Raw genomic sequence first — 72089 nt, forward strand, 5'->3', positions numbered from 1 at the left:
TATTACTTTCTATATTCTAGGTTTTGGGGATGTGCTTACTCATTATGGTTTGTAAGTGAATGGTGTATTCACATTTAATAGAACTGTTCTATGATAATCTGGATGACTTTGTTAAGACTGTATCTATCCATAGAAGTTTTTACTTTATTGTTCTCAGGGGTGCCGCTGTGCTACCAACACGAAAAACCTTAAGTTTCTCAGGTTGAAGTTGCCTAGTTGTGCAGGCAGCAAATCCTAACTTCAATGCCTGTGAGGTCAGGTTTGTGGTTACTGCCTCTCAGAAGAGAATTTTTTACTGTTAAGATGATGGGTCATGGTGTGAATGTTTATTTAAAATTTTGCAATAAGCAGACTTAATTTAGTTAGCACTTACACTGAGAATGCCAGTTCTTCAAAGTGCACAAGGTTTACATGTGGATGTCAATGGAATTCTTTTTTTTCATGGGTTCAAAGCTTTAGTACCTTTGTGAAATATTGGATTTCACATATTTGGTTATAAAGTTTTGCAAAAGCCGTGAGTGAGTTATGTTGTCAATGTCAGCTTTCACTTCTGGTATTCTGCTTTTCTTAATTTTGAACCCAATGACAATTTCATTTTTATTTTATGAGTTAATATATCTAGAATTACATCTAGTCTTCTATCTTGCTAGAAGTTGAAACCCAACCAGTTTTCTTGTTTATTTTTAATAACTCTTTTCTTTCTAATGTCTAATGCAATGCTTAGCTTGTCTTTGTCCTTCAAGCAATATTTGATAAATGGCTGCTGCTGCTTTAAGGGGGTTTAGATAAAATAACCTATTATCAAACTGGATTCTTATTTGTGTATTTCTGAATTACAAAGGGAATCCCAGTCCACTTTATATTTTACTGGAATTCTATTCCATTCATACAAATTATTTACAACCCACATTCTAATACTTGTTCATCTTTTGCTTCATGTTTCCATCTATTCTTTGTAACTTTTTTTTTGTAGTACACACCTTAGAGGAAACCAGTTCCATGGGGATACCTTGAGAAAGTCTCTTAAGAAACAAGACCACAAGCCAAAATGTAATTGTGTTGTTGTGATAATGCTAGTTTAATAAGCTTCTGAAGTACCAGTACTCTGGCCTCATTAGAGCAAAAAAATGTATATATATATATATGCGCACTGGTCCCATCCTTCAAATTTGTCCTCCTTGAGGAAATATTAAAGATGTAATACCTTATTTTGTTTGTTTCCATTATGATTGGTAATTAAACCTAAATTTTACTCAAATTATTTTACCTGGAATCATCTTCTGGCATTTCCTGTTTAAATGTGGACCATTTTGAACGTGAGAAATATATTAACTGGTTCTGTTTTTGAGGGGAGGGTTAGAAACCATGGAAATGGACATGAGCTTTTTAAATAATCTGGTAACCTAAACTTTTTTTTAACTTCTTTTGGTGAGTTACATTAATGCCTTTTATTGTCTTCCTATTTCTTCAAATTTACCCATAAATGGCTTCCATTCTGCAGATAATTTAAAATTTTAAATATGATAGAATATTATCAGTATTTTGAATCTTAAAATTTACCTCAGCCAGTTCCTTATCTTATTAATTCTTGTTTCATGATTGCCACCAAATTTTTCTGACATTTATATAAACTATACAGGATAGCTAATATAATTTAATTTCTAATTCTTTTTAAGCACATTATTTCCTAAATTATATTTTTCAATCAAATCCATATCTATAAGAGCTGATCTTTCATTCAGATAAATAACAGCTAAGTAAGCTGAATAAGTTGTCAGATACTCAAGTTGTCAAATCTGTTGGCAATCTCTAAAGAGCACATGAAAAACCACAAAAGTATATACTTATTTATATTATGTATTATCTCATGTTTAACAGGCAAAATTTTAAACAATCATTTGAAATGACAATTTGATCCCTCAAACTACTAATACTAATGACAATAATTAATAAGTAAATTAACACTGCTGAAATATTCTAAACTACTCTAAAATTGAAAGGGATTGATTACAATGTTTTCAAACTTACACCCATCACCTTGAACCAAAAAACATCAAAACATTACTATTCTACCTATCTAGATAGCTGTAGCTCATGTAGCTACATAATATTATTTTATTAGTTGCTAATTTTATAGTCAAAGCAACAGGAAATTCTTTGTTGTCAATCTTCAATCATGACAGCAATCTTGGGGAAGTAAATATAAGTAGATCTAGAATCTAAGAACTTAAATAAATTGTGCAACAACATAAAGGCAATTTTTGGCTGTAATAAGAATTGGCTCAGGTCTGATGGAGTTCTTATTCTTCTGCATTGTGAAAATTGAAATGTTTTAATTAAGATAAATAAGTGATATAAAATATAGGTAAGCTAAATTGATAACAATTCATTTCTCATCATTTCCAATTTAATAGAGGAAAAAGGGAAAAAAAAGAGTTGATTCTTAAGTAAATATGGACAACTTTGAAGATAAGATAAAAGACAACAAAACTTCTGATGGAAATCATAGTTTTAGAAAGCCTTAACTTGTCTTATGTATCTGTTATAGGATGGAGAATGTGAAAAAAGTTTCAGAAAGCAATTAGTCAGTTTAAATGTCTAAATTTGTTTGTGGTCTCAGTAAAAGCAGGAAACCTCCATCTGGCTCAGATATGGAAGATACAGCTTATGTGTCTTAGTCTCAACCAGTGACCTTGCAGGGTTGCTCTTCCACCACGGCCATGTGGAAGATTGCCCCAAAACTAGAGTCTGGAATACTTTCTAAAAGTGTCATGAAAGGGACGGGTTTTATATCATGAGTTTTAGTTAGGAGATGCCCTTGGTCCCAGAAGGTGCTGTTCTTGGTACCTTTAAATGCCATCCCTGTAGACACCTGTGCCATTTTACTTGACAATTGTGGTCACTTTGGAGTCAATAATAAAACATCTACAGATCAATTCTACAGATAAGTTCAAGAAACAGATCATTTTAGATGCCCAATAATTTCATATTTAAAACAGTTCAGCTTGTGATTGCAAAAACTGTGTGACTGACACTCTCTTTATCCAGTGTATGGGTAGATGAGTAATAAAGACGAAATAAGTGGTCAGAAGTGAGCTTCACTGAGAGAAATTCAGTTTTGCAACAATATGCATTATATATACTTCTACTAATTCCAACTGTCATTAGTTTTTTCTTTTTCTTAATGCTAGTTAGTTTATTATTGAGGTAGGAATTTTAGACAGACTGAAGCTGTGAGAAATGAACTGTTTTGCCCACTGGTTTTTATGGAAAATAACCAGATAAAATGCCAACACTGGAAAGAAAAAGAGAGACGACCTAATCCACCTGCTCATTTCATTGATGACAAAACTCAGTTCCAAAGAAAGAATATTATTTACCCAAAGATGAAAAGCACTAACTGTGTGTATTTGATGTTAATATATATTTTTCTATGTTCCTCTAATAAATTATGATCCCTGTGTCTTTTTCTTTCACAACAGATTTTGTGAAAACTGGACAATGACTGAAGAGAATGGCACAGTGATTACTGAGTTTATTCTTTTAGGGTTGACAGACCGTACTGAACTAAAGTTGTGCTTTTACTGTTGTTCCTAGTGATTTATGCCATTACCTTGGTGGGGAATCTGGGCATGATCTTCTTAATCCAAATCACTCCCAAATTCCACACACCTGTGTATTTTTTCCTCAGCTGCCTATGATTCGTAGATGCTTGCTATTCAACTGCAATTGCACCCAAAATGCTGATCAACATCCTGGTTGTAAAGGGCACTATTTCTTTTCATGCTTGCATGGTGCAGCATTTGTGTTTTGGGGTGTTTGTCACCACAGAAGGCTTCTTGCTCTCGGTGATGGCATATGACCGCTATGTGGCCATTGTGAACCCTTTGCTTTACACTGTAGTCATGTCTAAGAGAAAGTGTGTAGTGCCCCTAAAACCATGTCCAACATCTGACTCCCATTGATAAGATAAAACTCTTTGTTTAGAAGTCCCCAGGCGCCTTCATACACTTGTAATTCTCTTGTCCAGAGGCTCTCTGCTGTGCTGATGCTGCATCATTGCCTGTTCCATATAGAAAATCCCAAGAAACAATAAGTGAGTTCAGGAAGGCTGCAATATACAAACTATACTTACAAAATCAATTGTAGTTCTACATACCAGTGATGAACACATGCAAAATACAATAAAAATGCAAAGCCACTTATAGTCAGTCAAAAATATAGCAAAATGCGGAAAACTTGTATGCTGAAACTATATAGTGCTAATAAAAGAAATTAAAGAATGTAAAATTAATGTAGGAACATACTGTGTTCATGGATCAGAAGACTCAACAGGGTAGAAATGTCAATTGTCCCCAGTTGATAAGCAGTTTAAATGTAGCTATTGCTATCAGTATCCCAGCATGTTTCTGCATATAAACATAAGCTTATCATACAATTTATATGGAAAGCAAAGGAATCCAAACAGATAAAAATTGTTTTGGAAAAAAGAATAATTTTGAGTAATCCTTTTATTTGAAAGCCCCTTGTATAGTTAGAATAATCAAGACTGTGTTGTATGGGTGAAGAGAAAGACACATACATCAATGGAACTGAATAAAGAATCTAGAAATAAAGCCACACAAAATATGCCCAACTGGTTGTAGATGAAGATGGAAAAGCAATTAAATGAAGTAAAGATAGCCATTTCAATAAATGGTGCAGGCACAGTTGGATATATACAGGCAAAAAGAACTTAAGAAAGGAAGAAAGAGAAGAGAGAGAGAGAGAGAGAGAAACTAGTATCTGAAATAAAAAGAACTTTCAGAAATTGAACATTCAGAAATTGACCATAAAGAAAACAGCTAAGCCCATCAGGAAATAAAAGACATGAAGACATTTCACTGAAAACATACACATGTCCAATAAGCACTCAAAAAAGATGTTTATATTACTAGCCATTAGAGAAACAACAATTAAAACTGAGATTTAACTGCATATCTATCAGAAGGACTGAAAAAATAGTGATAACACCAAATTCTGCTGAGGTTATGGAGAAACTGGATAATTTGTATATAGTTGGTGGAAATGCAAAATGATACAGCTATTCTGAAAAAGCTTTGCAGTCAAAAAATAAAAATACTAAACATGAAACTACCTTATGACTAAGCAATTGCACACCTGTGTACCAATCCCAGCATGTGAAGATATACTTCCTGGCAAAAACCTGTTTGCAAATGTTCATGGAATAAACAAAAACAAAATAAAGAAATAAAGAAATCCAGATTAGAAATGAAGAAGTGAAAGTACATCTCTTTGTAGATGAAATTATCTCATATATAAAACATCTTAAAGAATCCATCAAAAATCTACTGGAATAAATAAAATAGTATTACAAAATTACAGGATACAAGATTAATATACAAAAAATATTTTATGTCCTAAAAGCTGCATTGAACAGACCAAAAAGGAAATTAAGGAAACAATTCCATTTATGAGACCATCAAAAAGAATAATTTAAGAATAAATTTGGGCAAAACAAGTGCTAAGTTACACTCTGAAAACTATAAACATTGGTGAAATAAATTCAAAAAAATCTAAATAAATGGATAATCATCGCAAGTTTATGGATCAGAGGACTAAATATGGCTAAAATGGCAATTCTTCCTGAATTATTCTACAGATTCAAGCCAATCTCTATCAAAATCCCACTTAGCTTCTTGGCACAAAGTGATAATCTGATCTTAAAATTTGTTTGGAAATTCTCAGGACCCAGAATAGTCAAAATAATCTTAAAAAGAAGACCAAATATGGAGGATAACTTCCTCTATTCAAAACATACTACAGAGCTACAACAATCAAAGTTGTCTAGTACTGGCAAATGACTAGACATATAGTCCAATGGAACATAATTGAGAGTTCCAAAATAAACCCTCATATTTATGGTCAACTGTTTTTAACAGGATGCCAAGAGAATTCAATGAAGGAAGAATTTTCTTTACAACAAATGGTGCTGTCACAACTGGAAATGCACATGCAAAGGAATGAATTTGGACCCATATTTCACATGATATACAAAAATCAACTAAAATGGAATGAAGATCTAAATATCAGAGCTACAACTTGAAAAATCTTTGGAAGAAACAAGCTTAAATCTGTGACTTTGATTTAGTCAATATTTGCTTATATAGGACACCAAAAGTACAACCAAGAAATGACAAATAAATTGGATATCACTAAAATAAAAATAAATGTTTCAAAAGTTGCAAACAAACAGGTAAAAAGACAGCTGCCCCAATGGGAGAAAATATTTGCCAATCATGTATCTGATAATGGACTTGAATCTAGAATACATAAAGAATGTGAACAGCTCAATAATAAAAAGTGTGGTAGGGAGGAGTCCAAGCAGAGCCTGTCACCTTTCCCTGTGACCCACAAATAAACCTCAGGACACTGTTAGTCTGACTCCTAGGGTGGATGACAACTGTGCTTTGACTCCCTTTTGGGAGTACCTTGAGGTTAAATACAGCAGTGGCCACCTACTTGTACATTCTTTCTCCTTTTTCCCTTAGCATATGCAAATCTTCTAAGACTAGCTTAGAAGAGAGACTAGCTAAAGTATGTAAGTTTTATAACACCCAGGTCACCCCTGCTGGTATAGCTGGTCCTGGCAGGGAGGGCTCCATGATACAAGAAGTCTGCATGGTCCATCTACCTGCATATACTGCAGATTGAGACCTGCTGGCCATCTAAGACTGATGCCCACTATTGGAGCTCACCCTGTTTTGTCTCTTCTCTGTATGAGTAAACATTGTTCTGTCCAGTACCTGGGTGAGTAGTGTTTCACTGGTGGCGTTGACACCTGAAAATCACAGAGGTTGGGACCCTAAAACTGCTTCTCCTGGTAGCAGGCACTGTTATGCTCTTTGATATCATCCATGCAATGAGTCGCATCCCTGGAGGTGGCAATAGGTTCCTCTCTCTCTGGCTGACAGTTTGGAGAAGCAAGCAGAGTCTCAACACAAGGTCAAATAACCTGATTTAAAAACCATCAAAGGTTTGAATGGATGATTCTGTAACTAAGATATACTAGTTACCAATAAACACATGAAATTATTCTCAACATTACCATCAGAGAAAAGCAAATCAAACCACAATAACACCTCTTACCTCCTAAGATTATTAGAATGAAAAAAACAGAAAATAACAAGTGTTGTTGAGGATGTGGATAGATTGAGACCCTCATAGACTGCTGGTGGAAATGTAAATTAGTTTGGCCACTTTAGAAAATGGTCTGGCAGTTCTTCCAAAAATTAAACATAAAGTTACCATAAGTTCTGCTAATTATACTCCTAGGTATATACCCAGGAAAAATGAAAACATGTACACACAAAAACACATCCACAAATGTTCATGGCAGTGTTAGTTTTATTAGTCACAAAATGGAAACAACTCAAATGTCCTTCAGTTCACTAGTGGATAAACAAAATGTGATATATCCATACAATGGAATATTATATAGGGTAAAACATGCAGTTTGATACTTGCTACCACATGGTTGAAATCTGAAAATATCAGGTTTAGTGAAAGAAGCCAGTCAAAAATGACAAAATTTTATGATTCCATTTATATTAAATGTTCAGGATGAGTAAATCCATAGAGGAAAAAAAATAGATTATTTAGTTGCCTAGGTCTGGTGGTGGAAGTTGATAAAAAGCAAGAAGAGGCTGCTAATGTGTATGATATTTTTCTATGATGCAATGAAAATGTTCTAAAATTGATTGTGGTGGTGGTTGTACAATTTTGTAGATATACTAAAACCCAATGAGTTTAACACTACAGATGGGTGAATCGTATTTTCTTCATATTATTCCTCAATGAATCTGTTATAAAAGATAGAACTAATAATTAAAAATGTCAATTAATCTGACTATTTCTAGACTTGATTTCAACAAGTTACTCAATCTCTGCAAGAGGCAGGAACAATGATTATTCCTGTGCATATTATATTTCTTTATGATTAGGAAAAATGCATGAAAATTTATCAACTTCACAGAAATGTAAAATCTTGAAAAACTCCTTGTTTTATTATACTTCTAAATCCATTATTTTAAAAATAAGTCCATAATTTATATGGAATAAATGATGGATGTGATTGCCAAGGAATTCCGTGGAGAGGTGAGTTTTAAAAATAACATTTTCTCTGATAGAATAAAAACTGAATTTTTATTTTGCCTACTCTAAGGTTGACTGATTTCTATTGCTGAGTGATAAACCAATATCTTGAGTTATGAATTACATAAATAAACACATGCATCTGTATGCACATTTTGCTATAATTGCATGTATTATTTCACATATTTGGGGGATTTGGAGAATTTTATATCATACAAAATATTTTAATTCTTCTCATCAAATAAGACTGGCTGTAAGTACCATGGAAACTTCTGCTTATATATGACATAATGGTAATGGATTAAACATCACATGTTATAGGGAAGGGCATGTCCCTCAAAGCTCCAAATGTGCCATTTACATATACTGGAAATTAAAATAAAGCTTTTCCTGTTGCTTGACTTTTTCATTTTTACCTTTTATTGTGGTAACATATATACAGCATAAAATTTCCCATTTTACCACTTTCAAAAGTACAATTCAATTGTGTTAATTACCTTCACAATATGCGCTACCATCAACACTATCCATTACCGAAACTTTTCCATCGCCCAGAGACCTGTCTACTTCATAGCATTCCTGTTCAGCTTTCCACTTGTTTACTCACTCTCCAGTGAATACATGGATGTGTGTAGTACCAATTTGCCATTTCCCCTATCTTCCACTTCCCCAGTGGTACCTTTCCCCAATTAAGAAATCATTTGCAGATAAATTTGACACTTGGGATTATAAAGATAATTGTGCATCATTAAATAATTTCTTGAATCACAGATAACATAATAAAGATAATGATTTTTAACTTGCATTCTCAAGCTTCCCCATTAGTATTTTCTCTCTCTATTTTTTTTTCTCCTGTCTTGTATTCAGGAGCTTCTTCAATGACAGCTTATATAGTAGGAATAGAGTTGTTTATTATCTCTGAGTTCTATGTTTTCCCTTTTTATCTAAGAACTGTGTTGTCAGACTTTGGATTTTACATGAATCACGGCAATATCCAATATATTGCACATCATTGAGGGTGTCTTTCACAAATTATTTACATGAATTGATACAACCTAGCATTATGTGTTGTCCAGACTTCACAACTACATGTTGTGCTTCTGCCCTTCCCCCTTGTATCATTTAGGAATTCTTTCCCAAGCATATTATGGATGATCCAACAATTATTGGCTCAAGGAAGAGTGTTTCTTTTCTTCATAAAAGAGAGTCTAATAGTGGGGTTAGAGGGGCAGATACCTTCCATAATTTCAGTAGCTCAGAGTTAGTATTCCTGAAATTAATGCCCTAAATATTTGAAACTCACATAACAACATTCAAAATCCAGGAAACAGAAGATGACAGGAAGAAATACTCTGCTTACAAACGTCTCTTTTTTATAGAAAGGGATATCAGACTTGGCAAAGCCCTGGCAAACTTCTTCCTATATATCAGGGTAATTGCTGTTTATTGTTTTATTTTGTTTGTTTGTTTCTGTTTTTGTTTTTTTGAATTGTATTTCTCCTCAATCTTAATTCCTAAATGGTGGCTGAACTTCTAAGGATAGAAATGTTTTCTTAAAATAGATACTGCCCTCTTTTAATTTGTTTTTCAGCATGTTCCTAAGGACTTAAGGATAATTCCTGCCCTCCAATGTCAAATGCACATTGATTAATTACAAAGTATGTTGTATAAACAGACTCACAGACTCATATTTGAAAAAAGGCACTGATGAGGAAAGATTGGGATTTCAAGGCTTAGAGTGGAAACATTTAAGTAAATTCAGAGGCACTGAGACTCCTTGTAACTAGAATTGTGTTGAATTCTAACACATCTCTGGAAAGAGTATGAAAGCTAAAACAGATGCAAAGGGCTTACATGAAAATGCACCCTCACACACACATGCTCACAGGGACACTGCAAAATTTATTCCAATACAGGAGAGGAAAATCAGGATCCCTGTATCAACCCCATTGTAGCTACAGTTCTTCTTAAATCTTATCCAGCAAAACCAACTCTTCTTAATATCTTTTTTGGTCTATAGCTTCCCATCTTAGTTTCCTAGTTTCTAAAACAAATACTACACAATGAGTTGATTCAAAGAACAGGAATTTGTTAGTAGATAAGTTTTGAGGCTAGAATTAGTCCAAAATCACAGTCCTAGCAAGGTGATGCTTTCTCCCTGAAGACTGTGGTATTCTGAGGCTGACTGCCAACAATCCCGTGTCCTCATCTTTTCTGTCCCATGGCAGTGCACATGGTGATGCTTTTTCCTTTGTCTTTTGAGTCCCATTTACTTTGGCTTTTTCCTGTGCTTTCTCTCTCTATGCCTGCATTTCATTTTGCTTGCAAAAGACCCTAGTAGTTTGGATTAAAGCCCAAATTGATTCAGTTGTGTTATATGTTAACTGAGGTAACATCTTCAAGAGATTCTATTTACAATGGGTCCAGACCCACCAGAATGCAGACAAACACCAAGAACATGTCCAAACTGGGGTACACAATTCAAAACACCACACACCCCAAGACATTCTATTATACTTTAATGTTAATTATTATGTTCATAATCCATCTGTCACCCACAAGGAAGGCAATTTTCTTACTGTTGTGTTCATAATTTATTTACAGTATTTAGAAGAGTGAATGGTACATAACAGATACCTATCAATATATGTTGAACTTATTTGAACTGCCTACCCTCTCTGTGGGTACACAAAACAAGATTCAAGCCTGTAATCTAATTTAGAGAAATTATAGTATACACTGAACTTTAAGAAAATATTTTATATAATTTTTTCCAACCCTTATATAGAGCATATTTTACATCTTTGTTTCTCAAGCTGTAGATCAAGGGATTCAACATGGGGATAACCAGTGTGTAAAATATGGAAGCCACTTTATCAGTGTCAAATGAATGACTGGACTGGGGCTGTACATACATAAAAATTAAAGTGCCATAGAACACTACTAGTACTGGTGAGATCCACATGTGGAGAAGGCCTTGTGTCTGCCCTCAGCAAACTGCATCCTGAGAATGGCTACAAGAATGAGCAGGTAAGACACAAGAACTATTAAAAAGGATGAAATCAAATCAAAAGCTGCTAAGATGAGAATTATCAGTTCAATCTCTTGTGTGTTTGAGCAGAGCAGAGTTAACAATGGCAGGCTGTCACAGAAGAAATGACTCACAACATTGTAACCACAGAAGGATACATTAAAAATCTTGATGGTGACCAGAAGGGAAACAAATGTGCTGTAGAGATAGGGGATTGCCACCAGCACATGGCATAACCTTTGTGACATGATGGCCAAGTAGAGCAGAGGTTTACAGATGGCCACATAGCGGTCATAGGACATTGCTGACAGAATGAAAATTTCACTAATAATGAACACAAGAAAGAAAGCTAACTGTATGGCACAAAAATAATAGGAAATTGTGTTTTTATCTGCTACAAAATTTACTAACATTTTAGGTCCCACAGTCATTGAATAACCAAGGTCAGTGAGAGCCAGGTGTCTGAGGAAAAAGTACATGGGTGTTTGTAGCCTGGAGTCCATCTTGGTGAGGATGATCATGCCCAAGTTGCCCACCACAGAGATCAAGTAGATGATGAGGAACAGCCCAAAGAGTGGAGCCTGCAGCTCAGAGTGGTCCGTGATCCCAGTCAAAATGAATTCATTCAATATTGTTAGATTCTGTTTGTCCATCCAGGTTTATCAGGAAACAAACTCTAGACAGGGGCAAAAGCATTGTCAATTGCATCCATATAGTGTATTGGGCACTTTCATTATAACTGATATATGGGTTTCTAAGAAATCAGATATACATTGTCATGAAAGAACCTTGGATAATATGAGGAAATTTAAGCAAATGGCAAGAAAGTAAGGTCACTGGCATTGCCTTTATATAGTGAAGACTCTAAAAATTCCCTTTGATAAAAAGATCCTTCTTTTAAAGGAAAAATAGTATAAAATCACTATATTACACAACAACGTAGAGGCAAACTAAAATACACTGAAGATGAGGTATTCATAGATTCCTGGATATTATTTTTAATTCATTTGACAATTAATACCAGAAGCATTCCTCTGTGTAAGTATATGATACAAATAAACACAAGCACAATCAAAGAAAGTGTATATGCATATCCCTAATAGACCTGAGATTGAAAAAAAAAAAAAAAATACCAGAGTGGGAGAAGGATGAGAGGTTATGGTAAAAGAATGTTGTTTAAAAATTTGTGACTACTGATGCTTACTTTGATAAAAATGAAAACAAAGAGGAATGATCTTGATAACAATGAAAATAGCAGTGCCAGAAGTATTCTAAGCATGTAAATAAAAGTGATTACAAGAAATGTGCACTTATTTCATACGAAACTGTGTTGATAAGGTTGTGAATTTCCCATATCTTACCCTGTCCTGTTCAAACAATTTTCTTATGTCAGATATACTGAGCTGAGAATCTGTAAATATTACAATGAGAAATAATATTTTCAATGAAAGAAATAAAAAGCAATAAAAAATCTTGCATAGTTGCAATGATGTAAGGCCAAAGAAAAAATACTGTTAATTACTAATTTCCTGTAATGTAAGGAAGAATAAAAAGGATTTCTCCTACCAAATTTGGAGTTCTAAGAAGAAAACAAGCTGCTTTATCATAGTTTTCTTTCTTTGTTGAATTTCCAATTCTTAATTTTAATGCACATTTATACATATATTTAAATATGCATTAAGTATTAGATTATTTTTGAGAAGGAAAGAATAGACATTAAATGACAAAGCATTTGGAAAGACATCAAAATTAAAGACTGAATGCTGGTGGCCTCATAATTCTGTGATAAATTTTTATTCCTCTCTCTTTAGTTAGGTTTCATTTAATGTCAATTTTGACTTCCATTATTCATGTAATTTTTTAATAAATCATAGATATGTATATATACAATTTTTAATGTTTCACAGATGCTTAGGAGATTTTAGCCTGCTGACCATGAGAATATAATTGAAAAATTAGCATGAAAAGAAAAAGGGAGAGGTCCTATTTTGCTCAGACACTTGTGTAGTAGAATAAACACAGCAATGAATCAGAATTCCTAATGTTTTTGGCTTTGTCATTGAATAATAGTGGAACATTGCAAATGTGACTGAAATATTGTGGATATTGGTAAAATATTGCACTATGAGAAATCATCTACTTACCTGTAATGAAGAATCTATCCTGACTTCTTCATTTGCTTCTTAACCTGACAGAGTGAGATTAATATATGGATATTTTTCACCTTGAGATGCTGCCTGAGGAGACACTAGGCAATTTGTTGATTATCCCTGATGCATTTGAAAACAACAAAATGTATGGATGACATTGATTAATTCCCCAGGACAATTGGAATTTACCAGGAGCAAATATTTATTTATTTATTTATTTATTTATTTATTTATTTATTTATTTATTCATTTATTCATTTATTTCATACATTCCTACTTTTTAACTTTTGGTTAACTTTACATTTTAACACACTGGGATCTGGATTAAAATATTATATCTGTAATACAGGTCTCTTAATATTCCAGCATTTCTACAGTGCTCTCCTCAAACAGATGACAAAATGGAGAAGTTTTAAATACTGCTCTGTTGAGTTATTTGAAACATTTAAATGAAATAAAATAATAAAAAGTGTATATATGAGATGTTGTCCTTGACATTTTAAATTTGTTTTCTTAGGGCAGTTTGGTTTGGTTGCTTTGTTTTTGTTGTTCTTTTTAACCTCATGGACAGAAATTTGTTACTCTTACTTTTCATTTTATAGTGAACTGCCAGCATCTGTCTCCTTAAGACTTCACTTTTGTTATATTTTCATTCTTACACTTCAAAATTCATTTCTTCAGCTTGCTGTCCTTTCCAATTGTGCAGTCAACTTCCCTGTGATTGTGCTGCCCACCCAGCCTAAGAGACCAATCATGATCTCGTCACAACTTCTCACCCTGTTGGTAAGCCTCTAATAAAAGTTCATGTATCAGACAATGTCCAGTGTCTTCTTTGGCCTCTGGACTGGCAAAACCCTCATGGGCCACAACAATTGGTGAACACAGCCAGGAGAATCAAATAACCAACAGCCCTGAGACTAAAGAAATAACAGGACTTGAGAACATGAACTTGGGGAAGGGAAAGGAGAAGTCCTCAGACAGGGGATTGGGGTGGTCCATGACATCTATGTGGGGAGGGGTGCTCCCTCCCAGAGGAATGGATGTCTATGTGGAGAGGGGTGGCTACACTCCTAGATGAGTGGAACCTGCTGAGCGAGTATGGAAATATTTATAACTCTCTGGCTGGACTAGTAGCCTTCATGTAGCAGGCTGCAGGAGCATTGGCCCCCAGAGGGATATCAGGGTGGCCTGGAACTTCAATGTGGGGAGGAGTGGCTACCCTCCTGGATGGATGGCACCTGCCAAGGGAGTATGAAGGTGCTTGCACCTCTCCAGTAGGATTAGTAGCCAGACTGCAACTGTGGTGGGCTGGGCATTGTTAAGAGGCTTTATGTGCCATTACTAAGGAAGGTTTGGCAGCAAAGGCAGCTGTAAGCCACCTAGGAGATAAATTAAAGCTAGGAAAAGATATGAGACTAAGCACAAGCAGAATTGAAAGAAGCTCTGGATAAAATTTAGAAATACTGGCAGGCCAGTACACTAGAGTAAGAGGGCATAAGCTGCCCAAAGGGAAAGTTAGGTGTATCTCAGCTCCCTAACTGGGGCCTTAAATTGTGGGACCCTGTTGATTCCTCATCAAAAGTTGATGAGCCCCTGTCTGGGAAATTTATACTAAGGAAAGTAAGCATGCTCAACCTCTGGTCCAACAAAGGGTTGAAACAGAGGAAGTTCAACACCCTGATCTCCCAAGGAGGGAAGAGGGTGGGGTAGTAGCAGCAGCTTCTAATCAAAAGGTGCTTATTTTGTCCTGGAAGTTTTCCCTGGCAAAATTAAGAGATATTAGTAACGACTATTGACAAAAACCTAGAAGGCAATTAGTGAACCTGTTACTAAAGATATGAGAGAGTGGAGCAGATAGCACCTTGCTTACAGGACATAAAATGATAAAGCCATCACCACTCACCTTTCCCTGTGGCAGCCTTTACACACTGAGAACTAACATCAGGACCCATTCATTTTTTAATTGGCTGGTAAACAATGCAAAGTAGTGTGGCTGCTTGAAGGGGACTTACCCTGTAAACTGTGGAGGAAATTTACATAAGGAGCAAAGGTTTGTTAAGCTAGGTGCTAAAACCTTGGAAGAAAGGGCTGCTCAAACACACAATTTGTGCAGAGCTCCCTGCCCTGCTGGTAAAGAAATCTAATGGCTCTTGGAGAATTGCTATTGATTACAGAGAGATAAACCAGGTAACTCCCCCTTTGTTTGCAGCTGTGCCAAACATCACCACATTGCCCCAAGATACTAGCACAAAGTTAGGCCTGTTTCATTTTGTGTTAGATCTTGCTAATAATGCCTTCTTCAGCATTCCTCTAGATTCTTTCACTCAACCCTGCCACACTGGGGTTGTAGAGAGGTGAAATGCTGCCTTGTTGCAAAATATGTATACTCAGTTAAGCCAATTTTACTTTGTGAAACCTTGCTAAATATGCTAGCATATTTTTAGATTCTGCCAGTCAAACTGTGTTAGGCTTCACATGGGGAAAACAACAATGGACATTTGCTATGCTTCCACAAGGGTACCTTCAAAGTGGAAACTTCCAGAAGAGCCTGACTACTCTATTAATTTCCTGGGTATTGTCTGGTTGGGTAAAACTAAGGCTATTCCTTCAGTTGTTAAAATACAAAGTTAGTCCACATTGCTTACTTCTGAACAGTTAATAGCTTTTCTTGGTTTATTAAGTTATTGGAAAGTGTTTATACTCTAGTACAAATTTTAACATCTTTGTACACCACATTAGAAAAGGAAAAACATGAAAATGGGATTTCCCACAGCAGACTGTGTTAAAAAGGCTAAGTGAACCGTTGCATAAGCAAAGGCTTTATGGGGGAGTGGACCCCAATATACCCTGTGAATAGGATATGGCCAGTGCCGATATTGGTCTTTGGGTGGGGTTTGTGCAAAGGCTAAATGTGTACCTATTAGATTCTCATCTTAACTATGGAAGGACACAGAACTCAGATATAGCCCTTTAAAAGAGCAATTATGCACAGATTATAATGTTCTGTTACAAGTTAAAGGTCTAACTCAAAGTTGTCCAGTGACCTTACAGAAGACCATACCCATACAGGTATGTGGATATGGGAGTTTGTAAACAAACCCCATTTAGGGAGTGCTCAGGTGAGCACAATGACAAAATGGAAAGTCTACCTTCTATGATGTGGCATTTTCAACAACAGCTCTTTAAGTACAGAGATGCATGAAATTTTAGGACTGGTATCATATGTGGAAAAGCAGCATGCCCTGCTTCCTATCAATCCTCCTGAGGTGGCTCCTCCCATGTCTACCATTGACAGACAAGGAAATATACTTGACTTTGCATGGATTGGCACATGGGCAGCCTGATACCTGGATGGCCATGACTGTCCAGCCCAGTACTGATGCCATCTGGTGGTAAGACATCTGAACTACCTGCCACAAATGTAAGGTAACCATTTTTCATGTCTCTGCCCACAAAACCAATTCATTACCAGGTAACATAGAAGAGGTTGCCCTAGAAAACTTCTGCAGCCTAAAACCAATGATGCATGTAGTGGCTGAATGGCTGCACTGGAAAACCAAGCACCAAGCACACCAGATCCCTGTCACCTGGTGACAAGTAGACTATATTGGTCCCCTTCCTCTGTCCAAAGGGACAAAATATGCCTTCACCACTGTGGATATGGCTACAGGACTGCTACTGGTCTTCCCAGTGGTCAAGGCCAACCAATGAGCTTAACATACATGGCTTAGAAAAATTAAGTGCCTTTTTTGGGGTCCCCACACATGTGGACAGCGATGGGGGACCCCCTTCATCAGGCAATTAACCCAGGCATTGGCTATGGAACATGATGTCCTTCAGACTTTTCACTTGCCCTATAATCCCACAGCAGCTGGGTTAATAAAAAGAATGAATGGCCTTTTAAAGGAACACTTGAAGGATGATAGAAACTCAACTGCATCAGCATTAACTCCAGACCCAAAGTGTTCAGCTTCCACTCCTGTGGACTTGGTAACTGCTGGGCCATGCAGGCCTTAGAAATTCAAATAAAGTGGCTAGCTGCCTTCAAGCTGCAATGGACAGAGATAATGACTTTCTCTTGCCTAGAAATTTGGAAAAGTAAGGTCAATTGGCTCTGGTTCTGACCCATATAACCATGCTGGCTGAGAATCTTAAGCTCATGAGTATTAGAATTACATAGGAAACTAACTGTAGGTCTGATCCTAAAGGGATCCCTGCAGGGGGAGAAAATATGGTATTTTAAACCCCCTCACCTGGAACTCTTCTATCTACTAAAGAAGCCTCAACTTATATATTGTTAAACCACTCAGCTGTCCAATTTAATGCTTACATGTGTTGCTAATTCTTGTTAAAAAAAGTGCATATTACTATTTCAATAGTTCATTAACTAAAATGTTTTTGAGTATTTAGCATTATTCTAACAAATTTAATTTTAATGATAATAATGTGTTGTGAAATGCTTGCTTAAGAACAATTTCCTGAATTGTTTGGTGACTTGAATGTACAGGGCATGAGGGATTTTTTTATTGAAGGAAAAAGAAAATAGTTTTGGTGGAAAATCTATATTTTCTGTAGCATGATATATGATGTAACTTGTATGGTCAGTTGACTCAAACACCATAATTACATGGAACCTTGACCAGGGGGTGAGATCTTCTTGGTTTGTACAGGTTAGCATGAAGCCCTGATATATCCCATTGTAATTTGAGCAGAGAATAAAAATTATTTGCAAAAGCCCCTTGAGGGACTGAGGAAAAATTGTAGATATTAAACTTCACCAACTGGGGAATTCCTGATATTCTCACAAGCACTGGGAACTACCATTGTAGGAGGCCAATCCCTCAATCTTGGGGCTTGCCCTTCTGAAGCTTGTTACTGCAAAGGAGAGGCTAAGCTGACTTGTAATTGTCCCTAAGAGTCACCTCCAGAGAACCTAAGATGTGGCCTCTCTCTCTAAGCCAACTCAGCAGATAAACTCACTGCCCTCCTCCCTACATGGGACATGACTCCTAGGGGTGCAAATCTCCCTGGCTATGTGGAACGTGACACCTTGGTATGACTGGACCCAACATTTTGGGAATGAGAAGTTCTTCTTGACCAAAAGGGGGAAGAAATTTGAACCAAAACAAAGTTTCAGTGGCTGAGAGATTTCAAACGGATTCAAGAGGCCATTCTGGAGGATATTCTTATGCATTATATAGATATCCCTATTTTAGTTTTTAGTGCATTTGAATAGCTAGAAGGAAATAACTGAAACTGTTGAACTGAAAACCAATATCCTTGATTCTTTAAGATGATATTATAAATATATAGCTTTTATGGGATGCCTGTGTGATTATGAAAACCTTATGACCCACACTCTCTTTATCCAGTGTATGGACAGATGAGTAGAAAAAAGAGGGACAAAAAAGAAAATGAATAATATTGGTGTACATAACAGCTTCAAACCAGCACCATCAGTAAGTAGGTAGTAGATGCTTTAAGGAACTTTCACATGTCATAGTGGAGTCTTAGATATGCTGGATGAATTTGAAAGAGAAAGGGATGACACAAAGGCTTCAAATTTGATTTAAAGTTTCCCATATGTGCCATGAAAAAAATCATATATTTTCTTTCAGGACAGTATACCTACACTCTCTTACCTCAGGGGTATATCAATTTTCCACCCCTATGTCATAATATTTTCTGCAAGGACCTTGATCATTTCTGACTCCCATGATTGGAGCCAATGAGTAAGAAGTAGCAACTACTCTAGACTCACTGGTATGACATTTGCATGCCTGAGGATGGGAGCTAAATCCAACAAAAATACATGGGCCTTCTACCTCAGGAAAATTTCTAGATGTCTAGTGTTGTGGGGCAGGTCAATGTATCCCTTCTAAGGGGATATGTCTCTGTCTAGTAGGCCTCTTTGGATTTTGGAGAATACGTATTCCTCATTTGGGTGCTACTCTGGCCCATTTACTGAGTGACCAGAAAAGCTGCCAGTTTTGTGGCAATAAATGGGTTTCTATAATGAGAAATCAATATAATATGTATTGTGGTACATTTATTTAAATATATATTTTTAATAGAAACAGAAAATATCCAGAAACACTAAATAAATAGTGGAAAAGGCAAATGCATAATCCTGCTTTTATAAATTTGCAAGGACTGTTATTTGTTTTAATCCACAGCTGTGCAGATTTTAATTTTAATACTTATCTCCATTTTATGTTTATTCAGTCATTCAAGTGGACATTTGACACCCTTATAAATACTCCTCCAAGCACAGGAGGTCAGAGTGAGAGCAGTCTTCTTACTGAGACATTTTGCTGTGCTGGAGGCATGCTGTACTGAAAGAAATGCATTAATATTTTGCTTTGGTCTCACCTCCAAATAAAGGTGGCACTTTTGAAATGACATTGATCCTTATGATGATATTGGTAAATCCAGGAAATATATGAAATATACATGGCATATTTGAAACAGGGTAAATGCAAGACTATAGAAAATATTGAACAAACTTTTTAAAGACAACTGGAAAGCACTATGGAAATCTTGAGGCTAATAATTCTGAAACAAACTGGATTTACTGCACATGACTTGACATCTTGGTTGAAGATCCAATGAAAATAAAATACATGAAAATCTTAGTGATCATGGGGGGAGTGTCCTGGCTTCAAAGCTTGATTTTTTGTTGTTATTGTTTACTATTCAAGGAATACCAACTAGCTACAGAAGAAATAGAAGTAGACTTCTAGATACTCACACTGAGTATAATAAAGATTGTTGCAAAACCACACTACACCAGAAACTCCAGTTATCAAATCAGAGTGTTTATCTGTTTGGATGTCACCTGGATTCAGTAGTAATAATTACAGGTTAAATGATGATGGGGGCCGTGAAGAGTTACTAGAACTCTGAATGGGAGTCACAGAGAAATCTTGTCACCCCTCATTTGATGGGGAATCTGTCTGTGCTCCCCATATTGCTAACATAATTCAATAAGAATAATTTGGTGTTTCTTTCCTCCTGTGAGACTCTCTCTTGAGGAGAAGGCACATGATTTTTCAATTTATGCTTAAAATACTTGAGGGCTTCAGAGCAAACCAACATGATATCCACTAATTACACAGGACACCTTTATATTCTCATATGAAGAAATTTATTTTGGATATGCTTGTGCAGCTTCTTTTGGTTAAATCTCTTCTGTTGCTCCCAGAAAACAGGAATCAAAATGCTATACTTACAGGACAGATATTTTAGTCTGTACTGTTATCCCTTTAATACAATGGCTTATTCATGACTTTATGGCTGAGGACATAATGGAGAAGTATTTACACACTGCCTATCGATTCAGTTTAAAAATTCACAAGGGAAGCACAATATATATGTGTAGAAAATTTCCCCTTACACATTTGAGACATTTATTTTAACCTATTATTGAAGTATAGTATACATAAAAAAGAAATGCATACACCATAAATAAATTTGACAAACTTAACATATTGATACAACCACAATCCAGATAAACAAGAACAAACTCAAAGACAAAATAAGCATGAAACATTATCAGAACCTCAAAAGAATTCCTTATTTTCTCTTCCACTATGAATGGCCCCATCCATGTCCCTAAAGTATAACAACTGTTCTGACTTCTAAAAACATATATCATTTTTGCATTTTTGTACACTATATAAGTGGATAAATATGCATATTAATTTTGGAGACTGGTTTCTTCCACTTAATACACTATTACAAGCCATTCTTGATTGCTCATTTTCATTTCTGTATGCAATTCCATTTTATGAATATTATGCAAATTAGTTATCCACTACTCTATTTTTCATTATTAGTATTGGCTCCAGTTTGGGGGTATGCTGTGAAAATTCTAATGCATGTTTTGGTGGAAAATTATATATAATTCTATTGGCTCTATTCCTTGCTGAGTCATAGCATATACATATTTAACATTAGTTAATATTGCCAAATGGTTTTCCAAAGTGGTTTTACCAAAGTACACTTGTACCAGCAGTGCATGATAGCTGTCAGTGCTCAATATCCTTATCAAGAATACATGAATAGCCATACTAGCCATTCTTTATTTATATGGGTATCATCATAGTTTTCAGTTGCATTATCCAGATGCTAATGAGATTGAGAATTTTTTCATATGTTAAATTCCATTTAGAAATTTTCTTTTGAAAATACCTATTTGAGTTTTTTACCAATCTTTATGTTGGGGTCCATGCCAATTGCTTATTGAGTTGTAAGAGTTCTTTTTACATGTCAGTCCTTTTCAGATATATATGTATGATTATAGATGTCTGATATAAATATCTTTTCCCACTTTGAGGACTGTTTTTTTCATTCTGTTGATTTTGCTGAATGGAATTTCTTTAAAATAATCCAATTAATCATTTTTTAATTCTCATGTTTAGTGTTCTGTGTGTTCTGTTTTAAAAACTGTACATATCACAAAGATATGCACAGCTTTCACAAAGCAAAAGATTTTAATTGTGACAAAAATTAATGTATCAACAACTCTTATGGTTCATGAATTTTTGCCTTTTGTTTAAAAACAATTTGACTAACTCATGGTCATATAGATGCTGTCCTATGTTTTCTCTAGAAGTTTTATAGCATTAGGCTTGTATGAATGTCTAAGAGTCATTTTGAGACAAGTTTTATATATGGTGCAAAGAGTGAATCAAGGTATCTATTTTATGGCAATTTTTTCAGCCCTATTTTTTTCAAAACACTATACTTCCCCAACGATTTTGCTTGGCATCTTTGTTGAAAGTCAATTGACTATGTACCAGTGAATCTATTTTTGAACTCTATATTCTGTTCCATTGAACTAGGTATATATCTTTTTCAGCAATACCATATTCTCTTGATTATTTTAGCTTTCTGATAATGTCTGAAATTAGATTATTTGTCTTCCAACTTTATTCATTTTCTAAATTGTTGTAACTATCTTAGTTCTTTACCTTATGTAAATAATTTCTTGTCAATTTCTGCAAAGTTTTGCTTAATTTTATTAAAGTTGCATTAAATTTAAAGAACAATTTTGGATTACATATAATTTGTGGGGTGACTGTTTCCAAGTGATCTGGCTACCAGTATCATCTTTCTTTCTCTCTTTTTTTATTCACATTTGATGACAATAATTCCCTGTCTGCTAACTTAGATCCCTTGGGTAGGAGCCAAAGGCATACAAGTAATTTTAATTTTTCTAGAGTTTTTTTATATACATACACAGGTAGTAATATATAGAGCAGTAGCTGAAATCCCCAAACAATGAAAAGACTTTTTGTACTTAAAATGTATGAACTTTAACTCTGCCATATCTCTAATATTCTAATGTTCTATCATATACCTAACTTAATGCAGGTATCTACTGCCTCATGTCTCTTCTTAATATTTCCTATCCATGATTTTACAGTATAATTTTATTTACTCATATCTCTTCTCTGAATCTCTCAATGTGTTTTCCATTAAAAATATAACATTTTAAATTTTAAATGTGAAGTAAACAAATTTCTATTAAACAATTGTAAATTCTGCCACACATTTGTGCTTTCATACTATTTCATTATATACACTTTTACTAGATTTTAAGAAAATTAAACAGGTTGTATTCCCAGGAAGAGGAAATTGGATTTCAGGAAATGTAAGTAATCAAGCAAATGTCACAGCTCATTAGTATCATACCTAGGATTATGTGCTGTACAATTTAGATTTCTTTTCCAATCCCATGTCATATATTTTTTCCATGATGGATCATTTTTAGTAGAGGTCAAAATTCATTCAGGTATTTTTTCTTCATCATGTATTTCATTATTCCAGAACCATTCACATGTCCTCTACAGAAAAAAAAAAAAAAAAAGAAAAAAGAAAGAAAAGAAAAGAAAGAAGAAAAAGAAAAAGAAATCAACTTATGTTTTTCTGTCCCAGAAGAGTTTTAGCATGTTTTCTTCTTGGAGCATCCCCTTTGAACTTTCAAAAATAACTCAAGGACTAATAAAAGCAACCAATTCTTAATACTCAGCATATACTTTGAGTTAGCAGTTCAGTTCCACAAGTAACAGTAAAGAGTTCTTTTTTTCTTATCACTAACAAAATATTTTAGGAGCTGTAATAAGGAATCTCAAACTATGTGATTTAATAAATTAATATTACATGCTTTAATATTTAACTTTGATACAGTTGATTCTAGGTAACTTTGCATTGTACTAAAGTTTGAACTGCATTCCTTTCAGGGACTATAATAGAGAAAATAGGAAGGGTTTCCTACATATTTAAGTAAATAGAGCCATAATGAGAAATTTGTTTTAACTTTCTTAATGGAAGATAATAATCAGAATAGGGAGAACAGAAATAAGACACTTTATTAAATAGAACAAAAATGTAATGTATGAACAGTTATTGATTATATGCCACTTTGAGCTCTTTTTTCTTTCTGATGGAGGAATAAAATTTAATTTATAATTCATTTCACTAGTTAGTTAATTGATCTAGAAGCCACTTTAATTGTTTACTTTTGGTTTCATGTTTGTTTGTTAGGTTTGATAGCTTTTAAATGAATAAATATAGGTGAGGATGCTATTCTGTAATTTTTCTAGAAAATGATTCCTGAATTTTGGCATATCATAATGGCATTGCAATATGGTCAAGTTGAAACAGCTTAGAGTGTGGAGTCAGAGAAATCTGGGCTTGAGTCCTGGCTCTGTGAATAACTAACTGTGTGAGATTTGTCATGTTCTACTTCTAATTAGACACACACTTTCTCATCTATTCAAAGACCCTAATAGATTACACAAGACAATGTACACAAAATTTCCAACCCTTAGCCACCTAATAATATGTGGTAGCTGCTATCACAGCTTTCCTTCTTCTGAAGTTTAATGTTTGTAAAACTGTTATGGATGACTGTTACTTTGAGTTTTCAGACCTATTTGAGAGTTGCTTTTAAGTTTTCCAGAATGATCATGTTTGTTTTTTTAATCCAAGACCTATATATTTTTTTCTTTTATCTCCTCTTAAATTAAAACCAGTTACACATAAACACAACCAGTCTAATTTCCTCATATATTACTTAACAATAATGCCTGCTTGAAGATCTGCTTGATGAAGTAGCTAAACCTCAATTTTTTACCTATCATGGATCCAGTTTCTTGTAGTGAAGTAGATACTTTCTCTAGTGAGGCATCATTTAATATAAAATATACCTTCTTTATTAAACTATCTTCTTAATTTTCAGACAGAATCAGGTACATTAAGAGTGGCCAGAAAATTATTTCTGCAGGCTTATCAGGAAAATTAAAGGAAAATACCCTATTATTTACTGACATAGCAAAGGCAGATTGGATGAATTTTTATGGCACATTATTCATAGAATAATGAGATTCATTGTGCTTAATCTCAATAGAATGTATTTTAATATATAGATAGTGTCATCTAACAAACATGCATAAAATTAAAAGAAGAAATACCTTATGATTTGGAGTCCATTCATTGCTCAATGTTTTGATGATAAAAATTGATTTTATAACTCTATTCGCTGTTTCATATAAAAAAATTGGATGTCATATTTCAATTGTATACATACTTAACATAAAATCAAAACTTAATTTAATAAAAATAATTTAATACAGTTCATAAATAAGTACTCTGTCATGATACCATCATGCTCATGTAATTGAACAAGTTAGGCTTGAAAATTTTGTTCAGTTTTATTATTCTTTTTTTTTGTAATGATGAAGTTACTTTCCCAAGCTCATACTATCACAAGATGTTAAATTAGGGATTGTAATACAGAGCGCTAGTGGCCAAACAAAATGTTCTTCCTCTTTTATAATTGGTGTCTTGTATCATAAATGCCAGAGAAGTGAAGGTTGAACTGTAAGTTAGCTGAAATTTCTTCTATGTATGTCAGCCAAGTATACTTTGAAACAAATTCATTTTGTAGACTAACTACTGGGACACTTTTCAAAACTTACTTAGATGTTTTTTAGTTCCTTTCACCACAGATTTATAAGGGGATAGAAGAGGAATTTGGAGGAACAGCAAGAGGGAATGAGGAGTATTTTTAATAGAAATACAATTTTATGATACACTGCATTAATGCATATTTATATTATAAATTGATTTATTAAATTTTATTAGGATAGATATTCAAAATACATTAGAAATTATGAAATTCATGTGTGTGACCATGTTTGTGCATTCTCTATAAGTAATATTTGATATGTCTGGATTTACACAGAAATCAGAAATTACCTTAATTACATATTTGTTACTCTTGAATTCTCTAAGGATAAAATGAACATATTTTGTTCTCTAGCCTTATGATTATGTTGCTATAATCTTTTAGCTCATCTTACATATGGATCTGTGAAAACCTTTCTTGATGAATGATGACATATGGCTCTCTTCTCCTTCCAACTGTGGTTTTTAAGCTGATTTCCTCATTCACTTCCTAATACAGGGAATCTCAGTATGACAAACTCTAGTGTGTTTCACTTCATGAATATAAGTTATTTGTAAGTCACTGGATGAAGCCCTACCCAAAGTATGACAGATATTTCACTCCTTTAAACCCTGGAAAACAGAGTTGCCAAATACTTAATGAGTCAAAAACTTCAGTCTATATCATACTGAAGGAAAAAGAAATGTCACTGTGCAGAAATCTCATGCCTAAATTGGATCTATTATTGTGCATCAATAACTGAGACATTCATCCAGATGCAGATATCTGTTGCATGTTTTGTTTTTCTTTCTGTTTTTTGCTTCTAAACTTTTTTTTGGTTATGCAGTTTTCTTTCTTCATACTCCACTAAAGAAACAATCTGATGGCACAGGGGAAAGTACCAGAATTAGAACATTACACTGTAGCAAAGCAATAACTATAGCTTTATACAATCAATTTATTACTGATTATTTTAAATTTATTTAAAAGCTCCATTAGCAATGATAACATATTAAAGGTATGGCTATGATTTCTTTTTGATAAAATTATGTCTGGAAAATCTACCCAACGACATTTCAGAAATAATGAGCACATGTATAGAGAAACATCTTTCAGTTATTGCTAACATTTATAAAACAATTACAATGATACAATAGGTTGAAGAGGCCAAAAATGGGTGACTTAGGGTTAATGTTTTTGAAGAAAGAAAACTGAAAAAAGAAAAAAAGAAGAGATTGCATTATATTTGATGGCACACAAGGTGCATATACTTCCAAAAAGACTGCTGCTGCTTATTCATAACTATTCCAGAGGAACTAATGGAACAGGATCATTGCCTGGAAAGAGCACATAAAATTGTTTGGTGTGAAAAGGCTGAACTATGAGGCAAATTGAAACATAATTCTAATTTATCTTGGTTTTAATCATCTGGGAATAATTTTAAATAACATAATTTTCACTGTGTTTGTCTCTTTTAAATTTAACACCGTAAGGTAACTGTGGTTCCTCCTCTTTTATAATCATTATCATTAATGAAAGGTTTTAAATGCACATTTGTAGCAATTTTTGAAGTAATACTCAAGTTCTACCCTCCACTGTAATATCTTTGGATGCAAAAATCCTAATATTCACTGTTTTGTGAATTTTAAGATGATATAAGGAAAGATAATAGAAAATTTAACAGAAAATAATCCACTTAAATTCAGGTTTTTGTTAAAATTTTTTTTAACATGACAAATTAAGGAAAAAATGAATGAATCCATGTCTTCCTTTTATTTATACAGGGAAATGCATTCACATGAGCCCCTTCCTTCATCATTGTCTGTCCTATCACTGCCTAGGCTACCATATGCCCTTCTAAGTACCAGATATGGGGATATAATTGGCTGAACTCTATTTCACCAGATATTGCCTTGCTGACCAACAAATATAAATGAAGATGTCAGCCTTACTATCAAATTTGGAGCCATGCAGTATTCAGTTGAAAACTTTGACAGAAGTCACCATATTCATATTGATAGGCTTCACAGACAATATTGAGCTAAACATCTCCCTGTTTTTATTTCTGGCAATCTATCTTTTTACTCTGATAGGAAATTTGGGACTAGTTTCATTGGTCATTGGGGATTCCCAGCTCCACAACCCCATGTACTATTTTCTGAGTGTGTTGTCATTCATGGATGCCTCCTATTCTTCAGTTATCACTCCCAAAATGTTGGTCAATTTACTGGCAGAGAATAAAACCATTTCACTCCTTGGATGTGTAACACAGATGTTTCTAGCTTTTACTTTTGGGACCACAGAATGCTTTCTCTTGGCTGCAATGGCCTATGATCACTATGAAACAATCTACAACCCACTACTGTATTCAGTTAACATGTCACCCAGAGTCTATGTGTCACTCATCATTGTTTCCTATGTTGGTAGCATTTTGCATGCTACATTACACACAATGACCACTTTTAGTCTATCCTTCTGTGCAACCAATGAAATTAGACATGTCTTTTGTGACATCCCTCCTCTCCTACTGTTTCTCATTCTCACAATCAACCAGCTTCTACTCTTCTACTTGTGGGCTTTATTGAGATAATTACCATATCAATAGTCCTGATCTCTTATGGTTTTATTCTGTTGGCCATTCTTAGGATGTGCTCTACTGAAGGGAGGCAAAAAGTCTTTTGCACCTGTGGCTCTCACCTAACTGGAGTGTCAATTTACTATGGAACACTCCTCTTCATGTATGTGAGGCCAAATTACAGCTATGCTTTGGACCATGATATGATAGTGTCTATATTTTACACTACTGTGATTACCATGCTTAACCCCATCATCTACAGTTTGAGGAACAAAGAGGTAAAAGAGGCAATAAAAATTATTTGAGAGAAATTTGCTAATCAACAAAGTGCATTTTTGGCATTGAGTCAAACTGGAAAGTATGCTTGGGTTGAGTCCGTATGTTTATAGCCAGAAACTAGAGAAGAAAATGGCTTGCTTTTATCTATGTACCTGTGCTAGATTGAAGCTGTTATGCACCCTAAAAAAAGGCCATGTTCTTTTAATCCATCCTTGTGAGTGCAGATCTATTGTGGGTGAGACCTTTTGATTAGGTTTCAATTGAGAAGTGACCCTGCCCATTCTAGGTGGGTCTTGGTCCTTTACTGGAGTCCTTTATGAGGATAAAAGCAGAGAGCTTAGAGAGAAAGAGGGAGAGAGACACCCAGAGAAGAAAGAAGAACCCACAGGAGCTGAGGCATAAAGCCACTGAAACCAAGCTGAAAGCAGTGAATCCCAGGAGGAAAGGACAAGCAGATGCCAGCCATGTGACTTCCATGTGACAGAGGAACTGCAGATACCAACAGCCTTTCTTCAGAAAAGGTATCTTTCTCTTCATGCCTTCATTTGGACATTTTCATGGCCTTAGAACTGTAAATTTATAAACTAAGAATTCCTCATTGTAAAAGCCCACCCATTTCTTATATATTGAATTCCAGCAGCTTTAGCAAACCAAAACAATACCTTAGAATTTTACCAAATAATTAGTTAGCCCTCCTGTGAAATATTTTATAAATGCAGGTTAACCATGTCATCTATATGCTTATGACCATATTCAACCATATCCATATTAAACATTCATGGATGCACATATATTGCTATTCTTAGTTATTGTGTAACTTGATTAAAAAAAAAAAAAAACAACAAACATAAAGATGTCTTCAGGATTTCATGTCTTCATATATTCTTACATTTTTCATAGTAATTCCTCTGCACTCATTATGAAGTTGTTCCCATTCTGAAATCCCTGGAAGGACTTCCGTGTGGTTGACTCACTTGCTCTACATGCCCTTCCACATCCAGATCCACCCAGGCCTCTAAACATGCCTTCTGCACACTTTTGGCCAAAACTCTAGAATTTTATTCCATTATTAAATTCTTTCCTTTCTGCTTTCCAATTACACATATTGATTAGTTCTATTCTGAAACTCCAAAAAAACATAATGAATCTGGATGCTAATATTTGTATAGAGTATATGTAAGCCTCAGGAAACACAAATAAAATTATAGCTTATGAAGAACCTTCAATCTGAAAAGGTAGTCCATATTTAAGGGTTCCTGGGATGTTGGGATATTGGGCTCAGTCTCTTCCTCTACCTTTACACTCTATGTATGTATATTCTGGAAAGTATGCTTAGGGTGATGTAAGAAAGGGATAAGTTTAGTTTTCACATAGAGACAGCATGGAATAAGGGAAATGGAGGCAAAACCAGTTTAAACAAGCCCCGTGATAAAGAGAAGAATCTGCCAGCCCCTTATATGAAAAAGTAACTATGGTTACTGGAATGTAAAGAAATATGAAGTAAAATCAGAGGCAAGAACTCACAGCAAAAAGAAAAACTTTTTTTTTAACTAAATGAACTCTCTGGGATAGGCTGATCAGTTCAAAATCTCAATAATGAGCTAGTTGGCTCTCTGGAATTGGCTGTACAAATTAAAATCTCAAAAGATGAATTAGTTAGTGTTCTCGGATAGGCTGTAACCTCTGTAGTACCCAGTCAGTGGGGAAACAGGGGAGGGACTGGCGAATTAGGAGTAGGAGATTTAAAGATCGCCATTCTCTTCCTCTGGCGCGCCAGCCTTTCATGTGTTTGGCTGGACGCCCTATCTTGCAAGATCGTAAATAAATTCTTTTCTCCTCCAGAACTGAGAGAGCATTTATTCCCTTACAGGTACCGCTTTATTTCCGACAACTTGGGGTCTCGTCCGGGATCCAAAGCTTCGGACGGGGACCCCCGAGGTGGACAAAGGGAAGGCGTGCCCCGCTGATTGAGTGGTCTTGGACTCTGCCATTGGGGGCCCATCTCTGGCAGCTAAAGGGCCCAAGACCAGATGCTTGGATCTGCTGGTTGTGGATAAGAAAAAGGGGAAAAGGAAAGGCCTGCCTCTGGTTAACCAGGCAACTCCATGCACGGACCAAGGTAAGGAAAGAAATATTATATTACCTTGGTGGTTAAAGCATTCTGAGAGTCTGGGGCTGATCCTGAGGGAAAGATGCCCAAACAAGACTCAGAATGGGGACATTCTGATGAGCCTAGAGCTGATCCTAAGGGAAAGATGCTCAGGCAAGACTCAGAATGGGGAATAGAGGCAGTCAGCCGGCCGGGAATAAAGGGAAGGGGGTACCTTTAGGGTCCCCGAGGAACATTCCTCTAAATAATCCATTGGGAAACATGTTAAAACATTGGGCTAAAAGTAATTGGACCAAGGGAAAGGGTAAAAGAAAATGATCAAATATTATTTTTATGTTTAGACAAAAAAAAAAAAGGCATTTTGCTGCCAAATATATTCTGGCCAAAATATAAGGCAGATAAGAGTTGGCTCTGTGCTGACCTTGTGTGTCATGTTAATAAAAATAAACCTTTTTCCAAGGCAGAATTGAACTGTGCCATGTTCTGGTTGCAGGAAAAAAAGAAACTAAAACCTGGGATAAGCATTCCCCCACCTTATGATTTCCCCTCCCCCACTGGGGCGGAAACCATTAAAGCCTGGGGTTTTGGTGGAAGCAGTCTATGCCCCCAGGCAATTGGAGAGCCAGTTAATGCTGACTGCTCCAGTAATTACAACCCACCAAAAGTTAAGGAAAGAAAAAAAATGGAGAGATATCCAAAAGTTTCCGTTTCTAAAGTCTCCTAAAGAAAGGAAGGTAAGAATCATTAATAAAAAGCCTAGCAAGGCTAGCTGAATAACAATTAACTTGATTCTTAAACTCTGGTTTATGTAAATATCCCTTTCTTGGGAGAAGAAAGGGAAATGGGAAAGAGGGCGGCTATGAGAGAAAGAGAGAGACTGCATCCACCTAAAATAAAATTGGCTGTACCCACATCCCCAAAGAACGATGAAAGTTGAGGTCTGAAATCAAGTGGTCTCAGGCTGGGAGAGTGGAGTGGCCCACATGCATGAAAAGGGTGAGTTTGCCCTGGGAGTTGAGGGTGGGCCTTCCGCCTCAATGCTCCAGAAAAGTTTTGCCACCTCAGGACCCAGAGGGTGGAGCACATTCCCAGGGGAATGGGAAAAGTCTGGCCGCCACCCCACTGTTCAGAGAAGGTAGAGCCTTTACCCTGAAGAGGCAGAGTCTGGGTGGCACCCCGATGTTTAAGAAGGGTGGGGCCAAAAAGGTAATCTCCCCAACATCACCCCAGACTTTGAAAAGAAAAGGGCTGCCACAAAAGCCTCTAAAAAGGGTTGGACTCCCACTCCCTCAAGCCCCAAGAATACAATGTCATTCTGTTAATAACTCAGACTTTAAAAGGTCAGCTATATAAAGGAATTTTAGCCTAATATTCAGAGAAGATCCAAAAATCGATGAATGGCTGAATAAGCCATTGGAGGAAATATTCAGAGAGTCAACGAGCCAGGGAGGAAACAAACAAAAGTGAGATAGAGAAGTAATTGGAGCAGTTTTAAAAAAAAAAAAAAAGGAGGATGGGAATTTGTAGCATGGGGTTTGTGTGATTCTCTATTCATATACTTATGTGGGACTAAACAGGTATTAATAAATAAATTTACATATTTTAGTGTGCTGTGTAATTAAGTCTAAGGCATGTGGAAGCTACATTTAAAGTCCCTTAATGTGTGTATCAGGGTATACAGGAAGTTATATGCACATTTTATTTTAGAACTGTATTTGGATGCATTCTGAGAGTTAAAACTTCATGAATCTAATGGGAGTTTAAGTTGTATGTTTACACAGGAATGTGGGATAGTTGTATTTGTATGTAATAAAAGCATGTAATATAATTACGTAGGAGTCTTTCAAACTGTGAAAATTTGTCAGTGTGTAATTTAAAACTTGGCAAAAATTTCCTGTGTACTCATCTATAGTAAACTAAAGCTATTTCTTTGTGTCTTTATAGCGTATACTAGTTTGTGTGTATTCTAAAGCTGGGCAATTGTGTGCAGTTTCACAATAGTGTGAAAAATGAAAAAAAAAAGTGAGAAATACTGTGTAAAAGTTTTCTATGTATGTGTAACAGTAGTGTATTGGCTATACATGCTTGTAAATGGGAATGTATGTCTATTTTGTATGGTTATGAGTGTGTATATAAGTTATATGTGTCTGTGTTCCAGATATATGAGACTGTGTATTCTTGTAAAAAGCAAAATAATTTTTCTGATACATTTTGGGCAAAAGCAAAAGGTCCATACTCAAAGTGCAAGTAAATGTTCCTATAAAAGGGTTTAAGGTTCACTAAAGCTGAATTAAACAAACTTAGAACAGTGAATGGTTCATATCTCTTCCCAGGTCTCCATTTGTTGATGCCAGGTTGCTATCTTAAAATTGAGTCTAATAAGAATAAAGACACCACATATATTGTCAAATACTACACACCAAGGCTTGTCCTCCTCTCCCTGGAGAGTGGGTTTTTACTCATCTAACAGCAAAACTTGTGTGTATGTTCAGGGTATGCATATATGTGAATCACATATATTCAAGCATCACTAAACTAGGTGTACTAAAAACTGAATTTTAAGTTGGCATTTAAGAGTGGTAAGCCTTTTTATGTTCATTAATCTTAGGTTATTGTAAATTATTGTTGTCCTTTAGTCTAATTGTTCCAGCCCAAAATGTTGGTAAGTTCTTGCTGCTCTTCATGCACATGACTTCAGGAGGGTCTGTACCTAAAGCAGGTATTAGCAGTTTTACACTAGGGGAGTCATTAGAGGGGTGCAAGCCATGTGTAATTTAGTACTTAGGCAATTAGAAGGTGTAGGCCTTTGGTTTTTGGTTTGCCTTTCCCCAGGAGAATTGAAGAGCTCCCCTCCCTAGAACCAAAGGATTTTTTTTTCTTCCCTTAAAAATTATATACTGGCCTTGTCTTCTACTTTATCATCTCTCAGTCACCTTGAACTGCTGGCTCAGACCCTGCCTCTTAAATTTGCTGCCCATCGACATCAGCCCGGCAGCTAGGTTCTGATCCAGTCATGAAGAGAATCCAAACTTCAACCGATTTGGGAGGGACCCTGTCAAATCTTGCTGACGGCTAAGATGGCAGTCTGAACAGCAGAAAGAGGCTGGACTCATTACACACGAGTAAAGGGACCAGTGCCTGAACCAAACGATAAGTATCCAGCAACTCAACCTAAATCCTGGGAAGTGACTCCCACCTCAGATCCCCTAAGGATCACTCTAAATAGGCAGACGTTGAAAGAACATACTAGGAGGGAGAAAAGGCTGAATTAAACCCTGTGTTTGCATTGTGCTCTGTGTATAGCTTAATAATGAAATTGCTTGTACTGATCATAATGTTCTATATTCAAGGAGTAACAGGTTCCGCTAAGCTAGTTACAAGTGTAGTCAAAGGCTTAAAGTCTCAAACTGTACAATTTGATGGTTGTCAAGTAATTAGCTGTAAAAATCTGAAACATCAGCAACAACTGAGGAAGAATATAAGCATTTATGTAAGCAGACTATTCAAATAGAGAGCAAAATTATTGGAGGGCAAACATTTGAGAGTATAACTTTTAAAACACCTAACCCCTGTTATTCTTGGAACACTGCTTGGTGGACCACACAGTATGAGGGATGGGTCTTACCCAGGTTGGAAGAAAAACCATTAAGGAAAACTTGGCTGAAATTTAACTCTCCAGTTCAAATTGACCGCAAGGTCATTAGAATACCTAAGGCCAAAGACTTAAAGCAAACCACAGAAATAGAGACAGGTTATGGAAATACAAATGCCTGGGTTGAATGGGGCAAACATACCATCCAGAGTCTAAACAGAAGTGACCGTTATGCTTGTACAACCAAACAACCCACTGTTCAGATTATGCCCTTCCCCTTGGGGATGAAAAAGCATGAAAAGGAGTTTAAATGTATAACACTCCTCTTTCAAAATGCTACTCCTGGTGAAAGTTGTAGTACGTTGTCCTCCCTTTTCCCTCCAGTCCAGAAGGGAAGTGTCAAAGCCATACCAGCGTCTTGCCTTGGTCCCGGAAACCACTCTACCTGTCTCTCCAGATGGGAAGAAGGGCTCCAGGATCTTGGTACCATGGCTTTGTGTACACAGGTGTGGAATGTGAGCAAGGATAGTACTGGCAACTTCTCCAGCCTAACTATACCCCGAGCAGACCTCTGGTGGTACTGTGGGAAGGGCATCCTCTGGGCAACACTACCTGAAAGGTGGGGAGGAACCTGTGCTCTGGTTCAATTGGCTATCTCATTTACCCTGGAATTTGAAAGTAATAAGAAAGTACCAACCCAAGGCAAAGGAAAAAAAAAAAATGTACAAAATGTACCTGGTTCCTTCAATTAAAAAAAATGTTTGTAAATAGCATAGGGGTCCCCGGGAAAGTTCCTAATAAGTTTAAAGCTAAAAATCAAGTAGCTGCAGAATTTGAATCATCCTTATTCTGGTGGGTCACCATCAATAAAAATGTAGATCATCAGCTAAAATTTATCAACTATACCAGGAATACCATTAAAGGAATAGCAAAACAGTTAAATGCTAGAAATTGAATTTGAAAAAACAACTGACTGAATCTATGGAAATGAAAGGCACAACAAAAAAGATGAAAAACACAATGGAGACATACAACAGCAGAATTCCAGAGGAAGAAGAAAACACTTTGGAACTGGAGAACAGGACACCTGAAATCCTACACACAAAAGACAGGGAAAAGAATGGAAAAATATGAGCAACATCTCAGGGAATTAAATGATAACATGAAACACATCCATGTATGTGTCATGTGTGTCCCAGAAGAGAAGAGAAGAGAAGGGAAAAGGGGCAGAAGCAACAATAGAGGAAATAATCAATGAAAATTTCCCATCTCTTGGGAAAGACATAAAATTACAGATTCAAGAAGCACAGCATACCCCAAACAGAAATCTGAATAGACTTACACCAACACACTTAATAATCGGATTGACAAACATCAAAGACAAAGAGAGAATCCTGAAAGCAGCCAGAGAAAAGCAATCCATCTCATACAAAGAAAGCTTGATAAAGCTATGTGTGGATTTCTCAGTAGAAACCATGGAGGCAAGAAGGAAGTGGTGTGATATATTTAAGATACTGAAAAAGAAAAACCTCCAGCTGAGAATCCTATATCCAGCAAAACAGTACCTCTAATATGAGGGAAAATTTAAAATATTCTCTGACAAACAGACAATGACAGAGTTTGTGAACAAGATATCTGCACAACAGGAAATGCTAAAGGGAGCATTAGAGACAGATAGGAAGAGACAGGAGTGAGAGGTTTGGAACACAATCTTGCATGATGGTAGCACAGAAATGTAAGCACACTGAACAAAGATGATGGTGAGTATGGTTGAAACAAGAAGGTTAGGAGCATGTGGGACACAAGAAGGAAAGAGGAAAGATAAAGACTGGTACTGTATAGTTCAGTGAAACCTACAGTATTCAACAAATGTGATAAAATGTACACATATATTTTTACATGAGGGAGAAAAAATGAATATCAACATTGCAAGGTTTTAAAAATAGGGTGGGATTGGGGAGAATACAATGAATGCAAATAGAGACTCTAGTTAACAGAAACTTTGTATTACGCTTCCTTTAATGTAACAAAGGCAATATACCAAAGCTAAATGCCTATAAGTGGGGGCCATAATGGAGGGTATGGGACTCTTGGCATTGCTGATGTTGTCTGACTCTTATTCTACTTTAGTTTAATTCTATTTTTTCTTTCATTGCTTTTTAGCTGTCATGATTTTATTTCTTTCTTTTTCTTTTTCTTTTGTCTCTCTACCTTCTTTGACTCTTCCCCCTTCTTTGTGGAAGAAAAGGAAATGTCCTTATACAGATAGTTGTGATGGTGGTGAATACATAAATATTACAAACTGGTTGATGAAGAAAACTTGAGGGCATTACATTAAATGAAATAAGTCGGACACATAAAGACAAATGTTGCATGGTCTCACTGATATGAACTACTTATAATATACAAACACATAGGCATGAAATATAAGTAAACAGGATATAGAACAAAGCTATACAATTGGGAACAGTTGCTTATTGTGAGCAGAATGTTCTACTAGGTTGAATCTAAGGGTTTGGAAGTGGACAGAGGTGAGGGTAGCATGTTATTGTAAGAATAACTAACAGTGCTGAATGGTGTGTTAATGTGATGGAAAGGGGGAGCTTAGAGTCATGTATGTCACCAGAAGGAAAGTTGGAGGTTAAAAGACGGGAATGTATAAAACAGTGAATATTGTGGTGGACAATGTCCATGATTAACTGTACAAATATTAGAAATCTCTTTCATGAACAAGAACAAATGTATGGCCTTATAACTAGAAGCTAATAATAAAAGGGGTATATAGAAAAAAAATGTATACCTATTGCAAACTATGTACTACAGTTAATAGTAATTTAACACTCTTTAATCAACAGTAACAAATGTACTATTCCAATACTATGAGTCAATAATTGAGGGGGGTGGTTGTGGGTAAGGGAGAAATTGAGTTTTTTTTTTTATTTCTTTCTTTTCCATAGTAATTAAAATGTTCTAAAAATTGGAAAAAAACTTAATTGTGGTGATGGATGCACAACAGTATGATGGTACTGTAGGCAATTGATTGTGCACTTTGGATCTTTTGATAATTGGTATGTGAACAATCTCAATGAAATTAAATAAAAAAAGTATAATGAGGTAAAATTTCACACCCATAGAATACCTACTATGAAAAACAAACAAACTAAGTGTTAGAGAGGATCTGGAGAAAAGGAAACACTTGTTCTTTTATAGTGGGCCTGTAAAATAGTACAGCTGCTATGGAATACAGTTTGGAGGTTCCTCAGAAAGTAAGTATAGAATTACCATATTAACCAAGCCATCCCACTTCTGTTTATACACCCTATAAAATTGAAGTCAAGACTTGCGCAGATATTTGCACACCAATGTTCATAGCAGTATGTGCCGGTTTGGATGTATTATGTCCTCCAAAACACCATGTTCTTTAATGCAATCTTGTGGGGGCAGAAGTATTAGTGTTGATTAAGTTGAAATCATTTGATTGTTTCTGTGGAGATGTGACTCAATCAATGTGAGTGAAATGTGTGATTGGATAATTTCCATGGAGGTGTGGAGCCCACCCATTCAGGGTGGGTTTTGATTTGATTACTGGAGTCCTATAAAATAGCTCACAAACAGAAGGACCTCAGAACAGCTGTAGCTGAGAAACATTTTGAAGATGGCTGTTGAAAGCTGATGCTGACATTTTGGAGAATGCCATTTTGAAATGCAACCTGGGAGTAAGCAGATGCCAGTGACTTCCCAGCTAATAGAGGTTTCCCAGACAGCACTGGCCATGGGTTGGTGAAGGTATGCACATGTTGATACCATAATTGGGACATTTTCATGGCTTTCAGACTGTAAATTTGGAACCAAGTAGCTCCCCTTTATAAAAGCCAATCCATTTCTGGTATTTTGCATGATGGCAGAATTAGCAAACTGGAACACAGTATAATTCACAATTGTCAAATGATGGAAGCAACCAAAATGCCCACTGTCAAATGAAAAGATAAACAATATGCCATATATATGTGCAGTGGAATATTATTCAACCATAAAAAGGAATAAAATTTTGACATAGGCTATCGCATGCATGAATTTTAAGACATCATGTTGAGTGAAAAAAACAAGACCTAGTTGGACAAATATTGTGAGATCTTACTGACATGAAATGATTGAAATATGTAATTATGTAATCATTATGTATTTGTCAGATAGAGGCTATGAAGAATTCAAGAATGTGTGAGAGAGAACCTAAGATGGTGGCTAGGAGAGACAGGGCAAAAAAACACCACCATGAAAAATACTAGATAAAATCCAGAGAGTGACCCAGAACACCAGTTCCAGCGATGCACCAGCTGGACAAGGTCTGCTAAATCCACAGGGACTGTACACTTGGTAAAACCAGGAGTCTCTGTTCTGAAATGAGTGAGTGAACCTTCTTAATGTCTGGAAGCCACACTGTGGTGTGGGGAAACTGTGGGTTGGTGTCTGGAGGTAGACTAGATATTTTTAAAAAACCCAAAAGTGGCTGCAGATATGGAAATGAGAACCACACAGTGAAGTGCAGCAGGAATGGGCTGTGTGAATGCCTCAATATCTGGTGTGGAAGACAGTCTTTTGCACACCTGCTGCTAATTGTCTCAGAGTGAGGAAGGTAGTGGTGAGCCAAAAGGGGAAAATAACCACACCCATTGCAGCCATCTTCCTGGTGGGCTGGAAATGCTTCTGCCAGGCACTTGCACCACAGCCCAGAGCTGCACCAAGAAACCCAGTGTGATGGGAAGGGATTCCAGCATCATGTGCACATGCCACAGTATCAGATGTGGACTACAGCCTTTCATGCACCCACAGCTAATTGTCCCAGAGCTGGGAAGGCAGAGCTGTGCAAAAAGGGGGAAATTAACATGTCCCAAATAGCCATCCTTGCAGTAGGCTGGGAATGCCACTATATGGCCCAGTGGTCCAGAACTTCCCTTAAGGGACAGCATGCACTTATGATGTAGCACAACTGTCCCTAAGCAGAGGCCCTGGAAGGGCATGGCTTGGAAGAGGGACCCACTTGGAAATCCCAGGGACCATATGCCAATACCAAGGACTTGTAGGTCATCAGCAGAGAATCCAGAGTGAGACTGAAATGACAGTTTAGACCCATGCAAGAGCCTTAAATCTCCAGGAACACCTGGGAGGTTTGATTATTAAAGCTGCCCTTCCTCCCTAACCACTCAGACACACATCCCACATTCAGGGCAGACAGCACCATCAACACACCCAAACTTGGAGCACCAATTCGACCCCAGAAGAATCAGACCTCCCATACGCCACAAAGACAAAGTTGGGGGGAACTGGCTTGAGGAGTATAGGTGACTCACAGACACCATCTGCTGGCTAGTTAGAGAAAGTGTATGCCACCAAGCTGTAGATCTGACAAATTAGACATTGGGGTTTCAATAATCCTTCATATCCTAAAAGAACATTATCAAGTAAAGCAAATGTCAAGAGTCCAAAACAATAGGAAATTTTAAAGCATATGAAAAAAACAGACAATACAGATTACCCAAACCCAAACACCCAAATCAAAAGATCAGAGGCGACACAAAACTTGGAGCAATTAACCAAAGAACTAAAGACAAACAATGAGATCATGGCACAGGATATAAAGGATATGAAGAAGAGCATGGCACAGGATATAAAGGACATGAAAAAGACCCTGGAAAAGAATAAAGAAGAGATTGCAAGAATAAATAAAAAATACATGACCTTATGGAAATAAAAGAAACTGTTGACCAAATTAAAAGATTCTGGATAGTCATAATACAAGACTAGAGGAAGCTGAACATCTCAGCGACCTTGAGAACCACAGAATGGAAAATGAAAGAACAAAAGAAAGAATGGGGAAAAAATTGAAAAAATTGAAATGTATCTCAGGGATATGATAGATAAAATAAAACATCCAAATATAAGACTCATTGGTGTCCCAGAAGGGGAAGAGAAGGGTAAAGATTTAGAAAGAATATTCAAAGAAATTTTGGGGGAATGCTTCCCAAACCTTCTACACAATAAAAATACACAAAGCATAAATGCCCAGCAAACTCCAAATAAATCCAAATAAATACATTCCCAATAAATCCAAATAAATCCACTCCAAGACATATTCTGATCAGGCTGTCAAATACTGAAGAGAAGGAGCAAGTTCTGAAAGCAGCAAGAGAAAAGCAATTCACCACATACAAAGGAAACAACATAAGATTAAGTAGTAACTACTCAGAGGCCACCATGGAGATGAGAAGGCAGTGGCATGACATATTTAAAATTCTGAGAGAGAAAAATTTCCAAGTAAGAATACTTCATCCAGCAAAACTCTCCTTCAAATTTAAGGGAGAGCTTAAATTTTTAACAGACAAACAAATGCTGAGAGATTTTGCTAATAAAAGACCTGCCCTACTTCTGATACTAAAGGGAGCCCTATCAACGAAGAAACAAAGAAAGGAGAGAGGGATATAGAGAAATTTGACAGACATGTATAGAACATTACATCCCAAATCACCAGGATACACATTCTTCTCTAGTGATCATGGAACTTTCTCCAGAATAGACCATAGGCTGGGAAATAAAACAAGCATCAATAAATTAAAAAAAAATGAAATTATTCAAAGCGCATTAACTGACCACAATAGAATACAAATAGAAGTCAATAACCATCAGACTTAGAAAATTCATAAACACCTGGAGGTCAAAAATGAGGGGGAGATGAAAACATTCCCAGATAATCAAATGCTGAGGGATTTCATCACCAATAGTGGAGTCCTATAAGAAATGCTAAAGGGAATTGTGCAGGCTGAAAGGAAGACACTAAAAAATTGACTGAAACCGCATGAAGAAATAAAGATTTCCAGTAAAGATCACATGGTAAATATAAATACCAGTACTACTACATTTTTGATTTGTAAATCCACTATTTACTTCCTACAGGATCTAAAATATATAAAGTGTAATGATAAATGAGTGGTTTTGGACTCAGTACAAAATATGTAATTTTTGACAAGAACTACATAAAGGTGGGGGAATGGAGGAGTATGGGGACATAATTTATGTGTCGTATTGAAGTTAAGAAGAAAACAAGACTGTTATAGACTTAAGATGTTAAATTTAAGCCCCATGGAAAACACAAAGAAAGTATCAGAGAATACGATCATAGAGATGAAAAGTAGAATATGGGTTATGAGAAGTGTGAGAAGGGGCAATGGGGAATTAAGAAATAAGTGTAGGGTTTCTGTTAGGGTGTACGGGAATTTCTAGTAATGGATGGTGGGAAGGTGATGGGATTGCAAGATTATGAATGTGATTGATCCCACTAAATGGAATGCTTGGGGGGGGGGTTGGAATAGGAAGATTTATGCTGTAGATATGTTCCACAATTGAAAAAAAAGACAGTCTAAATAGACAATTAAATGCCATAGATGATCCTGGACAAGATCTAACAATAGAGGAGAAAAGGCTCAAAAGGACACAATTGGGACATGAGGGGAAAAAATGAAATATAGAATGTAAGCTTCGTATCAATGTTAAATTTCTTGAAATTCTTAACTACACTTAATGTGATTACATAAATGAACATTCTTGTTCATAGGAAATGTATATGTGAATTATATTATTTGTTCAAGGATGTGTGCAACTTACTCTCATAGGTCCAGAAGCAGAGCAATAGATGATGGATGATAGGGAGGGAGGGAGGGAGGGAAAGACAAAAATGGTAAAGTGACAAAATATTAAAGTTGGTAGATTGGGGTATTGGTGGAGGGGGGTTGGGGTATGCTAGAGTTCTGTGTATGGGGTTTGTATTATTTTTGCAGCTGTTCCTCTAAGTTTGAATTTATTTCAAAATAATAAGCAAAAAAGAAGAATGAGTAGGGAAGATCTTCTGTCAGAAAGTTACAGTCTTTTTGAAGACAGGTAAATATTCACACATACATGAGCATATTTTATTTTTAAAATGTTCTATAAAATTTATCTTTGATTCCATCAAAATACATTTCAAATATGGTGGCCCAACTAATTCCTTTGATTTCTTTGATTACTAGTCAATGATTTATGCACAGTAAGGATAATACTGAGAGGTATACTTTTTCTAATGATCATGTTGTAATGTCTGGGAGAATTCATTCATCTGGGTTTACATAAAAAAATAATTATTCTGTCCTGCAATTATCTCTTCATGGAAAAATGGCTTCTTATAATGTAATAGATTCTTTATTAACAAAATCGTTCTGCTTGATTTAGAGACACATACCTCCAAATTGTTTCAGCAATAATTCTGTAGCTAGTGCTTCATTTATCTTCACAGACACACACATAAACATACATATTTGTTTATTAAGACGTCGAAGTTAGAGAGTCATACTCTAGTTCTTTGGATAATATTCTCTGCTATTTTTATTGAAGAACATGCTCTACGTTAAAAAAGCTAGCTGGACCTCCTGCGATGGGAATGGTCCAAGAATTTCTGCAAATACCAGAGAGAAGAGTACCTCCAGGTGAACACGAACGAGTTAGTTAATTGTGATGACCAGTCCTTCTCTCCAGTGCAATGGCAGGGACCAGAATGAGAAACAAGTTGTTGACATTGATTCCAGAATAAAGAAGCAGGTGACAGAATTGGGGGCAGGCAAGCCAAAAATGGCCTGCTGCGAAGACCTTGAGATGCCTGGAGGACTCTGGGGGAGTTCAGGGATCACAGGCCAGTGGAGAATCAGATATGACATGAAGCCAGCAGTGCCAGCTGCTGGGGGAGTATGTGGGTGGCAGTGACGGTGAACAGCAAGGTTGAAACAGAGTTTCTGAAGAACTTATGATGGCTGTCCAGGAAATGAAAAATACTTCTGTTCTGAGAGACACAGTAAACCAAGCACCTTAGATGCCCTCACTTACACCCTTCACAGTGTAAACAGTGTGCAAGCAGTGAGTTTTTCCTGAATCTCAGTCAAAATGGAGCACCTCAAGCAGATATGGCCATGTACAGTCTCGAGAAACTGGAGACTATTGCTTCAGAACACATTTCCAAAAACACAGATACCTTTGTGGCAGTTTTTTTCATTTCTATCTGGAAGGTTAGTGCACATTTCTGAATATGTTACTTTGATCCTGAGTTGTAACAGAGATCTCTTGGAGTCCTCTCATTTTGTCAAACTGCTCACCCCTCAGGATATGAGGATATTCTACTCACATACTGCCCATGCTCAGCTTCCCTTCAGGAACAACTGGACCCAAAATTCTCCCCAGTATGACTATGTTCTGGTAAAATCCTTTTTCTGAAGGATCCACAGAGGTGAATACAGAGTGCAAGAGAAGTACTACCACTCATTCTGGATTATCCCCTATTTCATCCACATCATAGCTCTGTGCACCCAGAAACCAAGACTTGCTCTCTCACACTGGTTGAAAAGATTCACTCTGGTTATGAAACTCCTCAAATTCTATTCGATAAAAGAATATTTACCACAACACACAGCACAGGGTGTATTTTTCTTGAAGTAGATGAAAGGGCAATGCCTCTGGTGGGTTACCTCCCTCAGAATCTGGTCAGAACATCCATCCTCATGTACCTGTACCCAGAAGATCATGCTCTGATGGTTGCTGTGCACCAGAAAGCCTTAAAGTATGCAGGCCAGCCTCCCTTTGAACATCCACCCATTACATTTTGCACTCAAGATGGAAATTACATCACACTGGATTCCAGTAGTTCCAGCTTTGTTAACCCATGGAGCCAGTTTCTTTCATTATTGGTTGGCATAAATTTCAAATGGGTCCACTAAATGAGGATGTTTTTGCCACCAGAATAAAAAAGATGAATAATGACAAAGGCATAACAGAATTACAAGAACAAATTTGCAAGCTTCTCTTGGAGCCAGTTCACATGAGCGCTTCCAGTGGCTATGGAAGTCTAGGAAGCAGCAGCTCCCAGGAGCCTTACATTACTGTGGCATCTTCAAGCAAGTTCAGTGGACCCTGCTTAGAGGAGCCACAGAAGGAGTCAATGACCTTGCAACATGTTTATGCCAGTGTAAACAAAATAAAAAAATCTGGGTCAATTGTCACTGATTCACTGACCAAATCATCAAACAAGCAAGTGATGTGGATAAACATAGCCCTGCATGGTGGTGATCAGCAGAAGGCCTTTTCTTCTTTCCAGACATTGAAAAATAGTAGCATGTATGCTGAGTCTTGTGAGAATTTGAGAAAAGAACAACATAGCCCATACTATCAGCAAATAAACTGTATCAATAGTATTATCAGATATCTGAAGAGCTACAACCTTCCCGCTTTGAAGATAAAGTGTACATACTGTACAAATACTACATCTTCATCCTAAGAAGATGACAGACAAAACCAGCAGACAGATGTGGCACTGCCAGCTGTTTCTCAGATCCCCATCATTAGTAGACCAGAAATGATGACTACTGGGCCATCCACAGACATGGAGGAAGGAGCCCTCTGACTTTGCCTAGCAAGGCACTGAGCTGGGTGTCAGGCTTCAGCCAGTGCAGCTATAGCAGCACCATGGTTCAGATCCCCCCTGCCAGAGCAAGAACTGACTGTAGTCAAAGATGCCACCCTGATATGTGAACTTTGAGCTCCCAATACCCAGATGGCATCTCTGACCTCTGAAGATTTTAAACAAGTAGGGGTCATGAAAGTGGCTCTCTCAGCCCACACACAGAAGGAAGAAAGAAATCCCATTGATAAATTCTGAGAAAAGATCCTATCATCACCCAACAGCTCCTATCTACTGCAAGAAAGCAGAAGCAGGCCTACATATTTGTATGTTCAAAGAGATTCTCCTTCCATGCAGAGCAGATCCACTGGTTGTGAGAAAAGGAAGCACAAATGCAAGAAACTGCCAGTGCCATTGGACAGCAGTAGCTCTCATGATAACATCCATTCTCACTCCAGAGAGGTGGTTCAGAAAGGGCAGGCCTGGTGCCCCTCTACTGCCTCCTCTCTGTATGCCTCTGGCCTGAGACTCCCTTCTGCTCTGATGGTCCCCAGCCAAGCCTCTTGACCAATGCCAGCTTTCCCCTTCCCAACTATGGCCCCTCTGGAGAAAGAATGTGCAGCCTCAGTAGCTGTGCTGGGATTTTCACCTTCACCACCTCTCCCCAGGAGCTTGCAGTGTCTCCCAGCTTTTCCTTCTCCTTACATGAACACATTTAAGACCATTTTCCTGCATGAAGTCCCAATCTATCATTTATTATCATCCTCACCCTCTCTGTGTCCATTCTTGGGAGCAATAGACTCTTCTGAAATGCCACTCTCAGTATCATCAGTGACTCCAAACCTAAATCCACTATCCTCAGGCATCAACCAACAAAAATGGGAGACACAAAGTGAAAAACACTCATTTATTAACTCAAGGAGCAGCTCACTACTACAGTTAAAATTGCTTCAGGAAGAAATGCCCAGATCTTCTGAATCTCTAGTTCAGATGAAAAGGGATATTTGCCCAGAAGCTGAGTATCAGTATGTTATATGTACCCATGGGACTAAGGGCTGCCCTTCCCTTCACAAGGGCTCCCCATGTGGAACTAATTCTGCAGCATCAGGAAGCAGTGATGGCAGTATATACTTCATTAGCAGTTATTATTCTTCTGTAATCTCCCAGAATGGGTATAGATGTGGTAAAAAGAGAATTGAAAAATATAAAAAAAAAAAACTTTGATGAATATGATGAAACCAATCTATTATTCTTTATAAGTGATTAGGACTCAAAAGAAAAATATCAGTCCTGATCCATTTCTTACCATCAGTTCAATGATATACCTGAGTCCACAATGGTAAAAAATGAATAACATAGATTTGGAATCTGAAAGAGTGTTCATGGCCCTGCTCCATGAGTAAAAGCTGCATGTGATGTTAAGCCCACTGTCCAAAGTTCTCTGCTCTTTAAACAGCAATGCATTTGAATGACTAAGCAGAAACAAGATGGAGGCCTGGCAAACCAATTAAATAAACAAAGCAATCATTATAAAAAGAATTCCCTTTTTGATACTTCAATTTTTATTTATAAATGAAGAAGACACAAAAGTAATTTTTTATCTTCAAATGTTTTATTTTTAAATTAAATATTGGTTCTCAAAATTAACAATAAAACCAAATTATTAAAAATGCATGTGACCAGAGACTTGTTTTTTGATTAGTAATAGGTACAAAAACATTCTATCTGATTTAAATGTAGTGATTCATATTATGATTATAATATTTATAAAGTTGGGTTTAGTGATGATCTTTTGCTTTTCCATATCCCAAATTACTGTAAGTTTTTAAAATATCATTTAATTTCCATAAATATATATGTATACATATTTATTTACTCTAGATGCCAAAAGAAAAGTTATACTAGGTATGATGAAATCAGTATTAGCACATACTGAAATGACTCAGAAGTTAAAAAGAGAAAATGATTGTGATTCTTAAATAATTTAATGATAGACCAATCTTTATAAATTAATTTAAAATAGCTTCCATAAATAACATTTAACAGAACACGGGATACTCCATGTGTCTCTACTCAACATTGAAACTCTACAAAGTTTGCAAAGGAGTAGAACAATAAAAGTTATCATTTATTGAGAACTTGCTGCAGTAATGGAATTTTGTGCACTGTGGTGGTACAGAAGTGTATGGACCTCAGAAAAACATGTTCTTAAATCTAATCCATGCTTGTGCATGTAAACCCATGTGAAGTAGAACCTCTTATGAGGTTACTTCTGTTAATGTGTGTCCCACCAGTCAGAATGGATCTTAATACTGGAATCCTTTAAAAGAGAATGAAATTTAGACAGAGAAAGCCATGGAAGTAAGAATCTAAAATCAGTGAAACCCAGAAGGGAATGGAGAGACCATCAGATGCCACCTTATGTCTTGCCATGTGACAGAATACCCAAGGATCACTGGCAGCCAGTCTTCAGAAAGAAAGACTCACCTTGATGATGCCTTATTTTGGACATTTTCCCAGCCTCAAATCCATGAGTGAATAGATTCCCAGTGTTTAAACTGAATCATGTTATAGTATTTACTTAAGCATTCTGGGAAACTAAAACATGCACATTGCTTTTTTTTTTTCATCTTAATAGCAATGTTCACAGCTAATACATGCCAGAGCAAAATTCAACTCACATATTTGTGTGCATGTACTCCTCAGTCATATATTCTTTCCTATTGTACTATGACTTTATTCTACAACCACCCTTTGCCACCATTTTGAAATAAAACAAAACATGGTCTTTGAAGTTACAATTCCTTAAGCCATTATGACAAGGGAAGGAGATAAACCAAAGAGACTAGGCTTAAGAGACTATGATACATGCAGTAATATGAAATCACTTCTAGATTATGTAGCTAACAAAATAAGCTTAAGAAATAATTGATTTTCCTCTTTGTATCAAAAAATAAACCACTGGAAAATTGAAGGATTCGTGCCCTTTATTGATAGATTCTCATGACCTTCTGTTGCTCTTGTTTTGAAATGGACTGTCTCCCCATTGGTAAATGAAAGCGTCAATCCAATTTGGAGTGCTCTTATTTACCACAAAAAAAAAACAAGCAAACAAACAAACAAACAAAAATAACACAGATATCTTAAGATATAACACATAAAGTTTTATGATAAGCTCTGTCATGGGTTACTGCTTAACTTCTCTGAGGACCAGTTTCCACTTCTTGCCAATGTAACCAATATTAAATTGCAACAAATAAGCAAACATGATAAACCATAATAATGTCACTGTACAATGTATCTCTTGCAGAATCTAGCACATAGGTTTATAGTGATACAAATTCATTTTACTTCTACACAACTTAAATTCTGATGTGCTGTATTTGGAGAGAATAAAGTGCAAATTTTGAACTTTTCAATGGATTACTATTTAGTGATATTGAAACTACAAAACTTATATAGGCTTGTTAAAATGTAGACATGTATAAAACTATAAGACTCTGGAAGTCTTCTTAAGTATTGTAATTTTGTGAATTCAGAAACTTATAGTTTACTAAGAAGAATTAGTAAAAACCCCCCACACACCAACACACCCAGAACCCAAATACAGAAAGTTAACATTGGTAAACAAGGAAGAAACAACAGAACTTAATTTTTTTTTCAATTATCTGGGCTATTAATTCAAAACACTTTTTAGGACCTATAAGTTGGGCTGATACACAGCAAATAAAAATGCCATGGAGTATGAACACTCTAAGGAGAAACAAAGCTGGGGAAAGGAATAAAACAGTATGTTATGTTGGCAGTGTGACATATTTTAGAGAGGGTGTAATGTTGGCCACCATGATGAGGTGACATTGGAGCCCAAATCTGAAAGAAGTGATACAACTTAATACTAAGAATCTTTTTGGTGACCTACTTTAAAAGATGAGCAGACAGTGAAGATTACCAGATGTGCTAGCTTTTAGCTGTTATGTACTGATAAAAGGCAATGTTCTTTAATCTATTCTTGTGCATGCAGACCTGTTGTCGGTGGGATCTTTTGGTTAGGGTATTTCAACTTGAGATGTGACCCATCCAATTCCAGGTGGATTTTAATCCTCTAACTGGAGTCCTTTATGAGAGGACAAAGGACAGAAAAAGCAGAAAGTGCTTAGAGAGAAAAAGTCCCTGGAGTTGCTGAGAGAGGAAGCAACTGAAGCCAGAAGCTGAAAGCAAAAAAAAAACTGAGGAGAGAGGGACTAGCAATGCTGGTCATGCACATTCCCATGTGACAGAGGGGTACTAGATACCAGTGGCTTTTCTTCAGGGAAGGTATTGTCCTGTTGATGCCTTAATTTGGACATTTTCATGGTCTTAGAACTGTAAATTTGTAGGCTGATAAATTTCCATTGTAAAAGCCAACCCATTTCTGGTATATTTGTATTCCAGCAGCTTTAGCAAACAAAAACACAAGACATTTAAGTAAACACACTATTTGAAAGAGAGAAAAAAGCAAGAAATACTAAAAATAAAATTGAATGAAGCTGAGACAAGATGAACAGAAGAAAAAATGAGTAGGGCAGAAACAAAGGAAGGAAGTTGCAAATAAGGGAAGTAGCCCTGGAAAATGTAGGTCCCAGAAAGTACTGTTGCAGCAGCAAAAACAAATCTATAGTACAGAGAACTAGTTAGAAACCTAAGACATGTATAGCTATAGCATTGAAGGAACTCGATGTAGAAAGTTCTCATGAGTAAGACATAGCTCTTGGAGTTAAAGTAGCTCTAGATAAGATCATATTTTAAAACCATCTCAAAACACAAAAGTGATTCTTGAGCATGAAACTCAAAAAATCTTTTTGACCACAACTAAGCTATGTCTACACTTCCTTCTGATATAAATAAATGCCCTTCATTTATATATATGAGGGAATAAAATAGTGACAAAGTCCATATAATGGTATTTAAAGTGCAAAAGGATAAAAAGAAAAAAAATGTTTCTAAAGTTAGTAACATCAGAGTATTATGTCATTTTCCTTAAGGCAGGAAAATTAACACCATAATTTACTGTATTAAAACAATATAAAATGATGGAGAACAGTGGGAAGATGAAATAGGAAACTGCAGGAAACAGTCCTTCTAGAAAAACAGCTATTAAACACTTAGGAGCCATCTGATAGAACTATTTTGAAACTCTGGAGTCCAGAAGAACACTTTAAAGCATTCAAGGAAAAGTGGGAGGAAAAGGTGGACAAATTATGGTAAAGATAATTTGAGAAAATGAAAGGGGAGTAAGAAATTATGGAAGCACAAAATCTGGGGCAAAGGCCTTTTGGCTTCAAACATTCATGAGTAAGTGGTCTGCCTCCAAGAAACAGAGGGGACAGCCAAACTTCTGTAAAGAGGGGAACTTCAAAACAACTAACAGACAAAAGTGCAATAAAAGAGGACTGGAAAGACAGGAAACCTCTGCACACTGCATTTCTCAGGCACATCCCCTTAAGAGGAAAGCTGAAACTCAAAAAAAAAAAAAAAAATCTGTCTTACCACCAGGTTGTTATAAAAACAAGAAATAGATATCTCAGGGAATAATTCCCAGAGTTAACCTTTTAAAACATGAAAATATATAGTGTGCAACAAAAATGTATGGGACAAAGAAACAGGAAATGATGGCTCATCCAAAGGAAGAGAATAAAAATCCAGAAAACACCAATGAAGAAGACCAGAATGTGAACATATGGAATAAAGCCCTTATAAAAATGATCTTAAAAATGTTCAAGGAGATGAAAGGAAATACAGGGAAAGAACTAAAGAATATCAGGAAAACAAAGAATTAGCAATATGAGTATCTTAGTAAAAAGATAGAAATTAAAAAAAAAAAAAAACCTAACAGAACTATAAGAGTTGAAAACCACAATAACTGAAATGAAAATTCCCAGGAGAGATTCAAGAGCATATTGATGCTGGCAGAAGACAAAATGAGTGACCTTGAGGACAAGACACTTGAAATGAGTCAGGTTCAGGAGAAGAAAGACAAAAGAATTATTAAAATCAAAATTAGGCTAAGATGCCTGTGGTGGTTTGAAACTGTGCATACGTCAGAAAAGCATGTTCTTAAATTTAATCCATTATTATGGATGTGGACCCATTGTAAATAGAATCTTTTGGCTAGGTTACTTCAGTTAAAGTGTTTCTCATCTCATTCAGGATGGGTCTTAATCCTCTTACTGGAGTACTTTACAAATGGGATGGGCAGAGAGAGAGAGAAAGAGATAGAGATGATAGACAGATATATGATAGATAGATAGATAGATAGATAGATAGATAGATAGATAGAGACAGAGCCACAGAAGCAAGAATCTGAAAGCAACAAAAACTGGAAGAGGAGAGTGAGAACAGCAGGCATCAACATGTGACTTGACCTGTGGCAGGGAACCCAAGGATCACAGTCTTTGAGGAGAAAGCATAGTCTTGATGGTGCTTTGATTTGGATATACTCATGACTTCAATTGTAAACTAATAAATTCCCATTGTTAAAAGCCAACCTATTTCACTGTAACTGCTTTGAGCAGCCTACAAAACTAAAATAACACCTCGTGGACACTGTCAAGCATACCAATGTATTAAAGGAATAATCAAAGATATACTGTTAGAGAATTTCCCAAATGAAAGAGATATGAATGTGCACATCTAGGAAGCCTAGAGAACACCAAACAGGATAAACATGAAGAAGAATACACCCCATGGTATTTTAATCCACTATTGAATGTAAAGGACAAGGAGAGAGTTCTGAAAGCTGCAAGAAAAAAATGTGTTATATAAAAATGAGTTCCAATTAGATTGAGTGTCAATTTCTCAGAAAAGTCAAGAAGGCAATGGGATGACATACTCAAAAGTACTGAAAGAAAACAGCTGCCAACCCAAAATTTTATATCTGGTGAGACTTTCTTTCAAAAATGAAGGCAAGATTAAGACTTTTTCAGGTGATCTTAAAGCTGAGGGAATACATCACCACTAGACATTCCTTACAAGTAATGCTAAATGGAGTTGTACAGACTGACGGGAAAGAACACTAGACAGTGATTCAAAGAGGCATAAGGAAATAAGATGTGGCAGTAAAGGTAACCATTTGTGTAACTATGAGTGCCAGTATGACTGTAGTGTATTGCTTGATATGTAACTCCACTTTTTACTTCCTACAGGTGCTAAAATCCGAATGCATAAAAGGTAATGGTAAATCTATGGTTTTAGACATAAAATGAACAAAGATTTAAGTGATAACAGGTACAAAATTAAAAATGGGGGTGACAGAGGGGTATAGGAAAAATATATATGCATCCTATTGAATTGCAGTTGGTATTAAAACAATAATGATTGTTCTATATTTAGAATGTTAAACTTTAATCTGATGCTAACCAGAAGGAAAATTGATGAAAATTATATCCTGATAGAAATGGAAAGGTACTAAGTTTGGTACAATATGAAAAAACTAAATAAATATAAATAGGCAATAATGGAAGTGAGAAAAAAAAAGGTATGACTTACAGAAGTTAGTAAGCAAAAAGGCAGAAGAAAGTTCTGTATTATCAGTAATGACTTTAAATGTAAATGGATTAAACTCTCCTGTCATAAGGAAGACATTGGCAGAATGGATAAAAAAGCATGACTCAAATATAAGTTGTCTGCAGGAGACACACTTTAAATTCAAAGATACAAGTGGGTTGAAAGTGAAAAGATGAAGAAATATATAGCATTCAAGTAGTATCCAAAAGTGAGCTGGGATAACTATAATGTTGGATAAAATAGACTTTAAGTCAAAAACCATTACGAGAGACAAAGATGGTCATTATATAATGAAAAAGGAGACAATTCAACAAGATATAGCAATTAAGAACATATGTACCTAACAGCAGAGCCCCAACATATATGAACTAAATACTGATGGATTTGAAGGAAGGAATTGATGGTTCTACACGAATAGTAGGATACTTTAATACACCATTTTCAATAAGGTATAGAACATCTAGTCAAAAGTTCATTAAGGAAATTCAAGACTTGAATAGTTTCTCAAATCTACTAGACCAACAGACACATATAGAACACTTCACACAATAAAAACAGAATTTACATTCTTCTTGAGTGTACATGGATCATTTTCCAGGACAGACCATATTTTAGGTCACAAAACATGTTTCAATAAATTCAAAAATATTGAAATCATACCATATATGTTCACCAACCACAATGAAATGAAGCTAGAAATCTTTATCAGAGGGAGACATGGAAAATTCACAAATATGTGGGAATTAGCATTCTTTTAAATAAACAATGGGTTAAAGAATAAATTAGAAGTGAAATTAGGTAATATCTACCTATGAATAAAAATGAAAATTCAACATACCAAAACTTTTGGGATGTAGCAAAGACATTGCTGAGAGGGAAATTTATAGCTATAAATGCTTATGTTAAAAAAGGAGAAAGACTTCAAATCAGAGATGTAACCTCAAAACTGGAAGAACTAGGAAAGGAAAAACAAATTAAACCCAAGGCAAGCAGAGGAAAGGAATTAACAAAGATTAGAGCAGAAATAAATGAAATAGAAAACAATAAAACAGTTGAGAATATCATCAAAACCAAATGCTGGGTCTTTGAAGACATCAATAAAATTGACAAACCTTTAGCTAGACTGTGGAAGGAGAAAAAGAGAGAGAACACAAAAAACAAAGATCAGAAATGAAACCAGGTATTATTAACAACTCCATTGAAATAAAAAAAACATTATAAGAGGATACCATGGAGAATATATGTCAATAAATTAGATAAACTAGATGAAATGGACATATTCTTCAAAAAACACAAAGTACCTACATTGACTAAAGAGGAAATAGTTTGCCTCAACAAGCAAAATACTACTAAAGAGATTGAATCAGTAATCTAAAACCTCCCAACAAGGAAAAAAAAAAAAAAAATTCCCAGGACCAGATGGTTTTACAGGAGATTTCTAACAGAAATTCCAAAAAGACAATTCCATTTCTGTTGAAATTCTTCCAAAAAAATGAGAACTCCCTAATTCATTCCATAAGGCCAACATCACACTCATACTAAATACAGATAAATATACACAATAAAAGAGCAGACCAATATCTTATGGATGTACATGCAAAAATCCTCAACTAAATCTTAGCAAACCAAATCCAACAGAATATTAAAAGAATTATAAATCATGAGCGAGTGGGATTTATACCTGGTATGCATGATTATTTCAACATAAGAAAATCAATTAGTGTAATACAGCATGTTAACACAGTAAAGGAAAAGAGCCAGATAATTATCTAAATTGATGCAGAAAAGGCATTTGACAAAATCTAGCACCCTTCTTGATAAAAACACTTAGAACATTAGGAATAGAAGGAAATTTTCTCAGCATGATAAAGGGAATTATGCAAAGCCCACCATTAATATCCTATTTAATGCTGAAAGACTAAAAGCTTTCCCTGTAAGATCAGGAGTAAGTCAAGGATGCCCATTGTCACCACTATTATTCAGCATTGTAAATAAAAAAAAAGGAAGAAAGGAAAAAAAGCTATCCAAATTGGGAAGGAAGAAGTAAAATTTTCCCTATTTGCATACAATATGATCCTATATACAAAAAATCCTGAAAAATCCACCAGAAATCCCCTAGAGTTAACAAAAAAATTCAGCTAAGTGGTCGGGTACAAGACCAAAACACAACAGTAGTAGGGGTTTTATACACAAGCAATGAACAATCAGCAGAAGAAATCAAGGAAAAAAAATTCCATTCACACTGGGAAATAAAAATCAAATATCTAGGGAGACTTGTACATAGATAACTACATAACATTGGCTAAAAGAAATCAAAGAAGATCTCAATAATGGCATTCTGTGTTGATGGATTGGAAGACTAAATATCATTAAGATGACATTCCTACCTAAAGCAATTTGTAGATTCAACACCATCCCAATCAAAATTCCAACCTTTTTCAGAAATGGAAAAGCCAATCATCAAATTTATATAGGAGTGTAAGTGGCCCTGAATAGTTAAAACCATCTTGAAAAAGAGAAATGAAGTTTGAAGACTCACACTTCCTGTTACTGAAAAATTGTTACAAAGCCACATTATTCAAAGTGGCATGGTACTGGTGGAAGGACAGACATATTGAGCAATGGAAAATAATTGAGAGCTCAGAATTAACCCTCATGTTTATGGTCAACTGACTTCTGAAAAGGAGGAAAAGAACATTCAATTGGGGAAGAAGTCTCTTCAACAAATGTTGCTGGGAAAACTGGATCTCCACTGGCACAAAAAAAGGAGGACCCCCGTATCACACTTCATATAAAAATCAACTCAAAATAGATCAAAAACCTAAATATAATAACTAGAACTATCACACTCCAGAAGAAAACATAAGTAAGCTTCTTCAGGACTGTGTGCTAGGCAATGGTTTCTTAGACTTATACACAAATCACAAGCAACAAAAGAAAAAAAAAATAGATAAAAGGGACCCCATGAAATAATATTTTTTTTTTGTCACTGAAAGGTCATTATCAAGAAAGAGAAAAGCAATCTATTCAATAGATGATATTTGGAAACCACATATCCATTAATGGTTTACTATTAATATATAAAGAAATTCTACAACTCCAAAAGAAAGATACAAATAAACCAATTTAAAAATGGGAGAAAAAATTTAGTAGATATTTCTCCGAAGAGGATATATAAATGGATAAAATGAAAGAAATTGAGTATCATTTTGCCTTCAGGGAAATGCAAATCAAAACTTCAATGAGATAGTATTTAACACCCATTAGAATGGCTGCTCTTACAAAAATGAAAAATAACAGATGTCAGAGAGGATGAGGAGTAATAGGGTCATTCATTCATTGCTGGCGAGAATGTAAAATGGTGCAGCTGTTGTGGAAGAGAGTTTGTTCCTCAGAAAACTAAGTTTGAACCACCATAAGACTTGGCAATCCCACTAGTTTGTATATACTCAAAAGGATTGAATGCAGGGACTCAAACAGATGTTAGCACCTGAAGTTCATAGTGGCATTATTCACAATTGCCAAACATTGGAAGCAAGCAACCCAAGTGTCCATCAACCAATGAATTGGTAAATATAATGTGAAATATATACATTATGGAATATTATTCAGTCATAAAAATGAATGAAGTCCTGAAACATGCAACAATCAGATGAAACTTGAAGACATCATGTTGAGTGAAATCAGTAAGATGCAAAAAAAACAAAAAACAAACAAACAAACAAAACAAATAGTGTATCATCAATCTCATTGATTTGAAATATTTACAGTAAGCAAAGTCATATGGTCACAGTCTAGAATATAAATTACCAGGGGCTGTGTTGGGAATAGGAAATTGGGAGTTAATGCTTAATTTGTACAGAACTTCTCTTTGAGTTAGTTCTAAAGTTTTGGGAATGGATATAAACAAATTCAAAGGTAGTTATGAACAAATTTAAAAAAAAGTAACTTAAAACTGGCAACTATGTACCGATATTCCAGGACCTCAAAACTGGTCTAACTTTAGTGGTACCTGTGATGATAAATCCTTTCTCAGTTTCTATGTTGCCTTTATCCTCTGTCCATGAGAAATGAACTTGCTTTTATAATCATTCCTAAATTTATGCTAAGTGAAGAATCTCCAAGAAATGATCTTACATTACCTTCAACTCACATCTACTTCTGCTTCATTGATTCTGCATTGTTTGTTTTTGTTTTAACATGTGTTTATTTGAAGACAAGTGAAGAGTGGAAATTTGCTTTTTTTTCAATTAAATGCATTCTTTTCCTAAAAGGGATGCTTGTCCTGTGGGTCCACCATGTCAATCCCTTGAGGACAAAGTAATCAAGGAGGGTAATTCTTAAGTGTGAGTTTGTGAACCAATAACATGATTTTTCAGTACCTCAGATTTGAATCAACTATTCAAAGGAACCTATACATCTCTGTTGGAACAATCCATGTGTGATATCAGGTGGTTTAAATTATACTCAAAAGTCCTCTAAAAAACAACAAGCAAATAAATTTTCAGGGACACAACATGACTATAATTTAACAACATATTGTTCTTATAAAGAAATTATACTACTCAAAGCCATAGAATCTTAAAATTTCCTTTCCTGATTATGATCTTTTGAGAAGATCATTTCTGGAGTAACGGAAAAATACTGCTTCAAAAATATTTATAAATAATCCATCTTTTACAATCAATATTTTTGTAGTAATCTCAAAGATCTTGTTTTCAAGGCTTCTGCCACTCATGTAAGGGTTTCAAACTGTTAAGGTAACGTTTCAATCAAGTTGGTCCCCTGGTTTATCAGTTTTAACTGTTTTTTTCAGATTAACAAAAATAATCTTTACATAGGAAAGGAAGAGGTGATCACTAGGAGCAAGGATGCACTCATTTATGCCTAAAAATATTAAGGTCAATAATTAGTTCAACAAGCAAAAATATGCATCAAGTTAACATGCATGAAATTGTACTATCCTCCCACTTTTTTCTCTAAAAGCAGAATCTGTACAGTAAGAACTAGCAGTCTCCCATTATTTTCTCTCTCAAACATCAATATGAAATAATGGTATATTTAAATCTCATGTAATAACTGTTCACTGTTCATATCTCAACTCATATTATCTTTCTTTCATTCATGAATTCATTGATTTATTGTCCCCATGGAACCTCACTTTCATATCATTTGGCAAAGTCATTATTTAATATTTGTTGTGTTGAAGATTTGTTTACTATCCAGCTGCCACCACTTCACTGCCCTTCAATTGGCATAAAGCCAAGAATTTTGTCTCTTTATCCCCACTGTTGTATCCCTAGGACAGAGCATCATACCTGGAACACACAGTGATACAGAAAATATTTTTCAATGAATGACAAGTCATGGAATTGGTAATAGTAGCATTCATTGGTACTTACAAACAGATTTTGTTTTACTTGACATTACATAAATGCATTGCATGTATTGGTATTTATCCCACAAAACTCTAAGAGGTGGTTCTATTATCACCCATAATCACTGTTAAGGGAACAGAGTCACATAAACCCTAAGGATGTTCTGAAGTCTATCAAGCTCTTAGGACTGATACCAGGATTCAAACCTAAGCTTCCTAGCTACAGAGTCCCTCTTTATGAACTTGTGTACATAGAATGAAAGAACAGAATGATCTTTCTACTTTGCTAACTACATTAACAGGCCTCCAGAAAATACAGTATAAAGTAATGAAGATCTTTACTTTGACAATTACAGAATAAAAGCAATAAAGGAAACTATGTAGGATGTATGAGAAAATTATTTTCCACAGTTTTTGACAATGTATTCAATTGATTGATATATGTAGTTTGCAGTTTTTGAGTGTGAGTGATCAATATTGAAGACAGTAGTGAAGACAAAGAAAAGGTGAAAAAAGAAGACAGAGAAGAAGATTGTAAAAGTACACGGATGGGACCAGTTTATACCTACAATGTTTCAGAAGTTCCATTATTATTTTCAAGGTGCAGTCCTAGAACCCAGATATATATTGTATAAGCAAGTGTGGAGTTATCAAAAAAAAAGAGATATTGAAGATTACAGCAAAGAATAAGACTTAAAAGAAATATAGACCTTCCACTTCTATTTAGGATGTAAAATCTGCAAAGAACATTTCAACAGCCCTACAAATTGTGAAAAGATATTATTCCTCAAAGCCATGTGTTTTTGTAAGTCAACCAGGAAAATAGGCTTGAAACATCCAAGAATTGAATACAAGGAGGGAAAAACCCTTTAAAGAGGAGAAGGGAAAGCAAACTCTTTACATTTGACACTGAGTGGGAAGAAATATCTGCCACTGTGTAAGCACATATGAAGAATACATATATATTTCACAGAAACTAGTAAAGGCAACTGTGGGTTAGAGTGCTAACTGGGTAAAGTAGCAAGCCTAGATTCGAGGGGTTGGGGTTGCATTCACTCATATATCTTCCCTGTAGATTTGTACCAAAAGAGAAATGAGAAAGATTGGAGACAGGCTGGGAGACCTTCAGTCGACCCATGAAATACTAAATATTCTGCTCCTCCTTTTTTTTTTTTTAATTCAATTCAGTTTTATTGAATACATTCACATACCCATACAATCATCCATGGTATACAATCCACTGTCCACAGTATGATAACATAGTTATGCATTAATCACCACAATCTATCTCTGAACATTTTCCTTACAACAGAAAGAACCAGAACAAGAATAAAAAATAAAAGTGAAAAAAGAACACCCAAAATCATCCCCCATCCCACCCCATTTGTCCTTTAGCTTTTATTCCCCATTCCTCCACTCATCCATACACTAGATAAAGGGGGTGTGATCCACAAGGTCTTCACAATCACACTGTCACCCCTTGTAATCTACATTATTATATAATTGTCTTCAGGAGTCCAGACTGCTGGGTTGGAGTTTGGTAGTTTCAGGTATTTACTTCTAGCTATTTCCAATACATTAAAGCCTAAGAGGAGTTATCTATATAGTGCATAAGAATGTCCACCAGAGTGACCTCTTGACTCCATTTGAAATCTCTCAGCCACTGAAACTTTTTCATCTCATTTTGCATCCCCCTTCTGGTCAAGAAGATACTCTCAGTCCCACAATACCGGGTCCACATTCATCCCTGGGAGTCATACTCTTCATTGCCAGGGAGATTTACACCCCTGGGAGTCAGGTCCCATGTAGGGGGTATGCTCCTCCTTTCTTACTAAATGAGGAGTTATTATTACTTTATTGAGTAATATGATAGATAAAATTTATTGAGATGCCCAATCATAAAATTGCTCCTGCTTCTGGTATCATCAAATCTAATAGAAAATCTTTGCTTCTTTATTCCCTCTACCTAGTTTCCCAAGCAAAGCCTAAATCCTATAATACCTATAATTCTAAAACCCTTTTATTTAGAAAATTCACATTTTCACATGACATGTGCTCTTCTTCAGTGCAATGAATAATAAAACCAAATTATTCAACCACCAGTGTTTGATCAAAGAGCATTGGCAATTACTATATTAAAAGATCTAGTGGAGAGGCTATATAACATGCATGGATGAGAGTTTTCATCACAGGGATGGAATTTGTAATGTAGTATCCAATGAAATGCCAGAAATAGAACTGTTAAAAAGCACACATGCAATATAAGAAACAAAATTTCCATCAATAGGATCATCAGTAGAGTCTACACAAATGAGGAAAGAATCAATAAACTTGATGGCAAGCAAATAGTAAGTAAAGAAACAGGAAAAAAGAAGAAACAATAAAAAATAAAATGGTGGATAAAAAGTGTCCAAGAGCTGTGGGAAAATATCAAATGGTACAATACATATAGTTAGGGTACTACAACAAAAATAAAGGGAGTGCATAGGAAGAAATATTTAAGGATATAACAACCAAAACTTTCCTAAAATTAGGGAAAGACATCAAACCTCTTCTTCATGAATGCTAAAGGACCCAAAAAGTTTAAATATATTCGCAAACAAACAGAAACCACATCTAGATTTTTTGCTCTCTTTGCTGAAAACCAAAGATAAGTAGAAATTTAAGAAGGAAGTCAAAGGTTCATACATATCCATGTAAAAGAAAAACCATGAGATTTATTGCAGACATCATTAAAAAAGTCAGAAGCCAGAAAAAGACATTTTTAAAATACTGAAAGAAACATGACTGCTAATGTAGAATTCAATAACCACTTAAATATATTTCAAATACAAAATCATGCCTTTAGATGAAAAGCTAGTAACATGAACAGCCCTATATCAATTCAAGAAAAATGAATTTTTTCCTTAAAATCACTCCACATGAAAAAAAGGGGGGATTCTTTTCCTAATGTGAAAACCTCACATTTCTCTCAGACTTGAATATGGACAGATTACTATATGAAACCTATTGATACATGCAGAAGAGGACAACGTCTTGAGAGAGAGTAGAGCAACAACAGAGAAGAAACCTGTATTCTAAGGCTCCATGTAAAAGAGCCACCCAAAAACCTATTTAGCAAAGTCTGCACTGTTATATCCAAGGATGATACATTCCCCTGTTTTTTGGGCCATTCTGTTTCTGAATACCTTTCTTACCCAGGGCAGCCTGTACTGGACTAATAGAGGTTCTCTCCACAGCCCAATCAAATCACCTGTTAAATGTTTGTTTCCTTTACAAAGGTATTCCTTTCTGAAAAAGGATTATAGATGTATGTTTTAAAAGATTTAGATGGTATTGCCGAATTTCTGTATAATGCCTGCCAGCAATAGACAACTCTCAATGAACCTGGATATTTTTGTTATTTTTTTTAAAATAAAGCAATGGATTACCTTTTGCAACTCTGATAAGTGTAGCATACTTTTGTAGAAAAACAGTCATACCATAGAGTGGTGATCAAGAACGTGAGTTCTAAATTCAGACTGCCTGGGTTCAAATATGAACTTGTCTTTCAAGCTGTTGCCTGACCATGAACAAGTTCCTTAATCTCTCTCTGCCTGAGATCCACCATTTGTAAAATTCAGCCATTCAAATCTATCTATTGAAGCACACTTCTAGGTGCTGGGGATAGAGCATTGAATAAAATTGGCAAAAAAAAAACTTGTGCTCATAGACTTCTTGTAATGGAGGAAAGCAGAGAGGAAAAAAGGCATAAACAAAATATATGGACTATTAAGAGGGGAAATTGCATATGGAAAACAAATGCATCATGCATGAGGGATGGGGCAGTGGCTATTTTAAATAGGCACTAAGGCATGGCCTTTTGAGGAAGAGAATGAGAAAAGATTCACACAGTTATCTGGGGGAAGGGAATTTCAGGAAGAAGAGAAGGGAAAATTTCTGGGCAACATCAGGACTAATGTGTATAAGGAAGTGTGAGAAAGTCAGTGTGGCCACTCCAAAGTGAGCATGATGGACACAGTGATAAAGGATGAGTTCATAGGATTCAGGGGGAAGGGCAAAATCGTTTTGCATTTGGAGGCTCCTGTAAAATTTTTAATTTTTACTCTTAGTGTAAAGGGAATTCTTGTAGTTATTGTGGAGAGAAGTGATATGATCCATCTTAACTTTTAATAGTAAAATTCTGGGCTCCACACTGAGATTAGACTCAAGAAGGATAAGGCAGAAAGCAGGGAGGTAATCTAGAAGGCTTTTGTAATTAAAAGATTGGGATGATGGTCTTTTGGCCAGGGAGATGGCAGAGGAGGTGTTGAAAATAGTCACACTCCAAACATATTCTGCACACAGTATCAATATGATATACTCATGGACTTGGAGGGAGGTGTCAGACATAAAGAAAATGCCAGAATGACTCTTAAATGTTTGCCTGAACAAGTAATAGGATGTTTTCCATTACTTTAGATGAAATTTCAGATAATAAAAAGAGATATCTTGTGAACATAATCCATGCTAATTATTGATTTAAAGCACATTGAATATTGTTTGGCATGAGGTCCTCAGTAAATATAATCTATTTTATACCATGATTATATAACATCAAACATTTGTAAACAAAAACTGTTGCTCATAATATGCTATGCTCTGCTCCAGTCTTACATTCTCTATCATTGTTTAAAGAGTTCAACTTTTATAATACCACCATAAACAAGGATTTGGTCTCAAAACTACCTCAGACCCAACCTTACATAAAATATGATATACAATGATATAAATAGGGATAAAATAGGGACAACATAAATAGTCTAGTGTTTTCATATTGTGCAACATCTATATTATATTTTTAAATAAAATCACTTATGCTTTCTAGAATATATTGAGTATGGGTAGTCTGAATTTAACAGAAACATAAGCATTTCTCAAACTTATTATTTTCTGAAAATTTAGAGGACCTGTTGACCATCATTACTAACACAAACCAAAGGGATATATTTTCTAAATCATAGCAATGTACACAAATGAAAGTAAGGTCAACATAGTTTATACAAAAGACCATAAAATGTAAAAGCCTATAAATATAAGGAAAAGTTGCAAAGCATGCACAAGATGTTAAATTAGTCAAAAAGAGTATTTTCTAAAAAAACACAAATGCTTATGAATCGCAACAGATGGAAAGATAGAGGATAGAAACTGGGACTTTAAAACTTAGCCAAACTCAGAGTGGACAATGATGGTGATTAAATGTGCAAATATAAGAAAGTTTTCACATGAATGAAAACAAATATAGATCATTATTACAAGGTATTAAACATGGAATGGTATAAAATATCATTCAATTAATGCAAACTGAGGTCTATAGTTAACAGTAACATTGAAATATTCTTTCATTGTTTGTAACAAAGGCAATACCAAAACTAAATGTTAATAAGGGGGGATATAAGGAAAAGGTTTGAAGTTTTCTTTTCTTCTTTCTTTCCAGAAGAAATGGAAATTTCTTATATAGATTGTGGTGGTGGTGAATGCGTAACTATGTGATTCTATCAGGAGCTATTGATTGTACACTTAGGATAGATTATATGGGGCATGAATAAATCTTTAAAAAAATAACAGAAAACTACAAGTGCTGGAGAAGATGTGGAGAAAGATGTATATCTATGTACTGTTGGTTGGGAAGTAGAATTATGAGACCCTCTGGAGGGCAGTGTGGTGGTTCCACAGGAAGCTAAATATAGGGTTACCATATGATCCTGCAAATCTAACTAGGTATATACCAGAAGAACTGAATAGGGAGTTGAATAGACATTTGCAACCAATATTTATGGTGACATTATTCACAATTGCCAATGGATGGAGGGGACCAAGGGTCCATCAACTGATGAGGGGAAGGGCAAATTGTGGTGTATAAATAAATGGAAAATTGTGCAGCTGCAGAAAGAATGAAATTATGAGGCATGCAAAAATATGACTGAAACTTAAGGACACTGTGTTGAGCAAAATAAAGAAAAACAGGACAAATATTGTGTTGTCTCACTAATATGAACTTACTATAATGAGCAAACTGAAAATTAAACTTGAAATTATAGGTTACAAGGAGCTAGAAAGTGAGCAAAGATTGGGCAATAGATGATTAAGGAGAACAGAACATTCAATAAGGTTCAATTTAATTAAAACATAAACAATTCCAGAATTTATTACAGAGTGAAAATTAGAAAATCTGATGACCATCATTGCCTACAAGAACCAACAGAATTCATTTTCTAGATCATAAAAATGTACATAAAGGAAAGTAATGCCAGCACAGTTCATAAAAGCACTAGAAAATGTAAAGTGCCTATACATATAAGGAAAGACAGAATGCATGTACAAGATGAGAGGGTAGTTAAAAAGATAATTTATTAAAAACTCAATGTCTATCAAGGAGTAGGCATAGGCAAACAAACAAAACAAAACAAAAAATTGCAATAAACATAATTCTATATACAACAGAGTTCAGAGAAAAATTCAATCTTAATACAGTATTTTATTTGGATATTATTTATTGTAAGTCAAAACTTTTACATGAATTCAGGATGCAGAGGAAAATAGCACACATTTTAAAATTTGATTAGATTAATTGACAGTGATGAACTTGTGATAATTCATTAAAATTTTAATCCTAAAACAGAGGTTGAATTTATTTACATATTTCAAACTTATTTTAAAAAAATGAGGAAATGTAATTCTATGAAGGAACCCTTAATATAAATTAAAAGACAACAAATCAATTGAAGGGAAAAAAACATATCTAATAATCATTGCTTAAGTTTAAATACAAATAATCAAATATAGGAAAATGCATAAAACATTTTCTTGAGTAGTATAGAAATTTAAAATTGCAATTCCCCTAGCATAGAGACATTTTAAAAGGAAATATTAGCAATGAACCTAATAAAAATATGTAAGTTGTAACAAAATTTGGATTCAATCATTATCAATTGTTGGCTTTGCAACATTTCTTTTTTAAAATTCCTTAAAACAAATGAACCAAGAATCTAACTCAAAATTTTATGTTTTTAAAGAATGTATACTTACAGAATACAGGCAAAAGGAAATGATTTTTTTAACCTTATCAAAATTACAAAAAGAAATAATAATTTCAGATGGTTGAGGTAGACACAGAAGAAAGATAACTGCATGGACATATTTAACCTGATGAATTTTAAAAACCTCAGGGCTTAACACATTGCAAGTTGGGGTTCTTGTTTTAACTCATATTTCAAGAAAATAGGCATCTCCCAAGTTTAAATGTCAAAGGAATAACTGAAGTTTATAATGATGAGTGGAAAACAAAACATGCAAAAATAAAAATAGAAAATGACATAAAATGTATACATATATGTAATATATACATGTGATTAATCTAGAATACCATGAACAAAACCCTCAAAAATGGTTAGGATATATCTGTATTCTTTAATAATTCAAAATATTTTCCAAATTTTCTTCAATGCTCACATAAGCTTTTTTCTGTAACTTAATTCTATCATGTTTTACTATTTGCTACAACCAAATATTAAAGTGTTTTTTTTCTTTTTAGCCATTTATTTATGAATAAGATTACCCAAAGTATTTATAAATTACCAGTGAACATTTTCATAACAAAATCTATTGTGTATTCAAAACTTTGCAAGAATATAAATTTTCTGATGATTGTCACCAAAATTTATTAGTACTGCATTAAATTCTTTCCACTCATCATTTTGATATAATCTGTAAATTTGCTGTATGGATTTAGAATTATTTATTTTCAACAGCTAAGGAAACTAGATTAAACTTTCAGTGACTTAATAAGGGATAAATAGCTAAAAAGATGATATTTCTGGGATTTAACCCTAGATTTTCTAGTCCAAACCAGAACTTTCAAAACTATGCTATAAATATACATATTCTCTATAGAATAAATGGAAGGACTTCTGACAAAGCTCTTTATGGTAAAATTCTCTGATATTGGACTATGCATGGGGATTTCTATCATGTAATTTTAAAGATATCTCTCATTTTAAGTTTTTACTCATTATGTTTGCTTTAAAAACACATATACTTAAATACAGGATTAAAGTATTTTATGGCTTCTATATACTATGTAGAGCTTTTAAAACACATTCTTGGAAATGTTCCAGATTATCTGTGATCAAATAGAGAATGGCTCAACAGAAATTCAAACTAATCAAAGGATGGTACCATATTTAGAGAATAAATATCCAAATAGGAAAGAAAGAAAAATGTCATCATTGCTGTCATTTCAATTGCCTGGAGCTGTCTCTCTTCTGCATTAATCTAATGAGAGCATTTTTCACTTCTTTGTTCCTAAGACTATAAATGAATGGATTCAGCATGGGCACCACCATAGTATAAAACACAGAGGCCTCTTGATCCTTTCCCAAGGAGTAGGACAGCTTTGGTTTTAAATAAGTAAAAACTGTAGTGATGTAAAAGACAGTGATTCCCAGGAGGTGGGAGGCACAAGTAGAGAAGGCTTTGTGCTTTCCTGAAGTAGAATTAATTTTCAGGATAGTAGACAGAATGGATCTGTAGGATATAGAGATTGTGATAAGAGACATCACTACGTTTAAAGCAGCGAGAACGAATATCATGATTTCAGTGTCATGAGTGTTAGTGCAGGACAGGACTAACATTGGCATTAAGTCACAGAAAAAGTGATAGATAACATTGGATTTGCAGAAACGCAAGCTTTTCATGTAAAGAACAATAACTAATGATTCAAAAAAAACCATAATGTAGGACCCAGTGATGAGGGCGTGGCAGAGTCTCGTGGACATAACAACCTGGTAGTTTAGAGGGTTACAGATAGCTACATAGCGGTCATAGGCCATTGAAGAGAGAAGGAAAAATTCAGTGACAAGCAAGAAGAAAAAAAAAGATATCTGGGTGAAGCAGCCTGTGAATGAAATATACTTGTTGGAAGTCAGTAAATTCTCTAAGGTTTTAGGGATGATGACTGTTGAGTAACTGAGGTCAATGAATGACAGGTGACTGAGGAAAAAGTACATGGGTGTGTGAAGCAGGAGATCCAGGTGAATTATCAGTATCATCCCTGCATTTCCCAGCACAGTTATTAGATATATCAGGAGAAATAGCATAACGAGGACCCACTGGATGTCTTCATAATCTGTCAATCCCATAAGGATGAAGTCCAGCACATTTGTGTTATTCCTACTCCCCATACTACCATTCAGCTGCTGGAATCTGTTGAGACATCAAAGATGATACTTAGCATATATGACCTCAAAACCATTTTTGTTTATAACAACAATCTGGCACTTAAAAAAAATAAGAGTGTAGTTATTCTAGAAATTCATGCTAAAGAGTTGTTTGCAAAATATGACTAAATAATCTTAGTTTGACTGTGAAATATAAATTAGGTCAAATATAAATTATATAATTTGGATATTATATAATAGAACATCATATATAGGTGTGTGTGTGTATATATATACATATATATGTATATGAACTGTTACAAATAATTCCCTTCATTAACACATTTCTCCACATGAAAATATTGTGCCATAGCTATTGCTATTGTACACATTTATTAGATGAGTAAAAGGGCACAGAAAGGTAAGTAACTTACCTGAAGGAACAACAATTTAATATTGTTTGCTCTATGATTCTACAATGAATGGGTGAGTCCAGAGATGATGAACATAACTCTATATTCTTAAATTTGTTTAATTCCAGCAAAACAAAACAAACAAAAAAACTAGTTATGCAATAAACAATGATAGAGAGTTTTAATGCATGATTTACTCTACTTTTCTATCCAATACTATTTATTATAAATGAAAGATCAGTAGCTAAAAGCTTATGTGTATTAATATTATGACCATGCATTATTACTTTTTGGAATCTTGTTTTTAAGAGATTATTTAATCAAATTTCTTCCCCAAATCATACTTTCAATATATGTACATTGCTTGATGACTCTGATTCCATCAATTCTATATTTCCATTTATAAAATTCTATCAAGTAAGGCATATATGATATGTATATGCATATATGTCTAATAATATCTCCATTATTTTTAGATAAGCTAAAACACTCTGACTTAGCCATTAATACATACCAGGAGTCAAAGTGGGTGAAAAACTTTCCGTCATTGTCTGTCTAGAAATTTTCTTCCTCAAGTTTTTCTCACAATAATGTGCACACTGTATATGAAACCTGAAATTTCTGTGATCTAATATTTTTTCCCTTGAGATAACTTCTGTTTAATTTTTTCTGTGCATGTATTTTTATTTTTGAAGTAGATAAATTGACCTAAAATTCTGTTCAGGTTCTGTTCAAATAGAAAATTCACCTGGAAATTATGTCTCACAAGTATATGAGGAAGCTCCTCTGAAAACAAACACAGGAGAGAATCCCCTGCCTTTCACCCTGATAATGCCATGGCACCTCTTATATCAGGGATTGCTGTTAATGCAACATTTCATAATCTCTGGGACCAATTTCCAAAGAAGATTGCCTGGCATGAGGCCATGGCTAAAATTTCAAGGATTAATACATCCATGTTAGATTTGAAATAGAGAGTTGCCTTCCCCTTGGAAGTCCATCACATACAAAGAAAGCTTGATAAAGCTATGTGTGGATCTCTCAGTAGAAATCATGGAAGCAAGAAGGAAGTGGTGTGATATATTTAAGATACTGAAAAAGAAAAACCTCCAGCTGAGAATCCTATATCTAGCAAAACAGTCACTCTAATATGAGGGAGAATTTAAAATATTCTCTGACAGACAATGACAGAGTTTGTGAACAAGATACCTGCACAACAGGAAATGCTAAAGGGAGCATTAGAGACAGATAGGAAGAGACAGGAGTGAGAGGTTTGGAACACAATCTTGCATGATGGTAGCACAGAAATGTAACCACACTGAACAAAGATGATGGTGAGTATGGTTGAAACAAGAAGGTTAGGAGCATGTGGGACACAAGAAGGAAAGAGGAAAGATAAAGACTGGTACTGTATAGTTCAGTGAAACCTACAGTATTCAACAACTGTGATAAAATGTACACATATATTTTTACATGAGGGAGAAAAAATGAATATCAACATTGCAAGGTTTTAAAAATAGGGTGGGATTGGGGAAAATACAATGAATGCAAATAGAGACTCTAGTTAACAGAAACTTTGTATTATGCTTCCTTTAATGTAACAAAGGCAATATACCAAAGCTAAATGCCTGTAAGAGGGAGCCATAATGGAGGGTATGGGACTATTGGCATTGCTGATGTTGTCTGACTCTTATTCTACTTTAGTTTAATTCTATTTTTTCTTTCATTGCTTTTTAGCTGTCATGATTTTATTTCTTTCTTTTTCTTTTTCTTTTGTCTCTCTACCTTCTTTGACTCTTCCCCCTTCTTTGTGGAAGAAAAGGAAATGTCCTTATACAGATAGTTGTGATGGTGGAGAAACATAAATATGTAAAAACTGGTTGATGAAGAAAACTTGAGGGCATTACATTGAATGAAATAAGTCGGACACATAAAGACAAATGTTGCATGGTCTCACTGATATGAACTAGTTATAATATACAAACACATAGGCATGAAATATAAGTAAACAGGATATAGAACAAAGCTATACAATTGGGAACAGTTGCTTATTGTGAGCAGAATGTTCAACTAGGTTGATTCTAAGGGTTTGGAAGCAGACAGAGGTGATGCTAGCATGTTATTGTAAGAATAACTAACAGTGCTGAATGGTGTGTTAATGTGATGGAAAGGGGGAGCTTAGAGTCACGTATGCACCAGAAGGAAAGTTGGAGGTTAAAAGATGGGAATGTGTAAAACAGTGAATCTTGTGGTGGACAATGTCCATGATTAACTGTACAAATATTAGAAATCTCTTTCATGAACAAGAACAAATGTATGGCATTATAACTAGAAGCTAATAATAAAAGGGGTGTATAGAGAAAAAATATATACTTATTGCAAACTATGTACTAGAGTTAATAGTAATTTAGCATTCTTTATCAACAGTAACAAATGTACTATTCCAATACTATGAGTCAATAATTGAGGGGGGTGGTTGTGGGTAAGGGAGAAATTGAGTTTTATTTTTTGTCTTTATTTCTTTTCTGTAGTAATGAAAATGTTCTAAAAATTGGAAAAAAATTGTGGTGATGGATGCACAGCAGTATGATGGTACTGTAGGCAATTGATTGTGCACTTTGGATCTTTTGATAATTGGTATGTGAACAATGTCAATGAAATTAAATACAAGAAGTACAATGAGGTAAAATTTCACACCCATAGAATACCTACTATGAAAAACAAACAAACAAAATAAGTGTTAGAGAGGATCTGGAGAAAAGAGAACACTTGTTCTTTTATAGTGGAAATGTAAAATAGTACAGCTGCTATGGAATATAGTTTGGAGGTTCCTCAGAAAGTAAGTATAGAATTACCATATTAACTAAGCCATCCCACTTCTGTTTATACACCCTACAAAACTGAAGTCAAGGCTTGAGCAGATATTTGCACACCAATGTTCATAGTAGTATATGCCGGTTTGGATGTATTATGTCCTCCAAAACACCATGTTCTTTAATGCAATCTTGTGGGGGCAGAAGTGTTAGGGTTGATTAGGTTGAAATCCTTTGTTTCCATGGAGATGTGACTCAATCAATGTGAGTGAAATGTGTGATTGGATAATTTCCATGGAGGTGTGGAGCCCACCCATTCAGGGTGGGTTTTGATTTGATTACTGGAGTCCTATAAAATAGCTCACAAACAGAAGGACCTCAGAACAGCTGTAGCTGAGAAACATTTTGAAGATGGCTGTTGAAAGCTGATGCTGACATTTTGGAGAATGCCATTTTGAAATGCAACCTGGGAGCAAGCAGATGCCAGTGACTTCCCAGCTAATAGAGGTTTCCCAGACAGCACTGGCCATGGGTTGGTGAAGGTATGCTCATGTTGATACCTTGATTTGGACATTTTCATGGCCTTCAGACTGTAAATTTGGAACCAAGTATCTCCCCTTTATAAAAGCCAATCCATTTCTGGTATTTTGCATGATGGCAGAATTAGCAAACTGGAACACAGTATAATTCACAATTGTCAAATGATGGAAGCAACCAAAATGCCCACTGTCAAATGAATAGATAAACAATATGCCATATATATGTGCAGTGGAATATTATTCAACCATAAAAAGGAATGAAGTTTTGACATAGGCTATCACATGCATGAATTTTAAGACATCATGTTGAGTGAAAAAAGCAAGACCCAATTGGACAAATATTATGAGATCTTACTGACATGAAATGATTGAAATATGTAATTATGTAATCATTATGTATTTGTCAGATAGAAGCTATGAAGAATGTGTGAGAGAGAACCTAAGATGGTGGCTAGGAGAGACAGGGCAAAAAAACACCACCATGAAAAATACTAGATAAAAGCCAGAGAGTGACCCAGAACACCAGTTCCAGCGATGCACCAGCTGGACAAGGTCTGCTAAATCCACAGGGACTGTACACTTGGTAAAACCAGGAGTCTGTGTTCTGAAATGAGTGAGTGAACCTTCTGAATGTCTGGAAGCCACACTGTGGTGTGGGGAAACTGTGGGTTGGTGTTTGGAGGTAGACTAGATATTTAAAAAAAAAAAAACAAAAGTGGCTGCAGATATGGAAATGAGAACCACACAGTGAAGTGCAGCAGGAATGGGCTGTGTGAATGCCTCAATATCTGGTGTGGAAGACAGTCTTTTGCACACCTGTTGCTAATTGTCTCAGAGTTAGGAAGGTAGTGGTGAGCCAAAAGGGGAAAATAACCACACCCGTTGCAGCCATCTTCCTGGTGGGCTGGAAATGCTTCTGCCAGGCACTTACACCACAGCCCAGAGCTGCACCAAGAAACCCAGTGTGATGGGAAGTGATTCCAGCATCATGTGCACATGCCACAGTATCAGATGTGGACTACAGCCTTTCATGCACCCACAGCTAATTGTCCCAGAGCTGGGAAGGCAGAGCTGTGCAAAAAGGGGGAAATTAACATGTCCCAAATAGCCATCCTTGCAGTAGGCTGGGAATGCCACTATATGGCCCAGTGGTCCAGAACTTCCCTTAAGGGACAGCATGCACTTATGATGTAGCACAACTGTCCCTAAGCAGAGGCCCTGGAAGGGCATGGCTTGGAAAAGGGACCCACTTGGAAATCCAAGGGACCATATGCCAATACCAAGGACTTGTAGGTCATCAGCAGAGACAATCCAGAGTGAGACTGAAATGATGGTTTAGACCCATGCAAGAGCCTTAAATCTCCAGGAACACCTGGGAGGTTTGATTATTAAAGCTGCCCTTCCTCCCTAACCACTCAGACACACATCCCACATTCAGGGCAGACAGCACCATCAACACACCCAAACTTGAAGCACCAATTGGACCCCAGAAGAATCAGACCCCCCATACGCCACAAAGACAAAGTTGGGGGGGACTGGCTTGAGGAGTATAGGTGACTCACAGACACCATCTGCTGGCTAGTTAGAGAAAGTGTATGCCACCAAGCTGTAGATCTGACAAATTAGACATTGGGGTTTCAATAATCCTTCATATCCTATAGAACACTATCAAGTAAAGCAAATGTCAAGAGTCCAAAACAATAGGAAATTTTAAAGCATATGAAAAAACAGACAATACAGATTACCCAAACCCAAACACCCAAATCAAAAGATCAGAGGAGACACAATACTTGGAGCAATTAACCAAAGAACTAAAGACAAACAATGAGATCATGGCACAGGATATAAAGGATATGAAGAAGAGCATGGCACAGGATATAAAGGACTTGAAGA

General features: G+C 35.5%; 1 protein-coding gene and 3 pseudogenes across 1 annotated transcript; 2 read left to right on the forward strand and 2 right to left on the reverse strand.

The window, feature by feature from the left end:
* Positions 1–10900: 10900 nt before the first annotated feature.
* Positions 10901–11838, reverse strand: LOC119536156 (annotated as a pseudogene).
* Positions 11839–27230: 15392 nt separating this feature from the next.
* On the forward strand, positions 27231–28171 carry LOC119536684 (annotated as a pseudogene).
* Positions 28172–42305: 14134 nt separating this feature from the next.
* On the forward strand, positions 42306–45539 carry LOC119536685 (annotated as a pseudogene).
* Positions 45540–65507: 19968 nt separating this feature from the next.
* On the reverse strand, positions 65508–66455 carry LOC119536686 (olfactory receptor 8H1-like). Its single transcript, XM_037839503.1, has one exon. It carries the CDS (start codon positions 66453–66455, stop codon positions 65508–65510), a length of 948 nt encoding a protein of 315 aa, XP_037695431.1.
* Positions 66456–72089: the final 5634 nt, after the last annotated feature.

Source organism: Choloepus didactylus, chromosome 6, assembly GCF_015220235.1.
Source record: "Choloepus didactylus isolate mChoDid1 chromosome 6, mChoDid1.pri, whole genome shotgun sequence".
Lineage (NCBI taxonomy): Eukaryota > Metazoa > Chordata > Mammalia > Pilosa > Megalonychidae > Choloepus > Choloepus didactylus.

Excerpts from the sequence above, each read along its gene's own strand:
- LOC119536686 (XM_037839503.1), bottom strand. The coding sequence starts at position 66,455 with ATGGGGAGTAGGAATAACACAAATGTGCTGGACTTCATCCTTATGGGA.